At 51.5% G+C, this 60,948-nt stretch overlaps 6 protein-coding genes across 6 annotated transcripts in view; 3 read left to right on the forward strand and 3 right to left on the reverse strand.

Annotated features, from left to right (window-relative positions):
- Positions 1–4,408, reverse strand: part of PRRG3 (proline rich and Gla domain 3) — a 4,533-nt gene extending 125 nt beyond the window's left edge. Inside the window, exons 1-7 of the mRNA XM_062503166.1 lie at positions 4,299–4,408; positions 3,996–4,055; positions 2,903–2,964; positions 1,349–1,386; positions 1,164–1,265; positions 877–1,062; positions 1–412 (exon numbers count right to left, since the gene is read on the reverse strand). The exon at positions 1–412 is cut by the window's left edge and continues 125 nt beyond it. Of these exons, the coding sequence (XP_062359150.1) occupies positions 1–412; positions 877–1,062; positions 1,164–1,265; positions 1,349–1,386; positions 2,903–2,964; positions 3,996–4,055; positions 4,299–4,408 (970 nt within the window). The remainder of the gene's footprint in view (positions 413–876; positions 1,063–1,163; positions 1,266–1,348; positions 1,387–2,902; positions 2,965–3,995; positions 4,056–4,298) is intronic.
- Positions 4,409–12,476: 8,068 nt separating this feature from the next.
- CLDN2 (claudin 2) lies at positions 12,477–13,172 on the forward strand. The gene has a single exon (XM_062503091.1). The coding sequence runs from the start codon at positions 12,477–12,479 to the stop codon at positions 13,170–13,172; it is 696 nt and encodes a 231-aa protein (XP_062359075.1).
- A 12,427-nt stretch (positions 13,173–25,599) lies between these two features.
- On the forward strand, positions 25,600–31,666 carry LOC134050057 (nuclear pore glycoprotein p62-like). The gene is made up of 12 exons (XM_062502883.1): positions 25,600–25,910; positions 26,752–27,137; positions 27,371–27,481; positions 27,943–28,074; positions 28,256–28,360; positions 28,811–28,922; positions 29,071–29,215; positions 29,614–29,663; positions 29,786–29,920; positions 30,574–30,685; positions 31,092–31,158; positions 31,468–31,666. The coding sequence occupies exons 1-12, from the start codon at positions 25,600–25,602 to the stop codon at positions 31,557–31,559; spliced, it is 1,758 nt and encodes a 585-aa protein (XP_062358867.1). The 3' UTR covers positions 31,560–31,666.
- A 309-nt stretch (positions 31,667–31,975) lies between these two features.
- On the reverse strand, positions 31,976–38,588 carry RBM41 (RNA binding motif protein 41). The gene is made up of 7 exons (XM_062502767.1): positions 38,543–38,588; positions 37,370–37,486; positions 37,069–37,261; positions 34,740–34,944; positions 33,431–33,801; positions 32,697–32,844; positions 31,976–32,340 (listed from the first exon to the last, which is right to left on the reverse strand). Exons 1-7 carry the CDS (start codon positions 38,548–38,550, stop codon positions 32,183–32,185), a joined length of 1,200 nt encoding a protein of 399 aa, XP_062358751.1. The 5' UTR covers positions 38,551–38,588; the 3' UTR covers positions 31,976–32,182.
- Positions 38,589–40,919: 2,331 nt separating this feature from the next.
- LOC134050091 (nuclear pore glycoprotein p62-like) lies at positions 40,920–47,633 on the reverse strand. Its single transcript, XM_062502941.1, has 12 exons — positions 47,323–47,633; positions 46,096–46,481; positions 45,752–45,862; positions 45,159–45,290; positions 44,873–44,977; positions 44,311–44,422; positions 44,018–44,162; positions 43,570–43,619; positions 43,313–43,447; positions 42,812–42,923; positions 42,214–42,280; positions 40,920–41,037 (listed from the first exon to the last, which is right to left on the reverse strand). Exons 1-12 carry the CDS (start codon positions 47,631–47,633, stop codon positions 40,946–40,948), a joined length of 1,758 nt encoding a protein of 585 aa, XP_062358925.1. The 3' UTR covers positions 40,920–40,945.
- Positions 47,634–48,760: 1,127 nt separating this feature from the next.
- On the forward strand, positions 48,761–56,252 carry DNAAF6 (dynein axonemal assembly factor 6). Its single transcript, XM_062503178.1, has 6 exons — positions 48,761–48,862; positions 50,556–50,619; positions 51,703–51,808; positions 53,650–53,746; positions 54,529–54,614; positions 56,117–56,252. The coding sequence occupies exons 1-6, from the start codon at positions 48,761–48,763 to the stop codon at positions 56,250–56,252; spliced, it is 591 nt and encodes a 196-aa protein (XP_062359162.1).
- Positions 56,253–60,948: the final 4,696 nt, after the last annotated feature.

Consider the following 60,948-nt stretch of genomic DNA (forward strand, 5'->3'; position numbering starts at 1 on the left):
GTGGAGGGGTGGCACTGGACAGTCTGGAAAGGATGGAGACAGAATGCTCTGGTGGACAGAGGGTGCTGTCTGGCTGGGGGGTGCCCCCGGCTCTGCCATCCCCAGCGCCCCTGTTGCTGGCTTCCCGCTGGTACTGGGTCTCCCCTTGGCTCTGCGACCGCTCCCGGTACACCATGACCCTGGGGAGGCTGCGGCCCGTCCGGCTGGCCAGGTAACGGTTCTGGGCATAGGAAGGGCGGTGGCGGGTGGCCTTTTGCAGCTGGCACCTCCAGATGATGAAGAGGGCGATGACTATGAGAAGAGCCACTCCCAAGAGGGGCACCACCACGTACATAGCGTCAGAGCGCTCCGTGCTGTGCCCAGGGTCCTTGACAGAGTACACAGAGCTGGTGTAGCCTTTCCAAAACTCCATCTGAATAGGAACAGAGAAACAACTGTCACGTGCTACAGGTGAGAGAAGGATCCCAACCACCACCAGCAATAATCACTGCCCTCCCCAGGCACACAAAAGGGGCAGCGTTTTGGATGTCCCCCACCCCTTCAACCTGAGGCGCTGTGGGAACCAACACAGAACATCCCTCAACAACACAAAATTCATTCCGCACCAAGCCCGGCCTAGAGAATGATGGACAACAGCACAGATTTGCCACACATGCCCAGGGAGCACCACATCACCCTGCAGCTGTGGGCAGGGTGTCCTGGCAAAAGCAAGGTGAGGCCATTGCCTGGGAAGTGAGGCCACAACATGCTGCCTGCAGCCAAAACAGGACTAAAGGAACAGGAGAGGCTGTTTCCCTTGTGCTTTCCTTCTGTCTCCAGCCTGCTGGGGTGTGAGCCCTGCCACATGCACGGGGGAGCAGCACAGGAAACACGCACCGTCTTCTCCTTGTTCTCAAACACCTCCTTGACCTCCTCGTAGCTGCAGACCTCCTCGATGCACTCCCGCTCGATGGTGCCCTGCCGGATCTCTTCCAGGAAGCCATTGGCTCTGGGAAAGCGTTTCAGGAGCGAGTGGGCATTCCTGGCCCCCAAGAACACTGCAACACACAAGGCAGAGACACTCTGAACAGGGACAACCCCATACCTGCCCTCTGCCCAGACAAGCTTTCCCACCCAGATTCCTGATGCTGCATGCATCCTCAACACCAAAAACCCAGGGCTACAATCAGGTAGGACAGCAGGTAGGACAGCCAAAGGGGCACAGGACTCTTGGGGTCTGCCCAGAAACATATGGCACCAGGAGCCCTCCTCTCAGGGCTGAGGTGCTAGAGACACCGGAAGCAGCAGCTGCAGCCACACAGGGCAACTGAGGAAGAGACAAAAGGCTCAAAAAATATTTGTTACCAACCTCCTGCCCCTGATGGATTTCATCTTTCTGCCCCTTTGCTGCAGGGCAAGGGAGATCCCACCAGGAGAGCAAGACCCCACAGGGCTGGGACACAGAGCTCTGCGAGGACAGGGGGCCAGCACCAAGAGGGACTCAGCACACAGTTCAACACAACAGCCTGAAGCTGCTGTCCCTGCTGCCAGCTGCTCAGGGGTCATGCAAGCTCAGGTGGCATCAAGGACTCTGTTCAGGCCCCAGAGAAATCACTGTCTTCTCCCAAGCCCATAACAAGGGCAAACATCCCCAAAACACAGGGACAGCACACGGGGTTATGAGTCAGGGGTCTGAGCAACCTCTCCTCACACAGCATCACATTCTCATCCCCACTGTGTTTTGATGCAGAGGCTTCACAAACTTTCCTCTGCTCCCAAAGCCTGGGAGGCTCCTCAACTCTTCCCACAGCACATGCAGTCCTGAAGCCAGACAGAGCAGGAACAGCACCTTCCTGCCTGCAAGAGACATCAAAGCCTCTCCCCCATATCCTGCAGGAGGGACACTTCCATGGGGTGCAGGAGGCAAGCACCTGCCAGGACCTGCAGCAGCACAGGAGGCAAAGAAGCTGTTGCTCAGAGAGCAAAAACTTTGCACAAAACACAATCCTTCCAGGATTCAAACACGCATTTCATGAATGAGTGTTTCTACAACACAGTTCAACACACTCAGCGGTAGGCTGGTTCCAGCTCTTCCCACCAAGCCACAAAATCCTGCTGCTTCCCTTAGGAAGATGAATCAGTTCAGCAGGGTGATCCACAGGAACCTATTTACTTCCTTCACCCTCAGGCTCAGTCTTCCACTGGATCAAGGTGAACTCATTCACATAGCAGCAGCATCAAAGGAGGCAGGGGGACAGAATCCCCCATCTGTTAGCAGCTTGGTGCTAACAAAATACTGACTCCACAAGCAAAGTAGTCAGTGAAAAGCCACCAACTTCTTTCCTTTGGAGCCTTTTGCCAGGGAGAAAGGCAAGTTTCCTTCTGCTTTACCTTCCATGTATCCTGCTGCTGAAACAATACAGCAAGGTATTCGTGAGAGTATTTGAAAATATCAACAGGGACAAGATCATGGTGTAAGAAACACCTACTACTATGCTACACCACCCTGGGCTTGGAGGCACTGAGTTGCTTTTGTGCTGTGTAGGTGCATTTTCCCCTCGTGATTTATTAATGCCTTGCTTCTGTGAGCGTTTGCAGAGGGCTGAACCACTGAGGTGTGAATGAAGAGCATGAATGATGTGAGTCACAGATCTTCCCTCAGAATCGACTTTATTATGCAAACCATTTTTTTTTTACAAGGACAACCGAAAAAGCATTTTCAAGAGGCACAGAAGGCATCTTGCAGAAGGGCAGGGATAAGCTTGCCTTGGCATTCACAGTTGAGGAGAGCTATCCTGGCTGGAGAGGGAACAGGCTGGTAGGCTGACCTTGTCTTGAGCCTTTCCAGAAGGAGATGAAATTTTACAAAGACAACATTCATTCTGCAAATGTCCCATACTCTGCTGGAGAAGTCTGGCCTCACCTTCTTTGCCTCCCACCTTGATCAGGCCGTGGTATAAACTCTCCCCTCCTTGGCACTTGAGCCTGAGATTCGGATCTCAACTTCCTCAGCACATCTTAGAGCAACAAGCTTGGCTGCAGATCTCACTGTCAGGATTTTCCATCCCTGCAGAAAGCAGTCACTGGACCCCTTCCCTGCTTTGCCATGCTGAGCTGGCCACTAAGGTAGGAAACAAACACATAGGCAGGCAGGTATCACAAGCACTGTCCCAACTGCAAGCATGCTGTGACAGAGGTGTGTGTTTTTCCCCACATGCAATTTCTCTTAGGGATGTAAAAACGGCAGGAGAGCAGAAACTGAGTCACTGCTCCCTCCCCTTGAAAGTGCAAAGAGCTTCCACATGGCTCAGGACCAGAACAGGAAAACTACTGGCCTTCAGGAAATGAGCCTCTCATCTCTACTGGATCCCACACTGACATGAAGAGCAGAAAGCCAAGCAGGTCCTGTCCCCAAACCACAGGGCTGAGGGGACCTGCCAATGCCCAGCAGCCTCAGTGCTGATCCCCTGTGCCTCTCCAAGCTTCCCCACACCAGCTGGAGAACCGGTGCTCAGGAAAGATCAGAGCTTTAGGCAGGGGAAGCAGGAGCAAGGGCTGGGTTCACCGCATCCCTGCTGGGTTTCCTGGGGTGCTGCTGGCCCCTGGTGGACACCACCCCATGTCTCAGCTGCCCTGCTTGGGGGGACACCCTGGGGCTGCTTTTCTGGGGAAGGACTGTGGCTGTGCCTGCAGAGGGACAGCCAGGGATGGCAGGGAGTTTTTGATGGAGAACCTGCCCATCACCACATGCCCTCCTGCCCATCAGGGTCACCATGAAGGGGACCTATTAGCAGGGGATACTGCCACCACAGGGGACACCTTCCACCACCAGGAAATACTGGTGAACCAGCACCTGAGCTCTGGGAAGGAGAAAAGGCAGCAGTGGAAGAAGGCAGGCGCCCAGCTGGGCACCCTCCTCATTAAGTGAAGATTAAATCAGCCTTTTAAAAACACTGCCTGAAGATCTCTGCTCCCTCCCACACCAAGCACAGCACAGATAATTAAAGAAGGCATACCTGTCATCCCTGGGGTCCTCCTCCCCAGCGTGGCTACTGCCTCCACCTTCACAGCTGGCTCTGGCGACAGTCTGAGCAAATCCTGAGATCCCAGGCAGATCTCTCCATCTCTCCCTTCACTACAGCCATCCTCCTTACGCTCCCATCACACCAGGGCACGCAGCCTCCGTGCAGGATGCCCAGGAGAGCGAGGAGGAAGACTTGAGCCCAGCTCTGGACAGACCACACATCCCTCTGCAGCCTCACCAGGCTCAGCCCATCTTTAGTGCTGGCCTAGCAGTGCTCTGGGTGTGCCACAGCGACCTCGGGGTGGGGCTGAGCTCGGCAGCTTCCACAGAACGCAGAGCCCCGGTGCCACCGGCCACATAGGGCAGTCTGGCCCCCAGGGTGGGCACTGGCAGGGTGCCAGTCATGGGCATGAGGAGCACTGCTGATGAGAGATGTCAGTGCAGACAGGCAGCCCAGAGAGCCCTGGGGAGACCCAGCCTGCACAGCAAGCACCACACAGAGACAGAAATGCTGCAGCCTCCGGGTTGTCCCGGAGAGGTCCGACCTCCAGCACCTCCTCTTGACTCCCACCTTGCAGAGGGGAGAGAGAAGCACAAGTCAGGCCAGACCTCAGACCTCATCCAGGACCAACAGCCGATGGCAGCTGCTCCCCAGAGAGGATAACACACCCCAAAATGCACAGGCACCCCTTTCTTGAGAGGTCGCTGTCAAACATCCCCCTTCTCTCCTCCAACACCACCGCCACCTCTCAGCCTTGCCTGGGGAGCACTTACTTGCCATGCTGCCTCACTCGGCCAGGGGGGCTCCTGCCTACCTGCAGGGAAGAAAACAGGAGAATCACTGACAGCTTAAATTTCCAGCCCACTTTCAAAGCCCAAACCTCCATCACCCACGATCAGATTCATGCAGAAAGCATGGTGCTGAGTGGTGGACCCATGACAGATCCCACCCAGAGGAGCAGTGCCCCTGCACAGAGCCAAGGATTCCAGCTGCCTCCCCACTATTCATCTGCCTGGAGGGGCTCAGGGCACCCTCAGCTCCCAGAGTGCTAGGGCAGGTCCCAGGGAGAAGCAGAGCCCTTGCAGAACAGTGAAATATGAAGGGAAAAACTGGATGAAGGATAGACCCCATTTCCCACCAGCAGACGAGATGATCTGCTGGGAGCAGCCTGGTGCTCTTCCCTTCCACAAGAGATTGATGGATACAGGTGAAGCAATCATCTTATTTTAGAGCAAATTCACAGACGTGCCAGTTCTCATTTCTGCAACTCCTACCCTCAATCTGGTTGTTGGGCCAAGCTAAGGGCAGCAGCAAGAGTGACAGAGCTCCGTGCACACCCAGGACAACAGCTCTCCAGTTGGACAAGTGCTTGTGCTTCAAAAGCAAAATTAAACTAAACAAAACCCCACAGAAGTTAAACAAAGCCCTGCAGAATCAGAGGATATCTGCTTGTTTTTCCATGCTTTGTCTTCTCCCTGTGCTCAATGCCCTGCGGATCAGACTGCCCTGGGCTGACTACTGCTGCATGTGACACTTGCGGTGGCAAAGCCACAACTCTGTCAGGAGACAGAGGGGACAGGACTGCCCAGCTCCTACAGGGATTTATTACAGATGAAGGAGCAAGCACTGTTAGAAACAGCAGGATCTAAATCACATGCTGGTCTCAGGCCCAGGACTTCAGATATCCAGTTATTCCAAAAGCACTTGGATCTGCTCTGCTGGAGTGAGGTTACGGACAGCACAGAACTGTTCACAGGGTCAGCAGGGCTGGAAAAACAATTCTCCTTTCACATAAAAGGCAGGTACATAGAAGGGCTGATGCTGCACACCAGCACACCTCACAACAGACACCTTCCAGTAAATGGAGCACCTCTCCCTGCCAACATCAGGTTTGCTGTGCTTTTTTTCTGCCATAAAGTGGCAAGAGGGAATGCAAGTCTGGAGCTGTGTCCAGAGAGAAAAAGCAGCTTCTTCCCAGCAGTTTGGGAAACTCAGATTGCAAACCTCAGTCTGGAGCTGAAGCAAGAGTGAGGGAAAGCAGCAGAGCACCAGAAGTACATAGGAGGGGTCTGCTGCCTCCAGTGCCCCACAGCCCAATCCTGCTTCTCTGAGCCCTGAGAAGGGATGTGAGAGGCCTCTGGTTCCATGAATTCCCCCACAGGCTCTTAGCAGGGACCACCTGACCCACTTCTGCTGTCATCAGTTTTTACAAAGAGACCCAAAGCCCCGGGATAAAAGAAAGCACAGCACAGAGAACACGCCACAGTTTCCACACAAACCCTCGTTGTTACAGGCATTCTTCCTCTCTGAGGGACAGGAGAACAAAGACACAGAAAGAAGGATATTCTCACATCACACATCAGGCAACAAATTTAATGTTGTTTAATTTAATTTACACTCATTGACTTTCTTCCATGTATCTGTGTCAATGCACCCAGTGCCACAATCAGGGAGATGCACACAAGCCTCCAAGCACGAGCAGTGCCGGTGAGAAGGGCAGATGCCCCAGATGCTTATTTTTATTTCCACATGCAAATTTCTGGCTCCAGCGAGCAGGACAAGCTGGAGAACTGCACACGCCGACGCCAAGGGGAGCAGCATCCCTCCTGCCCCCACGCCAGCTGAGAGAAGCCTGAAGCTGGAGGCTGACCTAGCAGACGCCCACCCATTCCCAATTCCCCCCTCCGGCTTCCCATCCTCTATAAATACCCCATCGATAGGAGGTTGCTAAGGCAACCGTGAGGAGGCGAGAGGGATTCAGCCATGGGAGTGAGGATGCTGCAGTCGCACATTTGTGTCTCCCCCAGGCTCCCCCCATCTCCGCCCCCGCTCCCGTCACTGATGCCAAAGGAGGAAGGGAAATCGTGCCGGGAAAACACGGTGCGCCGTGTGGAGCCGGACCCCCGCGGACCCCAAGGGGACCTGGGGGTCCACACTGGGAGGTGGCACCTCCTCGACAGGCTGGAGGGTGGCACAGGTACGGGTCGGGGGATCCACAGCCCCGAGTGACGCACCACGGCAGCAGGGAGGATGCTGACTGTGCCAGCATCACGTAGCCACGGTGCCAGCGGCTCAGCTGGATCACAGCAATATTGGGGGTTTTCCGTGCCAAGATCCACGGCGAGAAGAGGCTACACCGGCTACGCTTGACAGGGCAGGAAGCCTCGCCCTCCCAAAACAGCCCTCACACCCCACCCTGCTCCCTGGTCCCCACGCTGCCCTGGCAGCCCCCAGCCCGATCCCCCTGTGCCCAAACCCAGCTCCAAATTATCCCCACTGCGCTCAGCTTCCAGAGCCACCCCACGGCAGGGACCCTCAGCTGATCTCACATCCTGCAGCAGAGACCCCCCAGCCCACCTGCCCAGGTGTGCAGGGGCTTTCCAGTCCCTCCTCAGCTTTCAGCGCCACCCCACAGCAGAGCCTCAATCCAGCCGAGACCCCCAGCTCATGTGCCACCCCGTGGCAGAGCCCTCCAGCCTGCCTGTCACCCCATAGCGGGGTCCCCCTCCTCACCTGTCACCCCATAGCGGGGTCCCCTAGCTCACCTGTCGCCCCACAACAGGGACACCCTAGCTCAACTGTCACCCTACAACAGGGACCCCCATGTCACCTGTCACCCCACAGCAGGGTCCCCCAGCCCACCTCCCCGGCTCTGCGGGTGTTCTCCAGCCCCACCCTCCGCCCCACCGACACATCCTCCTTATCCCCGCCGCTCTGCTGCTCGCCGCGCGCCCAGACACGCCGCGCCAGTCCCAGGGCTCCTGGCTCCCCCCTCCGCGGCACCAGCCCCTTCCTTCCCGCGCCAGCCCCGCAGCCGCGGTCCCACAGCTCCGCTTTCCTCCCCCCGGCCCCGCTGCCGCACCCCGCTCCCCGCCGGTACCTCATGGCGGCCCCGCGCCCGCCGCAGCCGCTCCCTCCCGCCGACGGGCAGGGCAGGGGAGGCCCCGCCCCCGACACGCCCCCGCCCGCCCCTCGGCCAATCGCGCCCCTCCGCGGCCCGCGCGCGCCGCCTTCCTCTGGCAATGAGGATGCAGGACGGGGAGGGGCTGGGCGGGGCCACACGCTCCTCCCGCAGCTCGGGATGCATCGACAGCCAATCGGAGCGGGCTGCTGCTGCCGGGCGGTGCCGCGATGGCCGCTGGGAGTCGTAGTCCTGAGCCCCGCCGCGGTCCGGCGGAGCGCGGGCACGGCCCGAGGGCGGCCCCAGGAGTTGGCCGGAGCTCCGCGCGGGTCTGGCCCCGCTGCCTTCCCCAGCCTGTTGCCTCACGTCGGCCTGCTGGGGCCGGGATAGATGCCAGCATACCGCGGGTGTCCCGCGGTCACATTCTCTGTCGCCTCCTCCTCTTCATCATTCCCCTCTTCTTCTTCCTCCTCCTCCTCCTCGCTGCCCGAGTCCTCATAGAAGGAGAGGGTGGCCTGCACCGGGAAGTTCTCCAGCAGCTTCTCCCCCACGCTGTACAGGTGGTCAAAGGCCTTGGACTTGGGCCAGAGGAGCCTGCGTGGGGAGAGCTGGGGTGAGCGCCGCGCCCGCCGCGCCCGCCCCGGGCCCCGGTGCCAGGGCACGTACCTGACCGGGTGCTGGAAGAACGCCAGCGCTTTGCTGGGACCGCCGTCCCCCTCCGCTGCCCGAGCCTGGGGAGACACAGCCGGGTGGTACCGAGGCTCCCGCTGCCCCTCCCGCAGGGCTCACGGGCTGGCACCGGTGTGTCCTGTGCCGGTACCACAATGCCCTGTGCTGCTACCGGGGTGTCCTGTGCCGGTACCGGCGTGCCATGTGCTGCACCCCACACACCCAGCAGTTCCCCCCTCCCTGCCGCTGAGTTGAGGCACTCACACCACCGCAAGGAAGCTGGCATCTACCCCCACACCCTCCTGACAGGCTTTTTGCCAGGGTAATCTCTCCCCCGTGCTCCAGAGCTGGTGCCCAGGCATCCCACTAACCCCCTGAGGAATGCCCGCCCAGCCTGGGAACAGGCGACCCTTTCAGGGCTGTGGTGGCCATGTTCCCCCGGGGGGGTCAGCCTGGCCCTGCCCCAGGGGCTGCGTGGGGTGATGCTCCAGGAGAGGTGGACAAGGCACAGCCGTGGGACAAAGGACTCCCGGGTGACACTCTGGGGCGAGAGGCTGGCGTTCTGCCAGCAGGGACCCCAACCTCATGGGGACAGACACAGCACGGAGTGCCAAACTCACAGGGTCCATCTCCTCCCGCCGTGTCGCGGGTCCCTCCTGGGCTCGGGGCAGCCACGGTCTCCAGAGAGGAAGGGCTCTAGGAAAGAGCAGGTTCAGCTACAGAGCCGCTCACCCTGACTTGCTCCCCTTTGCCTTGCCCATCCACACCACGGCCCCACAACCTCACCCACCCGCCCAGCCCTGCCCGGCTGCCAGCATCCACTGTCCCACCCATGGCCGCTGGCATCAGAGGTGTCCCCAGCACCTCAGCCTTCACCCAAACCCAGCTGGAGCCTTCCCCATCCCACCCCCCCCGCCCAGCCCACCAGCAGCACCCAGTACCTTGCCCCTTGCTCCAGCCCCAGGGGTGGGCAGGCACTGGCCACAGGCACCTGGAGCCCCTGGGCAGTCAGGCAACAGGCAGCAGCTTGCATGGTGGCAGAAGACGTTGTCCCTTCTGACACTGCAGACCCTTGGCGGGGACACATTTATAGCTCTGCCTCGGCCGTGACTCACAAATTCTTTGGAGCAGGGAAGTGAGGGGCTGGGGCTGTGGGGACAGCGGTGTGAAATTTGTCCCAGTTGTGTAAACAGAGGGCCAGGGGGAGGCTGGGGGAGGAGGGGCTGCAATCTCTGGTGGAAAAGCAAAACACAAAAGGGAAAATTTGGACACCATTTGTGAGAAAATCCCCGGGGGGGAACAGGGGAGGGTAGAGACAATTAACAAGGATGATTAAGTAGTTCTTTGTAGCCATTAGCATAAGGGAGCCGAGGGAGATGGGAAAAGGATGGGAAATGGTGGGGTGGCATGATGGGTATGGGACTGGGACAGTGCAAGGGGATGGGGCCATGTGTTGGGCATGCCATGGGGACAGTGTGGTGGGCTTGTGAAGGGGACAGCCCAAAGGGCATGATGAGAACACCGATGGGCTACTGTGGTGGCAAGCACAGAGCCACCAGGAGGCAGCTGATGACTCGAGAGAGGCTCAGGAGCAGACAGGGAGGGAAGACTCGTGGCAGGGATGGACCCCAAGCACTATTAGGGGTCTTGCTCAGGCATCCATGGCCCATCACCCCAGGAAACTGCCAGATCCCATTCCATAGATGGGAGAATGCATACTCATCAGTGCTCCCTGCTCTCTTCTTTGAGTTTTTGAGATGTGGACTGCACCAGGAGGTACAGAGAATCTCCTCGATGTGAGGGTACAAGGCTGATGTACCTCCTGGCCCCAGCAGGGCCACTCATCCCATCCCTGCCCACTGCTCCTGCCCAAGCACTCAAAGAAAAGTGCCACTGGCAGACCAGTCACCTCCTGCTCCTGGGAGAGTTTCAGTTTGGGACAAGGAAAGAAAATAGCAAATGGTCCCTGCTGTAGCTCTGCTATCAGCATCCAAACACCACTGTCCAAACGCTGGCCGGACCCTGCTCAGCTCCAAGGACAATTTGTCACCCCAAGCCCTCCCTGCCCCTCTCCATCTGTGGCAGCCGGTGAGCAGGAGGGGGCACGGGGCCAGCACAGCTCTCATTACCTTCCCCATTTGCTCCTCATTTGGGCCAGTAGTCTTACAACAACAAACCCCGTGGAGGACAAGCAGGGCCAGGAAGAGTAAACCAAAAGCTCAGGCTGGCTCTGAGAAGTGGGGAGCTCAACCTGCTGGTGTTCCATTGCCCCTCAAACCCCAATACAGGCAGCACAGCCCAGAGTGGACACATGGATGGTGGCAGTCACCTGGAGCCACTAAGGCTGTCCAGAAGGATGACAGCAAGCCTCAAACCTGAACCCATTAGGTAAACCTACCCTGATAATTCATAGACCACAAACAAAACGAGGCATCCCAGCTCCCCAACCCTTCCCAACACCCAAAGGGTTTAATTCTGATCTGCAATAAGCCTCTGATCCAGGCAGAGATTTGCAGGTGGATTGTGTAAAGCTGTAGCTGAACAACTGCAGCCCCTGATCCCCTGGGCTGGGGCCCAGGCTGCTCACCCTGCCCTGAGCAGTCGCCTCCAGTCCTGGGTGACCCTCGGCTGCAGCCACCCTGGGTTCCACACTGCATCTCCAACCACTCCGTAAGTACCACAGAGCTCCCTCCTGCACCTTTCTGCCAGCACCCTGAGCACCCCAGGTGTTTCTTTTCCAGCAACTGAGATGGTGTGGGAGGTCTTGGGAGACGGAAAGCTAGGAAACTTTGGTGCCAAGAATTTGAAGTGGCAGTGGAGAGGATGGGAGCAGAGGGGACACCCTGGGTGGTGGCAGCACGCTCAGCCAGGAAGGTTCCCAGGGTGAGGGAGGCCACTGGCCGTGGTGCCAGGGCTCAGTCCGCTTTCACAAGGCACCACAGAAGGAGGAATTTTTATACAAAGCAGAGGGAAAACAAACCAGCCCTCTCCACCACCACCTCTGCCAACCCCCCTGCCTGTGTACAGGGCTGTGGGTGGGAGGTGGCACCAGCGCAAAGACCCAGCATGAGCTGCACCCCAAACTACTCACCCCTCCACAGGACAGGTCACCCTGCTTGGCTGGCATGCTTCCAGGATGCATCCCAAAGGAGATGCCACCCCTGATGTAATCCTGCCCTCTGTGGGCCTCCAGGCTCTCCTAGGGATGCAGGATGTCATGTGCATCCCTCTCCATCCTTGTCAACAACACAGAAAGGCTGATATGCGTGGTTCAGTCTCAGGTGGCCATGTCCCATTGTCCCAAAGGAGCCTCAGCAGCTTGGGGTGGGTCATGAGTGACTGCAGATGCCTTGGGTGAGCCCTTTGCAGATGGAGATGAGATGCCATCTCCTTTCCTCAGCTGGAGTCGCTTTGGGTTCACCACATGAAGTCACTTCCAGCAGGTCCCAAATAGGATGGTGCAGCCATAGCATATTGGCTTCCTCAGCTCGAGGCATCACAGAAGACAAGGGACCTCGAGGAAGGCAGTGGGCACTTTCCCCTCAGCAGCAGCTGGCTCTCCATCCCTGCCCGCGGCGTCAGTGCAGGGGAGGGCTTTGGCGTCCTTCCTGGGCAGTGCTGCTGTGCCTCTGGAGCCTGGCTGGGGAGATAGCGGAGGTGAAAGGGCACTTGGCGCTCCTCCACGGGCTTGGGTCAATCGTTAATCGGGGAGGGATTGCTTTCCACTCTCGCAGGTAACCTCCCCGCGGCTCCCACCCCGCACAAAAACAGCACCCCCGGGAGCGGGGTGGAGCTGCAGCGCTGCCTCTCGCAGGGCCATGGGAACGTGAGCACACGGGAGGGACCTGGGCGACAAGCTGCGAGCCCTGGGTAGGTGGCAGAGGTGACATCCAGCCCCCACCATGGTGTCCATGGGGCTCCAGCTGCTGGGCTACACCGTGGCCTTCCTGGGATACATCGGCACGCTGACAGCCACGCTGCTGCCCAGCTGGAAGACCAGCTCCTACATCGGCTCCAGCATCGTGACAGCCATCAGCTTCACCAAGGGGCTGTGGATGGAGTGCGCCACGTACAGCACGGGCATCACCCAGTGCGACATCTACAGCTCCCTGCTCAACCTGCCCGCCGACATCCAGGCAGCCCAAGCCCTCATGGTGAGCTCCTGCGCCGTGTCCTCCCTCGCCTGCCTGCTCTCTGTCGTGGGCATGAGGTGCACCGTCTTCAGCCAGGGCTCGCCGGGCAAGGACCGGGTGGCGGTGGCGGGCGGAGCAATCTTCGTCCTCGGGGGGCTGCTCTGCTTCATCCCGCTGGTGTGGAATATCCACGTGGTGCTGCGGGATTTCCGCAACCCCGTGCTCCCCGACAGCATGAAGTTCGAGCTCGGGGAGGCTCTTTACCTCGGCATCATCTCCTCCCTCCTCTCCATCATCGGCGGCTTCATCCTCTGCACCTCCTGCCCTGCCCGGGACACGACGACAGCCTATTCCAGCGCCTACCAGCCCCAGCTGCTGGCGAGCAAGAGCCCCCGGCCCTCGGTCAGCCAGCTGCAGAAGACCAAGAGTGAAGTCAATTCCTACAACCTGACAGGATACGTGTAAGTGGCTGCAGGTGGGAGCCAGGCTGGCACCTCTCCCGGTTCCCCAGAGTGTCCGGGCGGGCACCAAGGGAACGCGGTAAGGGCAGAGGACACGGCGGCATCGCCCGTGCTCATCCCTCTCGTGTGTGCTTGGGGGGATGGACCTCGCTCTCTCCCTGGGATTCTGAGAGCCTTGCGACTGCTTGGAGATCCCAGCTGGTGTTTTACATTGGTGAAAGACCCTGAATCTGGCTTCTGTTCTTTACTCCATGCTGCCAGCTCACAGGCAGCCCCTGGCACAGAGGGCCCCCAGCCTGCAGCCCCAGTGAACCCAGTGACCCCAGGGACCAGCCTGCTGGCCATGGAGGCACCACGGCAGGGTCAAGGGCACGTGTGTGGCTCTGGAGTTGCTGCTGAGGGGTTGAGTGCTGGCTGCAAACCGATGTCGCAATAAATATGTCTTTCTAGCCAGACTGTATCCGAGCTTTTCTCTGGCGTCGAGAGGCCAGCAGAGGGGGTGTGGAGGGAGCCAAGATGTGAAAAGTGTCCCTGGCCCTTGCTCTGGCCTGCCTTCCCCACCCCACAGCTGATGGCTTTGTCACACAGGAGCCCAGGCAGGTGGGAGCTCTGCTGAGGGGGAGGACGGCCACTCCCTGGCACAGTTTGTCCCTGAGCACCACGCTGGGAGGTTGCCACGCACCACTAGTGCCAAGGTGCCAGCAGGGACAAGCAGAGCTCCCTGTGGGATAATAGCAGGCAGCACCTTCCCTATGTCTCCCCAGCCCTTCTTGCTTCTAGGAGTACAGGTGTGATGAGACTGGGGTGCCCACAGAGAGATTCATTGCCCCTGTGCGTGGCACATCCAAGTCCCCAGGTGGGGAGGAGCCCTGGCATTCCCACATCCCCATCCCACTGAACACTGGCACCCCTGGGGCAAACATGGTCCCAAGGACCAGAGGCAGCTCCTGGCTATAGTAGAGTCTGAGCAGCCCAACTCAGCTGCAGAGAGGCCTCACAGGCAGTTCCTGAGCCCCAAAGTCTTTGAAGGGTCTGTTTGGGGAGAAAAATGCCACCAGTGAGACACTGGAAAGCTGCAGGGGATGGGCAGGCAGGAGCCAAGGCTGTGGAGGGTCAGGCTGCGTGGCTGCAGCCCTGCACAGGAACAGCAGCATGACATCCACCCAGGCTGCTGGGGGCACTGGGGGATGCTGGGCGCATGCCAGGAGAGGAGGTGCAGGCAGCCCAGCCCCACAGCCCACCAGGGAGCAAGAACACTCAAATCCATCTGATATACCACTGCTCCATGTGAGAGAACCCCTGCTCTGCTGTGCCACAACACAGGGCCACCCAAAGACCACCTTGCTGTAGCTCCTTGTCCCCCAGGGACCAGGAGGCCTTGGTCTACCTGCTGACCCATCATAAAACAATTTAGATTAGATCATGGAGAGGAAGGGACCATGTTCTCCACTTTAAATGTCACCACCATCACCCTTGCACCGGTGAAATCATGTTTGCTGTGGGGTTAACATGCTCCTGATAACATTGGGTCATGCTTTCTCCCCTCCTCTGAGAGCAAGGAGCCACACGGGGACCCATCTCCAGGGTGACACTCTCTGAAGGGGACCAAGGTGGATCTCAAGGCAAAGGCCAGTGACCCCAAAGCACAAAGCACAGCATCAACTCTGCCCAGGGGAAAAGAGTGCCCTGGAGCAAGCAAGAGGCTTAACCTGCTGGCTGCAGCCCCCAGGAGATGCTGCAAGTTTTGAGGGTCCTTTGGCCACAAATGTTTTGGGCTTTTTTTTCTTTTCTGGGCAGCTGGTGGAGAGAGTGGGAGAGAAAAGAGTTGGCACAAAAGGTCACACCTTAAAGAGGAGGAATTCCTGGGCACTGGGTCCTTGCCCCTCTCCTCCCACCCCTGTCTGCAGGCAGAGGCTGTGCTAATTAAACAAAGAGGCATTTGAAATGCTCAGAGCTTTATTAGTGCTGGGCTTATTAATGCTTTAATTCAAGGAGCAGAAGGGAAGCTTCCCCCAGAAGGAGAAAGGCAGCTGGCACAGGCAGAGCTCAGAGCTCGGGTACAGAAACACCCATCACACTGGAACAGGGACCAGCCTTTCCCCAGGCCCCCGGGCCACCAGCCCAGCCACAGGGGAGCCCCTGCATTAAACAGTGGGTGGGTTCAGGGAGGGGAACATTTCTCCCCTCCAGCTTTCCTGGCCTTCAATATGAATGCACCCAAAGATGTGAAACTTGGCTACAGGGCAGGACAGATTGACAATTTTCCACTCGGGAAGGAGGATGGGGAAGGGGAGGGGAGGACACTGGGTGCACAGATGTAGTGGCAATGGTTATCTCTGCATCATGCAATAGCCATGTTCCTCACTATAGAGAAACCAAGTTCTTGAGGGCAGCTGGATGTGGCCCAGCCTAGGTACAGAGAGATCAGGAGCCCAGACTGTCCCAGGAGTCAGCTTTGCTGATGACAAACGTGAGTGAAAGGATGGAGCCAAGCCAGCCAGCACAGCACAGAGCCAGCTCCTCAGATGGCCTCTTGCCCCTCACCAGCTCAGTGGCAAAAGCTGAGGGTACTCCAGGATTCTCTGCAGGGGAGGCACAGGAGAGCACAGCCAGGTTCAGGACAAGATGGGCAGCCAGGGAGAAAGAAGGGGTGGGAAGAGTGCTGGGTGGGGAAGAGCTCTCTCCATCTCAAGCCCTTGCCTTGCAGGCCAGTGTGGTGGAGTGGGGAGCCTTGCAACCCTCACTGGAGGGCCAGGTTGCAGTGACTAATCCCCTGTCATAAGGAAATGGGTCCTTCCCCTCTCCTCTTCACTCGATGATGCCTTGATGGAAGTAACAGGCAATAAAATACTAACGTGCCCTTATCTTCAAAAGTGATAGAAGCACTATAAACACTCACTACACCACAGGCTGGGATCAGGGACTGCAGCCTCATCAGCTGGTCATGAAAAACATGCAAAAACTCATGACTTCTTCTTCCAAAGAAGGAACAACACAGCCCGTCTCCAAGGCCCCTGCATCCAGCCCCTACCCACCAAGCACTGCCACAGGTGCAAGCAGAGCCTCTTCTCATGCAGAGCACTGGGCAGGGATGCCCGGGTAAAAAAGGGCACAGGTTTGCCCTAGACCCACCAGGATCACACACCTCCTGCCTCCCTGAAGCCCTCCAGGCAAGCAGAGCTCCTTCTGGCATTCCCAACCTGCTTCTCATCTCTTCCTAGCACAACTGACCTGGAGCAGCAGCAAATAAACCATGCAAGCTCTCTGGGGAGTATGAGGCTATATGCTGGGAGGGCCAGACTCTGCCTGCAGCCCCCAGGAATTGCTCAGATAGGAGAGATGGGAGGGGGAAGGAAATTCGGGCCAAACTCCTGATGGGCTGAGGCACTTGGAAAGGTCCAGCACATTCCTCCACCCTCTCCCCAGTCGTAGCACACTCCCAGCTGCCTCCCACGCCATGTCAGAGCCTCCTGGCCCCTCAGCAAGCCAGGGCTGGTATGGAAGATTGCCCATGGCTTTGCAGCAGCCTTTTCAGGAGCAGCAGAGGACACACAACTGAAAGGGGCTACTCCCAGACACCCCAAATTCTGGCTCCCAGGCTGGGGTCAGGTCACACACTGGTAGGAATGGGAGAGGCGTTCCCTGCCCCAGCCATGCCCCTGAGCCCAGGAAAGAGCCTCATGGATTCACTTCTGGGCATCTGTGGTGCTCAGCTGGCAATTGCACTTGCATTTTACCTCCAGAGGCTTCCTGCCCTCCTGGAGCCATGGGCATGGCCCTGTCTGGAGTCAGGGCAGACAACACGGGCTGTTGGTGCCTGGTGGGAGACCTTGCAATGGAGGTGAGAAACAAGCTCCTCTTTGGAAAACACCTATGCTCATGGCTTTCCACAGTCTCCCAGAGGAGAGCTGTTTAAAGGCGCTGTAAAGGATCTTTTGGTCTTGAAGGAAACATATGAGGGAAACAGGGCAGAATGAACTCCATGACACTGCAGGGAACAGAGGCCTTTGGGTGCACCAGAGATTGCTAGAAAGCACCTTCCTGTTTGAATAACAGGTCAGAAATCCATCAGGAGGGTTATAAAAGATGTTTATCTCAGAAAACCTGATACCTGTGGAGAGGACACAGAGATTTGATCTTCTAGGCATTGCACTAACATCACAATCAGACTATTCCATAATAATTTGAGTCTAATCTCACCTGGAGGAGCTTCAGTTTAGTGATCTCAGCAAACCTCATGTACATGCAATCTGCAGCAGCAAAAAAAAGGCTTTGTAGCAGAACCCACACCAATTCAGTGAGTAAGACATACATTTATAGTGGTACAAACATAAACTCTTCCACAGATTTTACAGAAATATTGGAAAAAAATCATACTCCATCTCTGAAATCTGCCAAAATCTGCTTTGGAGAACTAGCTTAGAGAATAGCAGATAAATTGTCCTGCACTCTCGACAGCTCCACTGCCAAGTGATGGTTACACAGCAGAGAGACAGAAGAGAGGAAGACAAGAGGATCCTTTACATGGACAAACAGAGCTGCAACCATCTTAGCAAGTCTAGAGAGTCATCCCAAGCAATCCCTGCCATCCTGTCACCTCCATGCTTGAGGGCACCAACAATTTGGCAGCTCCTGAACAAATGTTTGTACCTAGAAGATGATCGGACCCCAAGCACAGCCAAACCCCTTCAGGTTCTCTGCTATGAGTCTGGAAGAAACAAATCACCCTGTAAGCAGAGAAACCACGGGAGCTTCACCAGCTTTGGGGTTGCCTTTTATCGCTACTCAGGATTTCAGGGTCTGCTTTGAATGAAGGTTTTCCCACACTGGCAAATTAATCCTTCCTCAGGTCAGGTGTCCTTTTTCACAGAACTTACAACACCCTCTATTTCTGAGATGTCCAGCCTGCTAAAAAAGGCTGAAAGCAGAACAAGACTCACGTCAGAAGCAGCATGATTGCCTTGAACTCGCTTTCCCAGAAAAGCTGTCTCTCTAGGTTTCTGAGGTCACTGGAGCAAAGTCCCACAGCCCCAGCTCTACCTGGCAGGTGCTCCCAAGATTTCTCCAACAGATGCATTATCATTACCCAAATTTTTAGCCCTTTCCTTTTGAGGTGGTAGGCACAAATTCATCCTTCAGTATTTTCCAGAGCATAGAAAAGCCCAGAGACTCTGTAGGCATTACAGAGCTAAGAGCAGAACTCAGCTATCCCTGGATCCACTGTGATGCTCTCTTGCCCTTTGAATTATTCCAGTACACCTTTACCAGAATGAAGGCTCTACTCTTTGCCTCTGGTTCTTTCCCAGCTGCCACAGAAGCTAAGCACACATCTCACAGAGCACTGGGAGCCTCAAACCCTGCCACGACTGAATGCCTCCTCCTCAGCCTTCTGCCCTTCCCAAACACCCTTTATTTTAATGTTTCCAGATTGTAAACTAGCAGGATGTTTCACCCCACGCCTGGCTGCTGGCCGGGGCAAGGCTCACTCCACCTCCGTGCTGCCCGGGGAGGCAGCAGTGGAGAGATATCAGGGAGAAAAACAATTAGCTCCTTGTTTTCAAGGCAAGGAGAGCAGGCTTTGGGTCTAGAGACAGCCTCAGCAAGGGGAAGGACCTCCCTGTTGCAAGGCAAAGCCCCTGGAAGTGGCTCCCAGAACAAAGTACCCATAGCCCAGCCCAGGGAGCTGCCAGGATCCTGCTAACACACAATAAATTTCCACATGCCTGGGCTGGTCTTGCTGTGGGTTATGGTCTCCTTCCTAAAGCTTGGGGAGTCCCATCTCCCTGCTGTGCTAAGGTGACCAGCATCCCAAGGGGCTGATTTCTGCCTTGGGATTCTGCAGCTGAAAACAGGTATGTTTTACCTCGCAGGTTACAGACAGATGCAGCTAATCCACCCAACTTCAGTACTGAGGAAAATCCTCATGGGGAATAAAAGGGAGTAAGCAGCACAGTGTAAAGGCAGCCCAGTCCTATTTGAGGAGACAGGTTTACCTGCAGCTGTCCCTGAGTGCAGCTGCACCTTTCCCATGGAAGATCTTTGCAAAGCAGAGGTAGGCTGCCCAGGAAATTCAGGACTAAAGCTCCCAGCTCAGTGATGGGATGAAGAGAGTCACAGTGCCTTCAACAGTGTGAGCTGAGGGGTAACACAACACGGCTCCTTCCTGTCTCCTTCTACTGCTGGCTGCTCCTGCACACCTCCCATGCAATGCTGGGACCAAGGGCAGGAAAGGCTGTGTCCCCCCAAGTTGTGCCAGGGCTGCTGGGACACAGCATGGTGCTGGCACAGTGGACACTGAGAGCTCTGGGAGGAGAAGGCTTTGCCAAACATCCTTATCTCTGAAGATTCCTTTCTGACCGCCTCATCTTCAATAAGTGTTTATCTCCACTACACAACTTAATCCCCCCAAACTACTCTGGCAGCAACTCCTGGCACAGGCATCCCTGAGAGAGCTTTGAAAGATGTGGAAGAAAAGTGCCAGGTTTCAAACCCAGCTACGCTGATACCAGTTTATCTTTGGAAAATTAATAGCTGCAGTTTGCCAAGCTACATCCATTTAGGAAACACTCCATCACAGAACTATTTTGTGTGTTATTTCCTCACACTGGGGAAAACAAATCAGCTCAAGAAGTGCCAAAAGACCCATGCATTGCTGTAAGGAGCATATATTTTTATCTTGCTGCTGATGTCAGACACAGAGAGGTGAGAATATGAAGCCTGCTAACTGTTCACAGGCTGTTGAACGCTTCCGTAGCCTCACAGTTCTCTGCTGATGGATGCTTGCATCAAAGCTGGCCTTTGCTCACCACCTCCTCATTCAGCAAAGCCCATTCCTCTCACTAATGCCTGAGTGTCTGTTTTCTGTCCATCACTGTGCTGGGCTTGGCTAGGCAGACTTAATTTCCTTCCCAGCAGCTGCTGTGGGGCTGGGTTTAGTTTTGTGCAGGAAACAGGGTCGATGGCACAGGGATGTCTGAGTTATCACTGAGCAGGGATTGCACACAGCCAGGCCCTTTCCTGCTCCTCACCCTCACCACTGAGGAGCTTGGGGAGCACAGCCAGGACAGCTGATCCCAGCTGACCCCAGGGATATCCCAGACCGTGTGGATCACCCTCAGCACATAAAGCTGGGGGAGAAGGAGAAAGGGAAGACATTCTGAGTTTGTCTTCACAAGTCACTTTTACATGTCATGGAGCCCTGTGTTCCTGGAACACCTGCCTGCCATGGGAGGCAGAGGATGAATTCCTTGTTTTGCTTTGCTTGCATACATGACTTTTGCTTTAGTTATTAAATTGTCTTTATCTCAACCCACGGGTTTTCTCACTTTAACTTTTCCAATTCTCTCCCCCATCCCACTGGTGGGGGCTGCGTGGGGCTGAGTTGCTGGTTGGGGTTAAACCATGACAATCATTCAAACATGTTCTCCCTTCCCTGGGTGGCATGAATAAACCAAAAGACAGGTTTTAGCCCAAGGGCTTGACACATGCCATGAAAAACTCTGGGGTTGTCGGTGAATAATCTTCTGAAAAATAAGGTCAAGTATGTTAGGGATAAAGTTCAGATTATAGAGCTACTTAAATGGGAGGGAATAAAAAAAGATGCAAAGAGGAGGAGCACCAGCAGCTAAGATTACACATATGTGCCGTGAAGAACATTGAGATCAAGTCTGAAGGAGGTGTGGACATTTCCTGCTTTAGAAGCAGCTCTGGAGAAGAAAACAAAGGTCTGTCTTTTCACCCACCCAGGGTAGATGCTTCAAGGGATGATTGGATTTTGGGATAAAACTTCCCAGAATAGTCAGAAGCATGGATGGTCCCAAGATCATTGGCTATTTTGTACTTCAGAAAATATATTTCACGCAACCCTAAAAACTGGTGCAAGCATCCCAAATACTACTAAACTAAAACTTTGGCTCATTGCAATATCCTTGTACAGGTTCAATCTCATCAACAGCTCTATTGAAAATTGAATATGATTGGGGTGTAGGCCTGTGGTTTGAGGACCAGCTGAAGAGATGTCAGAAGCAAAACACCAAACATGAATGAAGGTATGAAACACTAATTTCAAACCATGAATGGAAGGAGATAAGGGAGCTACCCTTGATCTCAGGTGTTCCTACCTGCAGCACTGACCTGAAAGCACAGTATACAGCACAATCTGAAAACGTCAAGAGAGGTCACAGAAACAGCTCTGAAATCTTGAATGATGAGCTGGAAACAACACAGAATTCAACCAAGCAGGAAATCAGGAATGGTAGACACACAGATCCTACAGACTGAAAAAAACCCCACAGCTGTATAGACATATCCTTTCTGCCTCCAATAGCAACAGAGAAAGTCCCTTCTGTGGTAAGGCATAAGTGCAGCCCTGGGGGAAATGATGTGGCACAATCCTCACCATGCAGGATGGGGCACTCTGTCCACATCCACATCGCTGTGTTGCTCAACTCTGACTCTCAGGCAACACACACAGCACACATTTGGTGATATCACCTAAGCACTGGCTTCTGTCACATGCTTTTCCAGGTAAAATGAAGTGTTTGACTAAAAGGAGTGATGCTGAGCTGGCCACCCACACACACTCTCCTCCATACCCACGACCTGGGAGAGAGAATGTACTTCAGGAGGGACAGGGAATGTGTGACTGTAAGGGTGACTTCTCCTCAGCTCCTAGGGGCCAGTCATTTTATGGTATAAAGGAGGAAATCAGGTTTGATTCAAGATGCTTCTGCACTGGAAATAAGCACAGGCTTGAACAATATTGAACTACTTGTACTTGTCCTTATTTTCTTCTCATGAACTTCAAATAGAACAGGTAGTTGCAGCATCTTTTGGGTGCAACCTCTCCCCTTTGTCACATCTGTCTGCTCCCAAACTCCTCACCTTCCTCCAAACTCCCCATCATCCTTACTTTTTCTGAGGTTTAACATACAGTCATGCTACTGGCTCAAGAAGATTCTAAGAAAACAAGCCCAAACAAATGAAGCTTCCAGGCAGGACAGCACCAATTGAAGGAGCAGGGCTCAGCCAGGCTGACCCAGAGCCTTGCAGCAGATCTGACAGCAAGCCCAGCATCACCACTGCCCCGGCTGTTCCCATGGCTACACGGGAAGATAAATTGAGTTCAAGGAACCTCGTGTCGCTACATTATTTAACAAACAGACAGTCACGCTCAAAAGGAAAACACAGGGACCCAGTTTAGAAGCTGCGTGGGCTGATCAGACTGATGGATGCCTGAGTGCCTCACAGGGCTCAAATCCTCAAGCTCAGCACCATGGCGCTCTAGCCAGAGCCAGGCAGGGTGTTAACCACAGAGAGAGTCCAGTGTGGCCACAGAAGAGCCTGCAAGGCCACAGCTGTTTGTCCACAAACACAAGCAGACCTTGAACCTGACAGAGCCCTGGATACCTGACCCATTTATGGAACAATCCAAAGCCTGACTTCTGGAAAGGAAAGGCCGCTCCACCTGCAAGTCTGTGTTCTGGCCCAGGCTTCAAATGCAGCACTGGGCAAAGAGGAAAGGAACGTGGGCACAAAGAAAAGCATAGGAGGAGAAAAGAGTGTGGAGGAGTTATAGGGGTGTGGGGAGAGATGAACAGGCTTTGAGGGCAAGGGTGCTGATGGAGCTCGGAGGTGCTGCAGAGAGTTTATGTTTGGAAAAAGTGATTCAGCATGGCAGCAGCGAGGAGAAACAAGAGGGGTCTGGGGGCGACCTGAGGCAGGGAAAACAAGAGCAACAGGAGATGTTTGGCGCCATGACTGCCCTGAGCCCGCGAGAGAAGAGCAGGACTGTTCTCACAACACAGTTTTCAGTGCTGGTGTAACCCAGCGCCTTTCTCCTTCCCCAGAATCCTGCAAGGAGGAGCAGAAGGTGACCCAGATCGGTCTGATTCACCAACCGGCTGCAGAGGGCCCCGATTCTGTGATTCTGTGAGATGCCAAGGTCCACTGGGCTGTGCTCAGGACCCTTCGCTGGGCAGGCAGTGGGGACACGTGCGGGACACAGCCAGGCCAGCAGTGCCACCATGTGGGAGCAGGTCACCTCCTTCTGCCAGGACACGGCCAGCAAGGGCTCCTGGAGCACGGAACAGAGCAGTTGGAAACATAAACACACATACATATATAAATAAGCTCAACTCTCACCCTCCCGAAACTCAAAAAGAATGAGAGACTTATCCAGAGAAATTTTCTCAGCCAGAAATCTGCTCCTTGCTGGAAGCCAAAAGACTGTGTTGTCTCTCAAGTGTTTTTCAATAATGCCCAGAAAAATAACTCTCTCTTCCCAGGCACTGAAATGACACTGACAGGGCTCTAATTATCAGGGTCTTCCTTCTTGCAAGTCTTGAAAACTAGGATTTGGGCCAGCTTCCAGTCTGCGGGGACCTCTCCAGGCTCCCAAGACTTGAAAAATAATGGAGAGAGAGATCCTGTGATGACAGGACCAGTATTTCCCTTACCCTGGGATGAACCCCATCACACCCCATAGATTTATGTGCATCCAGCTGGAGCAGCAAGCCTCAAATAAGTTTAGTTTTGGCTGGGAGTTTATCCTGCCCCTAATTACAGTCCTCCAACATAGAGCTACAGGGGTCCCAGGGCCCAACATTGATGTTAATGACAGAGGTGAAATAGGCATTAAACATCTCTGCATTTTCCCTGTCCATATCTGTGAGGTGTCTGACCTCTTCAAGTGTGCACCAATGTTATCTTTGATCCTCCTTTTGCTGTTAACATGTTTTAACAAGTCCTTTTTGCTGTCCTTCACAGTGTTGGCAAGCCTGAATGCTAACCAAGCTCTGGCCACATGCATTTTCTCCCTGAAATAGTGAACAGCATCTCCCTAATTTTCCTGTGTAACCTGACCTTGCTTCCAATGTTCATACACTGGGCCTTCTGTTCCCCTCAGAAATTAGTCCCTATGACAATAACCTGGGTTTTTTTCTCCATATGAGTGATTTTGATATGGAATGCAGGTCAACTTGACCTTACTGATACCTCCAACCTCAATGGAGCATCATTCTCAGCACTGGTTCTACTTGCAGAACCTGGTATCTCTGACCCAAGATCACCTGAGAAGGTAGGGTAATCCCAGAGGAGTGCACAGAAAAATGCAGTGTAACCCCTGTGTGCAGCACAGACCACTAGGAACAGCTGATTGCAAGGGAAGGCACTAGCACAGTCAGCAGTTACTGGAAACAGTGTTAGGAAAAGTTCTCTCTAGGAACCACTGTAGATTTGTCTTGGTGTCCTGAAGCACAAAGTAAAAATCCGACATGTAGGGGTTTAAAACGATCATTTTTCTGTCAGCCACAAGTACTCCACAGATGTTTTCACTGAACTGTCCAACACATTCTTAGGTCTCCATCCTCAGACAATGATGCCAATTTTGATGTTGCTTCATTCCCTGTGGGAAAGTCCCTTTGTTATCTAGATTCTAGGTTATAAAACCTTACTTCTTGGTCTCCACAGCCAGCTGATTTCCTTTTTACTTAATGATAAAGGCTATCTTATCTGGCTTTATGGAATGCTGAACTTCAACAGCTAACAGCCACCGAGCCATATGAACTGGTTGCACTCTGGAATTTCTTGATCAGAGAAAAGAATTTTCCTTCAGTAACATTGAGATAATTGTTCAAACTTTACCAGTTCTTTCCACTTAGCATTTGAGCTGAAATTTTTGGTAAAGACATAAAGCTTCTTGTTCTGCAACAGGTCAGGAGTTCTCAACAACAAAATAATTTTTCTATTAGCAGTTTTGCCATTGAAATGTAAGTCAATCAGACTTAAAAAAACCCACCCAATTATCCAGAAATTATCTAATTTAAACGGACAGATTCCTCTGGAATGAAAGGCTGTTATTTTAAATAGGAAAAAAAAGATGTCAGGTAGTCATCAAAGAAAGCAGGCAATGAAAAAAAGATTCCATTTTAATATCGCCTGTTTGAATAAGACCTGAACTGACAGGTACGTGTCCCTTGTCCCTCAACCTCGGCCTGGTGTCCCCTGTCCCGCACCCCAGTCCGCTGTCCCCGGTCCCTCACTCCTGTCCCGCACCCCGGCCCGCTGTCCCCGGTCCCTCACTCCTGTCCCGCACCCCGGCCCGCTGTCCCCGGTCCCTCACTCCTGTCCCGCACCCCGGCCCGCTGTCCCCGGTCCCTCACTCCTGTCCCGCACCCCGGCCCGCTGTCCTCGGTCCCGCAGCCGCGTCTCCCGTCTCCACAGCAACGCCGATACGCCCCGCCCCTCACGCCCCTACAGCCAATCGAAACCGGGGGACCGAGAGTGGCGGCCTCATAGACCAATGGGTGCCGAGGGCGGGAAGGCGAGGGGCGGGGCGGGGCGGGGCGCGGTGACGCCATCGCCGCGCGCGCCGTCGCGGAGCCGCCGCCGCGCCTGCCGGAGCTCGGCCCGCGCCGCCGCCGAACCGCGCCATGAACCAGTTCAGCTTCGGGACGGCCGCGCCCGGCGGCGCCTTCAGCCTGGGCGCGCCCAGAGCCGCCGCCACCACCACGGCGCCCACCAGCGGCTTCTCCTTCTCCGCGCCCGCGCCCGCCGCCGCCTCCGGCGGCTTCAGCTTCGGCAGCGCGGCGGCGCCGGCGGCGGGCGGCAGCCAGCCCGCCGGGCTCTTCTCCTTCAGCAGGCCGGGCGCGGCCGCGCAGCCTTCCGGCTTCAGCTTCGGCTCCGGCTCCGGCTCGGCCGGCGCGGCCCCCGCGGCCCCGGCAGCCGCCGCCTTCCCGCTGGGGTGAGAGCGCGGGGCCGGCCGGGGCCGCGGGCAGCGGGAGGGAGCGAGGGACGGAGCGAGGGAGGCTCCTGGCGGTGCCGGGCGAGGGCTCCGCGGGGATTGTGCGGGGAGCGAGCCTTGCCTCTTGTGCCTGGGGCTTCCCAGCGCCCTGCAGCCATCGCAGGTGCTCGTTGGGCAAGTGCTGGGCGAGCCCTGGCACCTGTCCCGGCTGATGTTTTCATGGGGGAGCGCTTGCACGTGCTGGGAAGGAGATGTTCCACCTTTCCGTCTGGGAAAAGCCGGGCTGCGGACGCGTGCACGAAGAAATGCGAAAGCTCTGCTGCCGAGTAGAAAACGTCTTGTTTTTTCTGACCCAAATCTGGAGCGCTCTGAATGTTTTCTCGGCACTTGGGGAGTGATTTGTCCTTACCGAAAGGCTGCGAGTGGTTCTGGAGCGGTTCTGCACAACTGCTGCTGTCAAAGCTTGCCAGATGGGGGCTGTGGGAAGGGAGCTCAAATGGGGACGAGCAGAAAAAAAACAGCCTTGTGTAGAGGGAGTGAAAATGGTGAGCTGAGAGAAGGAGCAGCTTCACATGTAGTGCCATAAAATGTCCTGTGGTGGCTGGCTGGGTGGAGGTCATGAAGGGAGAGTCAGTAGAAAGAGCCCTAACGGGGGATGGCAGGTGACAGCAGCTGGATAGAGTCTGTTGTCAGAAGTGGGACACAGCCTGGCCAGGTGTGCATCTCTTTGACAGGAGGTGTCTGCTGGCAGCAAGTGGTCAGGGAGAAAGCCATCTGTGTATACCTGAGTGTATGTGTGTCTCAAGCAGATTGGCTTCTTTTCTTTTCTTCTGTTCCCTAGGGCAAACACCCCAAAAGTGAACTTTGGAGCCAGCACTGCCACTTCAGCTCCTGCAATCACGGGGGGCTTTTCTTTTGGTGCCCCTGCTGCAACCAGCACACCCTCGAGTCAGGCAGCGGCCCCGTCTGGCTTTACCTTTGGCTCTGCTGGCACCAGCAGCACCAGCACAGCTCCGTCTGGGACTACAGGAGGGTTCACCTTCTCCAGTGGCACCACGACCCAGGCGGGAACAGCCGGCTTCAGCATCGGCACCGCGGCTCCGCAGGCGACGTCCGCAGGGCTGACCTTTGGCACGGCCCCTGCGGCTGCTGCCACCACCAGCACGGCCACCCTGGGAGCTGCCACCCCGTCAGCAGCGCCCTTCAGCCTTGGGGGGCAGCCCACAGGTGGGGGAACAGGCTGGGGGGGCAGCTGGAGGCTGAGAGCCTTTGGCATGGGGATATCTGAAGGTGGAGTGGAGCTCTGCAGCCTCCGGCTTCTGCTGGGGCAGGATGGAGCAAGGGGCTGCAGCCAGAGGTGTTTCTGAAAAGCCAGTCCAGGGTGCAGTGCAGTGGTGAGGAGTGATGGCTCTTAACCTTTAGGAAGAAAACCCATGTTTTCCTTTTGCTCCTGGTTCCAGGTCTAACCTTTGGGGCACCGCCTTCAACAGCAGCCACCAGTACAACCACGGCAACGCTGACCACAGGTGCCAGCCAGGCACCCACTCTGTCCTTTGCAACCAAGCTTGGAGGTAGGAAGCTGTTCTAAAAAACAATTCCTCAAGGCTTTGTGAAATCTGCTGTCCTCGTGCCAATATTTGTCTAATGGAAGCAGACAAGTATCTCCTACTGGGGTGTGGGAAGGGGCCAGAAGCGTTTGTTCCTGTCACTTTGCTCTGGCAGTGGTGACCTGTGACAGCTCCTAGAGCCCTTGGACAGCGTGTCCTGTGTTTCCGATTGTGTCCCATGTGCCAGATTCAGTTCTGTGCTTGTTTGGGGAGCACAGGGGTAGGGAGGCACCATCTTAAAGGGATAAATCTGTGAAAGAGAGGGAGTGGAGGGAGAATAAGAGGAAAAGGAGATTAAAATGCGGACATCCCCTGGACCCAGGCGTGGCTGGGCAGTTTGTGTCACCCTCCCAGCAGGGTTGTTGTGCGGTGGGTGGGAGCTCGGTGTGCTCTGCTCGTCCACATGGAGCTGTTTGTCTCTGCAGTCACATCCACAGCTGCCACCACGGCCTCCACCACCAGCACCACCTCAGTGCTGGGCTCCACGGGGCCCTCCTTGTTTGCATCTGTGGCCACTTCTTCAGCCCCAGCCTCCTCCACCACCACGGGCCTCTCACGTGAGTCTCTGCAGGCAGGTTTGTCCCTGGGGCAGTAAGGGAGCAGCGTGGCTGCTGCTGCTCCTGTGGGTGCTGGAGCTGCTGCTGCAGGGGGAGCAGGGAGCAGGCTGGGCACAGCATTTCTGAGGGACCCTGCATTTCATGGCTTAGGCAACCTGTCAGTGGTGTCTTCTCTTTACAGTTGGTGCCACTTCCACTGGTTCCACTGGGACAGCCAGTCTGGGGACACTTGGCTTTGGAATAAAAGTTCCTGGAACAACAGCTGCCACAACAAGCACAGCCACTGGTAGGAACCAGATGCTCCAAGTCACTGAAGAGAAGGGAGCCTGAATTCAGTGCTCTGAATAGGAGAAGAGTAAAGGGCTGTGTGAGAGTAGAAGCACAGCAGTTATGATTTGGCAAGCTCTCGAGCAACTGAAAACAACACACTTTGTCTTTCTCTGATCCTTTCCCATCTCTCTGTGAAAACATTAAAGTTCTTTCATCTGCTGCAGAGGTGCAGGGCTGGAACTGTGTGTGCTGGTAGTTGTTAGGTCTAACAGTAAAACATTGACAAGGCTGTGGGCTAGGGATGTTTTCATTGCCTCCATGACAGAGGTGGGATTTGCTGTTGTTCCCTTCAGAGGCATCTACTGAGGCTCCTACACCCCTGGGCAGTGCACCCCAGACCTGATCTCTGTTTGTGAGGTACGAGGTGTGTCCTCTTCTGTTGCTTGACTTGAATCTCCTCCTGCAGGGACTACTACTTCTGCTTCTGGCTTTCCTTTGAATCTGAAGCCATTGACTACAACTGGTGCCATTGGAGCTGTGACCTCCACAGCTGCCATAACCACAACCACCACACCCAGGTGGGTGCTTTGTGACCATTTTGTGCCCGGGGCAGGAGCAGCTGCAGTGTTCATGCGGGGCTCTGGAGGAGGAAGGGGAAATGAGTGAGTGTTGTGGTGTTTCTCTTTCCTGACCTTGTGTCCTGTGCTGGCCCTCACTCCCTCTCAGTGCCCCCCCAGTGATGACTTATGCCCAGCTGGAGAGTTTGATAAACAAGTGGAGCCTAGAACTGGAAGACCAGGAGAAGCACTTTCTCCATCAAGCTACACAAGTCAATGCCTGGGACCGGATGCTGATAGAGAATGGCGAGAAGGTGAGCTCACCTCCAGTGGAACCTCATTCTGCCTGCTCAGGTCCTTAAAGGCCTCAGTGGTACATCGAGCCATTGAGTGGGACTTTGTACTTGTAAAAGCAATAGATGGGAGCTCCAGCTGGGTGCTTTTCACAGTCCCTCTGTGTGTCTCTTCTGCCCTTTAGGCCTTGGAGCTTGGAAATGTGTTCTTTGACTTTGCTCTGGGATACCTTGTTCTCTTAGGGGGGATCATTCCAAGCTGTATCTCCTTTATTCCATCTTTGCTCTATAAATCTTGATGTAACCATCTCTTGTTTCCAGTAGAACTTGCATGGTGCTGCCTCCTCCCACCCACCTCTCTTCTTTGGAGAGCTGACTTTTTGGTTTTCAAGGTGTAATGAAATGTCTTCTGTTTCCAGATTACTTCGTTACACAGAGAAGTAGAGAAGGTGAAGGTTGATCAGAAGAGGTAGGAGACTGTGAGCACTTGAAATGATTTAATTTCTTCTCTGCATTGTCCTGCCTGGTTGTGTGCCAGCTCTGCAACGTCTGCAACATGCAAGGGAAGCAGCTGGCATTTTCTCTTTGCAGACTGGATCAGGAGCTGGACTTCATTCTGTCCCAGCAGAAAGAGCTGGAGGACTTGCTGACCCCTCTGGAGGAGTCTGTGAAGGAGCAGAGCGGGACCATCTACCTGCAGCACGCGGATGAGGAACGGGAGAGGACGTGAGGCACAAATCTGCTGGGGATGGGCCATGAGCACTGTCCTGTGCTCATAGCAGGCAGCAGGAGATAGAGTTGGGATGTGTGGCAGGATTGAACAGTGAATGGCTGCTGTCAGATACTTGATCCTGTTTTACGCATGGCAATTTAGAAACTAGAACAGTGATGCCCTTCAATCAGCCTGAAAAGCTCTTTGGAAGGTGGTGTAATGAGCTGTCTAGGAAGAGGTTACTAATTTTGGCATAATCTTGAAAAATTAATTATACTTCAGTAGCAGATGTAGTGAGAGCAGAGTGAACTATGTATAGCAGGAGCATCCTCGTCAGCCTTTAGTGATGCATCATAGCATGGTAATTAAAGGCAGTGTTTGTCTGGCTCAAGAGATGAAGAATCTTGAATCCAGGTTCACTGCTTCCTTCAGTTCCCAAAAAACCTTCCAGAATGTCCTCCACTCTCTTGCTTGTCTGTAGATCAAGGGAGACAGTCAGCAGTCCGTTCATGTTGGTCATGGATGCTCTCTGGGTGCTCTTCCCAGGTCTCTGCCAGCCTTGGCTGCAGATGTGGAAGCCCATTCTCATTGCCCATGGTTGCTGTCATTCTGAGCAGGTCTTCCACGTTCTCAAACATTCTGATCTTGGTTCCTGTGTGCTCTGCAGCTACAAACTGGCTGAGAACATTGATGCTCAGCTGAAGCGCATGGCACAAGATCTGAAGGACATCACTGAGCACTTGAACACATCAAGAGGCCCAGCAGACACGAGTGACCCGGTAATTGCAAGCTTCTATTTTTATTTTTTATGATTTATATTGAATTGATCTTGACGCTCCTTATGGCTGTACTCAGCAACTTTTTTTCAGTAAAAATTTCCCTTCAATTTTGCAGACTGACATTTTCCACATTCATTTTGAATTTTAACAATTCAAGCCTAAGGTGATCAATGTTCTGCTGGTTCCTAGGTCTAAATTAAAATAAGCCAAAGCCACTGACATATGGTCTAACTGTGCAGTTTTCTTGCTGGTAAGAAGCAGCAAAGTAACAGCATTGCTGCACACACTTCCTTGGCAAAATGGCTGCTGCCTTAGGGAAGCTGTGCAAGGAGAAACTTGCCTTTGACTCCTCTTGGTGTTTCATACAGTCTCACAACTGACTTGCCCCTTCTCTCTCTCTGCTCAGCTTCAACAGATCTGTAAAATTTTGAATGCACACATGGATTCCCTGCAGTGGATTGACCAGAACTCGGGTGAGATTTATTTTCCAGCATATTTTTTTGGGAATGTGAATGGAAAGCAGGAACATGTGTGTGTTTGTTCATCCCTGAATTCCTGAAGATGCCTGAGGCATCTTCCTCCTCACCTTCAGTGGCACTGTCCCTTCTGAGCTCAAATTTTCCTGCTGTGCTTGATTGGAGGCCTCTGATGACAACTTACTTTTGGCAGCTGCTTGTGTTTTACCAAAAAAGCCCTGGTCAAATGTCTTTCTCCTGCAAGCAAAAGTGTGCAGGGCTGTGTTCTGGGGTGACTGTGACATTAATCCCTTGTTTCTCCCACAGCTGTGCTGCAGAGAAAAGTGGAAGAGGTGACAAAGGTTTGTGAGAGTCGCCGCAAGGAGCAGGAGCGCAGCTTTCGGATCACCTTTGATTGAAACACTCCCATCTTCAAAGGATGAACATAAAACCTCCACAGAAAACAGAAGTGTTTGAGGTCTGAGTTGATGACCTGGCTTTATTTCTTTACTTGGAATAAAATATATTGTTTGTTCCAAAACCAGTCTGGGTTGTGTTGGACAGGAGAAGCTGAGAAACTTCATGAAGTCTGTGGGGGAAATGTGGTCTCTGTGCTTTAGCTCTGCCTGCGCTGGGGTGTGATAGACAAATGCTGCGTTGCAGGGCTTGGTGCACTCTGTCTCCAGGGGAGCCAGCAGAGCTGGGTGGCTCCCAGGACTGAAGTGTGGACATAGTCCTGCAGCAGCAGAGCGCAGCACACTTGGCTCTGGGAGACCTTGTGCACTATAAACATCAATAAGCACACAGTAAAGAAATACCACAATAAGTGCATTTATTTATTTGGCTTCTTCCCTCTCTCCTTGCCACCACCATGTACAGGCACTGCCCGTCTCTCACGAAGAGCCCAGTCCCCAGCTCTCCCTTTCCTACTCTGAGCTTGCTGGACATGCCTGTTGGCTCCCACCAGTCCTTCATTGTCTCAGGTTCAACCACAGCTGTCCCAAGCTCACTGAACTTCACAAGGCTGCTGGTTCTCTGTCCCTCATGTGGCAGGAGGGTTCTCTGCAGCAGAGGAGCTGGGGCTGGCAAAGTCAGCCTCTGGCAAATGCTTCCTGCTTTTCCCAAAGGCGATCACCAGGGGCTTCCCCTGCAGCTGGTACCCGTTCAGCAGCTGCAGGGCACTCTGGGCCGACTCCGTGTCTGCAACGAGAAGGCACAGTGGGCACAGGGCACCCAGCAGGTGCTGGCATGGGGACACGGTGTTCCTATGGGTGTTCCCATCTGATGGCCACTCAGCCTGCTCTACTGCAGTGAGGGGACCTTCCAGCCCCACTGACAAGCTGAATAAACACTGCACATGACAGCCTGCATCACTTCTGCCCTGGTACATCCTCTTCCAGCCCAGGGAGAGGACCATGGCACAACAGGAAGAGAATGGAGTGAATTCCCCTGCTTCTCCTTGGAAAGCAGGCTTGGCAGCAGCTCACTGCCCTGCAGGAGGATGTGACACCTTTGGGAGCCTGGGAAGAACTGAGAGGCACGAAGCAGCAACTCACCAGGGAAGGTGATGAAGGCCTGATCCCTCATCCGGCCGCTCAGGAGGCGGAACTGGATCAGTGGGCTGTCCTCCTTCTGGAACCGAGCAAACAAGGACACCAGGTCCTTCACTGTCACTCGGGGGCCCAGGTTCTTCAAATACAGCACCTGGAACAGACACAGAGGGTCAGCCAGCTTTTGCCATGCAAAGACACCTTCCAGCCTGGTCCCAGGTCTGTACAGTTCAAGGTGTGAATCAGCTCGACCCTCGCACTCACGTGCTAATGATGGCATCTAGAGGACAGGTGGGTGTACAGAGAAAGGCGGCTCTAAACTCAAGGCATCACCCTGCTTGTCTGCATCAAGCACTGATAGTTTCAGTTTATTATAAAACAGTTTATTCAGTTCATTCTGTCTATTTATAAACACAACATCTCCAGCTAACAGACAGGCACAGTTTGAGTAAGGTGTCAGCAGACCTCAGCCAGGCCTGAACAGACAGAACACATCTTGACAGGTGACCTGCTGGAGCCAGGGAGGGCTGCACTCACAAGTACAACTCTTTCCCAGGCTGGTGATTTCCCATCAGAGCCCAAGGTTCCTTCCCCCCCCCAGAGTAGAGGCTGCTTCCCCCCTTGGCCTGGAGGATCAGCCCAGCACCCTCAAGGCAACAGCAAAGAAGAGCCTTTGCCTACTGACAGGGCTGCAGGGCATCCTGCTGAGCACGAATAAATCCTGGTTCATCTCAGCTTACCTTGCTGGGCTCCCCTGGATGGTAGGATGAGAACCTGGGTATTTTCCGGAGTTCTTCCTCTGAGAGGCGATTCTTGAGGATCTCCTCTTCTGGGACAAACTTGACTGGCTCTTTGATAACTACAGGCCTTGGAGGGGACTCGTGGGGCTTTGCTGCAGAAACACTGGGACTTGCTGACTCTTCTGCTTGCTTCTCCTGGTCTGGAAGTGATGACCTCTCAGTCACAGTCCTCTGTGGGGTTGGGGACAAGCTGGGGTCACTCGTAGCAGACAGGACTTTTTCAGGGCACTTCTTGCTCAGCAGCTCTTGGTAAACACTCTCCAGATGAACCATGGGGTCCTTTTCATCTGTTCCCCTCTTCTGAGTGTCATCTAATTAATAACAAAAACATGTGGTAACCAATAACCTGGAAAACACATGGACTGCAAGAAGAGACACAAAAAGGAGAAAACCTGTTTCACCCCAGCCTCTGTGCCCAGGCCCTGCAGGTTGTTTGAAACAAGAGCAGCCCCAGCAAGTGCAGGTTCCCAAGCTCAGGATGAACCTGCTGTGTAGCAGCTCTACCCATGTTACATCACAGCTCTTTTCTTCAGAGATGCCCTCACTTGCTTATCTGCAGTCACATTTCAGCAATTTCTAGTGGCTCCTTCAACACATCTTCCTCATCCTGCATGTGTGGTAGGATGGGCCACACTGCCTTCCTGTACGACTACATGGAATAGAAACATTTTACTTTCAAGGACATCAGATTAAGCTCCTGGGTTTACAGAAGGTCCCTGACACAGACTGATCAATGATCTCTTTTAGTTCCCTTTAATGGAAATGAGGATAAATGTGAGGGCAGCATCTCCCAGCCTTCAACCTGATCCAATTCCACTTCAGGAATGAGGCTTTAACAAGTCATTCCTCCTCTTACCTGGCTCTGTGCCTTTGCTTCCTTCACCCCCTGCAGGTACCTCAGAGAAGGAACAATCTCCAGTCCCACACAGGCACTTTGTGTAACTCAGACCTCGAGGCTCTACCAAAGCACCACCCCGGCTCCTCTCCCACACCCCGAGCTGCTCTGCACTACATATAACACATCAAGGAGATCCACACTCTCCAGAAATGGCCTTTAAAAGCCTCTATATTAAACCCTTCATAGAACCAACTGTCTGTCTGCTCCTGTAAGAGAGGAAAATATCTCCTCCCACACAGTACCAAAGCAGAACCACATCTTCAGGGACAGAAGTCCAGACAGAAATGTGTTGGGCTCCCACACAGCCTGGCTCTGCGTGCTGGAGCCAAGAAGAGCCCTGAGCCCACCAACCTTCATGGTAGAGGGCCCGGAGGAAGGAGTGTCTGTCTGTTCCCTGGAAAAGGGCGTTCTCGATCTCCATCTCCCGCCGGCTCAGCTGCTTGCTGCCCGCAAACCTCTGCGGCAGCGCCAGGATGCGCCGGCGCTCCTCCAGCTTCTCCTGGATGGCATCGAGCCGCTCCTGCGTGGCCTCGGGGGCTGCCCCCAGCCCAGAGCCCTGGAAAACAAAACAGCATGGCTCGGCTCAGCAATGGCACGGCCCTCCTTCTCAAAACGAGTCAAACGTCACAGTCCAGCCTTGCAGTGGGTGCAATGAGGAACCATCCCCCCCCAGGGCACCAAGAGGTCTTGTTACTGCAAGGGTAGGACAAATACAACCACACAGCAAGCTCGGTTCTTGAGGGAAGTGGAGGAACAGCTCATTTCTCATGACCTGTCCGTGCTGCTTCCCCCTCCCTGGCCTGTCTCCCTCTGTCCCTGCTGCCTCTGGCAGCTACAGCCATTTTCCACAGCCACCTTCAGTGACTGCACAACCATCCTCTGGCAATTCTTTCCCCATACTTACAGCATCCCCAAGCTCCAGTTTCTACCAAGCTCTTAGTCTGTGACCCTGAGAACCTTATTTGCTGAGAAGTGGACCCCCAGCTGCTGCTTGGCACCCAAGGGAAGTTTTATGCTGAGATTAAACTCCGACAAACATCACTGAGTTTTCAGAAACCACAGAACAACTGCAGCACAGCCCTCAGAGCTCACCTGCAAAGAGGGAGCATCCCTGGGTAAACACACCTCACTGCACAGGCCACTTCATGCTGCCAAAGCACAGAGAAACACCCCAGCTGCTCAAAGGGCATTTCTGCTCCTCCATCCACCTCAGTCAGAACATAGAGAACACACTTTTATGGGTGGATTTTCTGTTCTCAAATTCAGTTTGAGAATTACTGTGGCAGATCCTTCTGCCTCGGGCAAGAAACCAGGCTTTCTCCCTGTACTGAGCACAACCTAACACTTTCCCATGGTACCTCTGCCCCACATCTGCACAGTTTCTTCCATTCACCATTTCACAGCTTCCCTGAGGCACAAAAGGCTGTTTATATGGAAAAGCAATTCCCGGAAATCATTTGTTGTACTTTGTTTTAAAAAAAGCTGCCACTTAGCAGCTGAAAATAACATAAATCTGCACTCAGTACTTTGCCAAGAGCTCCCCAGGCAATCTGAAGTTCTCTCTGTCTCAGCTGACATTATTCATCACTCAAGGTGGAATCTTTCACTCAGGGCCTCCTTCCAAAGCTGCAGATCACTACCTGACTTGGGCTTTCTCCCCAAATATTCTTCTCTCAGAACCTGCAGAAGACATACGCTGATGTCACTGGTTTTTCTGTCACAATAGTGTTTTCTGTACAAATCATTTTTTTCTGAACATTCCAGAATTAATTTCATACTAAATGTAACAGCTGGTACTGATGACATTGATTTTCATTCTTAAATTAACACCACCCCTCTCTATACCAAGCTTTAATCAGGCCACACCAGGGCTGGATTTCATTTAAACACCAAAGCAAGTCATGACTTCAGCTGAAAAGAGGCAAATCCCTGATTACCACAAACGACTCTCTCCTGCACACACCTACCACTCAGGAAGGAGACAGAGGAAAGCAAAGGAAACCTAAGTCCTGTTTTGCATTTTCTAGTCTGGCAAATTAAGAGCAGGACATTCCAGTACACTTGACATAAGACAACCACCAAAGCCTCTTGTCTCTGGAATGTGAAGAGAAAAAAAAAAGAGGGGTGAAGGAGGGGGAAGGGGAAAAACCTGGTGTAAGAGAACCCAGGGAGGAGCCAAGGCACTGTCACCACATTTGGTCTGACAGCTCTGCACTGTTTTCACGTGGCTGTCCCAAAGCCCATAAAGCACCTGCAAGCCCCTAAGAAGAACACTTCCTACAAACAGCCATCCCAAATCAGCAGTGGGATCCAGGGATGTATCAAGATACTCAAAGGAGCTGCTTTGAAATATTTTCTCCTCTTCTGGCATTTAAATCCTTCATACACAGGTGTAAACAGGTGAAATGATTTCTTTGAGATCAAGGCAGAGGCAGGAATATATTCATGTCCTGATGTGTTTCAAAGGACCCACTCCTGTCTCCATCCTGTCTTTTAACACTGACCATTCTACCAAAGAAAACAGGCCAGAAGAAATATAGGATCATGCTGTGCTAAAGACAAGGGATACAAGGAGTGGCCATTCTTTACCAGAGACTTACAAAGGACTGGAATTTTGTACCAGAGTGCCACAGGATTAGAGGAACCTGACCACACTCACATGAGAGCAGAGCATGCCCACCTTCCTTGCTGAAGCCTGGTTCTTCCAGAGCAGAATCTCCGAGTCAGAGAGCCCCAGCTCCCGGAGAGAGGAGGTTTCTTTGTCACTCTCCTGCAGGGCCTGGAACTGTGACAAGGTCAAAGCCCCTGCAGCCTCTTCCCCGAAAGGTTTGTAAAAAGCTGCAGGGGCAAAGCATCTCCGCTTTGACTTGCACCTGTGAGCCAAAGCAACACAACAGCATAAACAGCTCAGCACCAATGAACTGGGGGACAGGAAGGGGCTGGTTGCTCTCAAACCACACCTGGGCCGGATCAGGACTTACTGCTCAATGGAGACAGTGGTGTCAAGCTGGTGGTGAAGGAGGCTTTTCAGCTGCCTCTCCCCTTCTGTCTCCAAGTCTTCCAGGAGAAGCTCATCACTGGACAGGCTGCTGTTCACCCTGGGGCACACAACCACAGCACAGGCATGGTCAGTAAGGCATTAGGGGAAGTACTGCTCAAAACACCTCCTTGCTACAGCTCCTCACATCTTGGGCTGTTTTTAAGGGATTTAAAAAAAAAACAAGGAACCAAAACTACACGACCAAAGCTCCATTTAACATTAATAGGAAAGTCAACAGGTTTGGGACTAGTTTGAGTACATTAAAGTACCCCAAGGAGTCTTTGAGGGTTTTTGTATTGGTGGTGGGGCAGGTGGGAGCGGGGTGTTTGTTCACATTAAAGTTATATGTAATCATTTTTATTGACCAGAATCGTCTCAAATGAGTCAGGGAAGACAGAAGTGAAACTTTAATGCCGAGGAGAAACTGTGAATTTCAACAGCACTCTTCCCTTTCCGGGGTCACTGCTCTGGAGCAGACAGATCCCAAAAATACCCAGCCCAGAGCCAGGCCTGGGCTGTGCTCAGAGCCGGAGCAGGACTGTGCTGGTGTCAAAGCAAGGCCGTGCTCAGAGCCGGAGCGGAGCCGTGCCCGGTATCAAAGCAGGGCCGTGTTCAGAGCCGTGCCCGGAGCCGTGCCCTGAGCCAGGCCGGAGCCGTGCCTGGAGCCGTGCCCGGAGCCGTGCCCGGAGCCGTGCCCTGAGCCATGCCGAGCCAGGCCGGAGCCGTGCCCGGAGCCATGCCGAGCCAGGCCGGAGCCGTGCCCGGAGCCAGGCCGGAGCCGTGCCCGGAGCCGTGCCCGGAGCCATGCCGAGCCAGGCCGGAGCCGTGCCCGGAGCCGTGCCGAGCCAGGCCGGAGCCGTGCCGAGCCAGGCCGGAGCCGTGCCGAGCCAGGCCGGAGCCGTGCCCGGAGCCATGCCGAGCCAGGCCGGAGCCGTGCCCGGAGCCATGCCGAGCCAGGCCGGAGCCGTGCCGAGCCAGGCCGGAGCCGTGCCGCGCTCCCGCACCGCCCCGCAAAGGGAGCTGGGGGTGGCACCAGGCCCGGGCCGTGCCGTGCCGTGCCCGAACCCCTGAGGGCAGTCTGGGCACCCCAGGGCCCCGCGGATCCCCCGCTCACCGGCGCATGGCCCCGCGGCTCCGAGCCCCGGCAGCTCCCGCGGAGCGCCGGGACCGCCCCGGAAGGAGCGGAGCGTTCCGGGGGAAGCGGCGGAGCCTTGGCCAGGGCTGGCCCTGGATGGATGTCCGGTACCCGCTAAAGACATTCGCTGCCCTCTGCAGCTAAAAAGAGGAGAGAAAATTTAATGCGGGGTTCATAGGTTGAGGTAAGGACAGGAAGAGATCTCTCATCAAATACCGTTATGGGCAAAACAGGCTCAACTTAGAGGTATAATTATTAATTAAATTATTTATATATATAATTCTTAAATAAATTATATATAGTAACATAAATGTATTGCTAACTGTAATAAAAACAACATAAGAATTGTTCATTAAAATAAAAGGACTACCAGGAGTTCAATAAAATAACAGAAAATAGAACCGGATCTGAGGGGGCACAAGTCATGCACCCGTAGTCCACAAGAATGTCTTGATTAGTTTGAGCTGAGTTAATTAACCATATTTAAGTATCCATTGTTCAACGTGTAAAAAGGATCTACTGATAAGGCAGAGGTTCTGCCGGGAAGAGGAGTCTTCTTCATTCCAACGACCACCGGAGGGCAAATTACGACCCCTATCAACAGGCAGTGCCAGCGCAGACCCGACTGCAAAAGGGACACGTACAGCAGAAACAAGGGGTATAAAACCCAAAGGACTGAGAGAGGAAAGTGCGCGCCGTTGGTGGAGCGCTAACTCCCGGCCGCCCAGCGCTGCTTTTGCTTGTTACCGCTTGCTTAATACATTCCACTGCTTGATGTACAATTGGCTCTGAGTCAGTGTGTGTGTCAAACACTTATAACACTAACTAAAGCAGAGCAGGAGAATGGGGAGTAAAATCAACCCTTAGAAACACCTGCCCACCTGTCCCTCCTACCCCAGCAGCTCACGGTCAGTTCATCACCGTGCTTTTCCCGATGCTCAGGGACAGGAGTCATGCCCCTGCTGCACCCTGGGGTCCCTCCCACGGCAGACAGTTCTCTGTGAGAGGAACGATGGGTTTGTCTTTACAAACAAACTGTGGGTCTGCTCCTAGGTAAGACTAGCACTGAGAGGTAAACAATGGGAAGGATTCCACTGATTGAGGAATAAAATAAAATTAAAAAAAAAGATATTTGCCTGTACAAGCAGACTGTAGGTTTGCTGATAAATGAAACTGGATATGCAAAGATGAAAGAAGCAATGGGGGGAAGTCATTAATTCAGTAAGAATTAAAAATTAAAAGGGAGGGTTATACATTAGAGGGGTATCTCAGGTATCAGGTGTTTCTGGAAGTCTGTACCTCTCAGGTACCTCAGCCAGTGGAGAGAGGGAAATGTGGCTGGGAAATGAGGATAAAAAGGGAGGCTGCATCCTCCATAAATTTGAGACACCCCAGGGGAATGCCCCATGGCCTCTCCCTTTATTCAAATCAAGTAAAAGGACTCTTCTGTCTCCTTTTTGGACATAAATCTCTGGTGGTTGTGGATTAATTTTCCTAGTATCTTTGAATTTGTCTGATGTGAGGCTATCTCTGGAGCAACAGTCTCCCTCAAACCACTGCAGTGTGGGGTACTTGCCACAGAGTCCTTCAAGGACAGGCTGCTCCAGCCTGAGATGAGAGCAGGACACCTCCTTTCAGGCATGCCCCTGCTCTGGCAGGGGGCTCCTCCGTGGGGTGCAAGCACATCTCTGCATCCCAGTGGATCCCCATGAGCTGCAGGTGGATCTCTGCATCCCCATGGGCTGCAGGGGCACAGCTGCTTCACCGTGGACGTCACCACAGGCCACAGAGGAATCACAGCACCAGTACCTGGAACACTTCTTCCCCCTCCCTCCTTCTCCACTGACCTTGGTGGCAGCAAAGTTGTTCCTCTCACACGTTTTCACCCCGCTTTTCTCTGGCCGCAATTACAACTGAGCCACAAATTTGTTGTTCTTTCTTCTTAAATCTGTTTCAGAGAGGCATTACCACCATATCTAGCTGGCCCAGCCCTAGCCACTAACTTGTCTGTCTTTTGGAGGCACCAGGGACTGGCTCTGCTGGACATGGTGGAAGCTTCTGGCAGCTTCTCACAGAAGCCACCCCTGTAGTCTCCTTCCAAAACCAGGCAGTGCAAAACCATGCAGAGCCCTCCAAGGCACCATTTCTGTTATCTCACCAGTCTGCAGACACAGCTAAAGCACAAAGAGCACACACTTCCTACACAAACTTCATCCAGTTTCTGATGGGACCAGATGAAATCCAGTTTAGCGCCACAAAGACTAGCTTTGAACAAACAACAGATTTTATTGTAAGAAAAGAAACAAAGTTCCAGTCCTCAGTTCCCAAACACCTCTGTTTTCTGTGGAGGTTTTATGTTCATCCTTTGAAGATGGGAGTGTTTCAATCAAAGGTGATCCGAAAGCTGCGCTCCTGCTCCTTGCGGCGACTCTCACAAACCTTTGTCACCTCTTCCACTTTTCTCTGCAGCACAGCTGTGGGAGAAACAAGGGATTAATGTCATAGTCACCCCAGAACACAGCCCTGCACAGTTCTGCAAGCAGAAAGAAAAATATTTTCTTGTTGACAGGTCACTCAGATTTGACAGTGGACAATGCAGGATGAAAACTCAACCCAAAGCACTGCCAATAAGACAACTTCATTATTGAATGGCACAGGAAAAAATGGGTCTCCTGTCTAGGAAAATTTAAAGGAAACAGCTATATTCACACACATTCTGTAAAGAATTCAGGTGGCACAGGAGCTGTACCAGATTTCCTGAAAAAGGCATGTTTGGAATGTGGAGCTTAACATAAGTGTTCTGAAAGAAAACACCTAAGTAAGACCATGACCTAAGCCAATAATTCTATGTGGGCACGGAGAACAGCAGGCCTGCTTTCACACACGAAGTTGCACCAGGTGTGAGCATTTCACAGCACTGTAGCCAGGTAGTAACACTCTGGGGCTGCTGAGAAAAGAGCTGCTTTATTCTGCTGTGCCCCCGTGTGGCTGCTACCAGTTAACATCCAAACAGAATTCCGGAATCCCTCACTAGGAGGCACTCCCTTGGAGAAAAGTTCTTTTTTTCTGTCTTGTTTTGGTATGGCCGACGTTAAACATGGATCCCAAACCAGAAATGGTCACCCCGCTATCAAGTGTTCACTCCTGAGTGCACGTCATGTTCGGCACTGGAGCTCAAACTATTGAGGCTGTCAAATTCCCCCATTATTCCTCCAGAGCTACCCCACCTGCAGATCTGCTCCATGTTACCTAACTCTGGCTTTTCTGTTTTCAGAGTGAGCATGGTAACATTCAAAACACACTCTTGCCCTCACCAATTTTCTTGCACCGTGGGAAAACCCCCCACTCATTTAGAAGTTGTGCAATTTAACATTCATTTGACAGAAGAATAAGGTTTTCAAGATCTTTGCTTTGCACTGACATATTGCAAACAGGGCTTTTTTAGTAAAACCAAGTAGCCAGGACTAAGTGCCCATCAGAGGCCTCCAATCAAGTACAGCAGGAGAATTCAAGCCCAAAAGGAACAGTGCCACTGAAGGTGAGGAGGAAGATTCCTCAGGCATCTTCAGGAATTCAGGGATGAACAAACACACACACACATGTTCCTGCTTTCCATTCACATTCCCAAAAGGCTGCAAGATAAATCTCACCCGAGTTCTGGTCAATCCACTGCAGGGAATCCATGTGTGCATTCAAAATTTTACAGATCTGTTGAAGCTGAGCAGAGAGAGAAGGGGCAAGTCAGTTGTGAGACTGTATGAAACACCAAGAGGAGTCAAAGGCAAGTTTCTCCTTGCACAGCTTCCCTAAGGCAGCAGCCATTTTCCAAGGAAGCGTGTGCAGCAATGCTGTTACTTTGCTGCTTCTTACCAGCAAGAAAACTGCACAGTTAGACCATATGTCAGTGGCTTTGGCTTATTTTAATTTAGACCTAGGAACCAGCAGAACATTGATCACCTTAGGCTTGAATTGTTAAAATTCAAAATGATTGTGGAAAAAGTCAGTCTGCAAAATTGTAGGGAAATTTTTACTGAAAAAAAGCTGCTCAGTAAAGCCACAATGAGGATCAAAATCAATTAAATAAACATTAGAAATAGCTGGTTTTTCAGATATTGTTTTGTAAGGATATAAAAATAGTATATAAAAAAAAAGTATGAATAGCATATCCACATGTGGACAAATGAAGAGTTCGAACTCTTTCAGTAGCCTTTGCCTATTCAGCAATATTAAATGGAAGCTTGCATTCACCGGGTCACTCGTGTCTGCTGGGCCTCCTGATGTGTTCAAGTGATCAATTATGTCCTTCAGATCTTGTGCCATGCGCTTCAGCTGAGCATCAATGTTCTCAGCCAGTTTGTAGCTGCAGAGCACACAGGAACCAAGATCAGAATGTATGAGGAGAACTTGAAAGACCTGCTCAGAATGACAGCAACCATAGGCAATGAGAATGGGCTTCCACATCTGCAGCCAAGGCTGGCAGAGACCTGGGAAGAGCACCCAGAGAGCATCCATGACCCACATGAAGGGACTGCCAACCCCTATCTCCCTTGATCTACACATGGAGACGGAAAAACAACAGTGTGGAGGATTAAGAGTAAAATCTAAATTGCCATGCGTAAAACAGGATCAAGTATCTGACAGCAGCCATTCACTGTTCAATCCTGCCACACATCCCAACTCTATCTCCTGCTGCCTGCTATGAGCACAGGACAGTGCTCATGGCCCATCCCCAGCAGATTTGTGCCTCACGTCCTCTCCCGTTCCTCATCCGCGTGCTGCAGGTAGATGGTCCCGCTCTGCTCCTTCACAGACTCCTCCAGAGGGGTCAGCAAGTCCTCCAGCTCTTTCTGCTGGGACAGAATGAAGTCCAGCTCCTGATCCAGTCTGCAAAGAGAAAATGCCAGCTGCTTCCCTTGCATGTTGCAGACGTTGCAGAGCTGGCACACAACCAGGCAGGACAATGCAGAGAAGAAATTAAATCATTTCAAGTGCTCACAGTCTCCTACCTCTTCTGATCAACCTTCACCTTCTCTACTTCTCTGTGTAACGAAGTAATCTGGAAACAGAAGACATTTCATTACACCTTGAAAACCAAAAAGTCAGCTCTCCAAAGAAGAGAGGTGGGTGGGAGGAGGCAGCACCATGCAAGTTCTACTGGAAACAAGAGATGGTTACATCAAGATTTATAGAGCAAAGATGGAATAAAGGAGATACAGCTTGGAATGATCCCCCCTAAGAGAACAAGGTATCCCAGAGCAAAGTCAAAGAACACATTTCCAAGCTCCAAGGCCTAAAGGGCAGAAGAGACACACAGAGGGACTGTGAAAAGCACCCAGCTGGAGCTCCCATCTATTGCTTTTACAAGTACAAAGTCCCACTCAATGGCTCGATGTACCACTGAGGCCTTTAAGGACCTGAGCAGGCAGAATGAGGTTCCACTGGAGGTGAGCTCACCTTCTCGCCATTCTCTATCAGCATCCGGTCCCAGGCATTGACTTGTGTAGCTTGATGGAGAAAGTGCTTCTCCTGGTCTTCCAGTTCTAGGCTCCACTTGTTTATCAAACTCTCCAGCTGGGCATAAGTCATCACTGGGGGGGCACTGAGAGGGAGTGAGGGCCAGCACAGGACACAAGGTCAGGAAAGAGAAACACCACAACACTCACTCATTTCCCCTTCCTCCTCCAGAGCCCCGCATGAACACTGCAGCTGCTCCTGCCCCGGGCACAAAATGGTCACAAAGCACCCACCTGGGTGTGGTGGTTGTGGTTATGGCAGCTGTGGAGGTCACAGCTCCAATGGCACCAGTTGTAGTCAATGGCTTCAGATTCAAAGGAAAGCCAGAAGCAGAAGTAGTAGTCCCTGCAGGAGGAGATTCAAGTCAAGCAACAGAAGAGGACACACCTCGTACCTCACAAACAGAGATCAGGTCTGGGGTGCACTGCCCAGGGGTGTAGGAGCCTCAGTAGATGCCTCTGAAGGGAACAACAGCAAATCCCACCTCTGTCATGGAGGCAATGAAAACATCCCTAGCCCACAGCCTTGTCAATGTTTTACTGTTAGACCTAACAACTACCAGCACACACAGTTCCAGCCCTGCACCTCTGCAGCAGATGAAAGAACTTTAATGTTTTCACAGAGAGATGGGAAAGGATCAGAGAAAGACAAAGTGTGTTGTTTTCAGTTGCTCGAGAGCTTGCCAAATCATAACTGCTGTGCTTCTACTCTCACACAGCCCTTTACTCTTCTCCTATTCAGAGCACTGAATTCAGGCTCCCTTCTCTTCAGTGACTTGGAGCATCTGGTTCCTACCAGTGGCTGTGCTTGTTGTGGCAGCTGTTGTTCCAGGAACTTTTATTCCAAAGCCAAGTGTCCCCAGACTGGCTGTCCCAGTGGAACCAGTGGAAGTGGCACCAACTGTAAAGAGAAGACACCACTGACAGGTTGCCTAAGCCATGAAATGCAGGGTCCCTCGGAAATGCTGTGCCCAGCCTGCTCCCTGCTCCCCCTGCAGCAGCAGCTCCAGCACCCACAGGAGCAGCAGCAGCCACGCTGCTCCCTTACTGCCCCAGGGACAAACCTGCCTGCAGAGACTCACGTGAGAGGCCCGTGGTGGTGGAGGAGGCTGGGGCTGAAGAAGTGGCCACAGATGCAAACAAGGAGGGCCCCGTGGAGCCCAGCACTGAGGTGGTGCTGGTGGTGGAGGCCGTGGTGGCAGCTGTGGATGTGACTGCAGAGACAAACAGCTCCATGTGGACGAGCAGAGCACACCGAGCTCCCACCCACCGCACAACAACCCTGCTGGGAGGGTGACACAAACTGCCCAGCCACGCCTGGGTCCAGGGGATGTCCGCATTTTAATCTCCTTTTCCTCTTATTCTCCCTCCACTCCCTCTCTTTCACAGATTTATCCCTTTAAGATGGTGCCTCCCTACCCCTGTGCTCCCCAAACAAGCACAGAACTGAATCTGGCACATGGGACACAATCGGAAACACAGGACACGCTGTCCAAGGGCTCTAGGAGCTGTCACAAGTCACCACTGCCAGAGCAAAGTGACAGGAACAAACGCTTCTGGCCCCTTCCCACACCCCAGTAGGAGATACTTGTCTGCTTCCATTAGACAAATATTGGCACGAGGACAGCAGATTTCACAAAGCCTTGAGGAATTGTTTTTTAGAACAGCTTCCTACCTCCAAGCTTGGTTGCAAAGGACAGAGTGGGTGCCTGGCTGGCACCTGTGGTCAGCGTTGCCGTGGTTGTACTGGTGGCTGCTGTTGAAGGCGGTGCCCCAAAGGTTAGACCTGGAACCAGGAGCAAAAGGAAAACATGGGTTTTCTTCCTAAAGGTTAAGAGCCATCACTCCTCACCACTGCACTGCACCCTGGACTGGCTTTTCAGAAACACCTCTGGCTGCAGCCCCTTGCTCCATCCTGCCCCAGCAGAAGCCGGAGGCTGCAGAGCTCCACTCCACCTTCAGATATCCCCATGCCAAAGGCTCTCAGCCTCCAGCTGCCCCCCCAGCCTGTTCCCCCACCTGTGGGCTGCCCCCCAAGGCTGAAGGGCGCTGCTGACGGGGTGGCAGCTCCCAGGGTGGCCGTGCTGGTGGTGGCAGCAGCCGCAGGGGCCGTGCCAAAGGTCAGCCCTGCGGACGTCGCCTGCGGAGCCGCGGTGCCGATGCTGAAGCCGGCTGTTCCCGCCTGGGTCGTGGTGCCACTGGAGAAGGTGAACCCTCCTGTAGTCCCAGACGGAGCTGTGCTGGTGCTGCTGGTGCCAGCAGAGCCAAAGGTAAAGCCAGACGGGGCCGCTGCCTGACTCGAGGGTGTGCTGGTTGCAGCAGGGGCACCAAAAGAAAAGCCCCCCGTGATTGCAGGAGCTGAAGTGGCAGTGCTGGCTCCAAAGTTCACTTTTGGGGTGTTTGCCCTAGGGAACAGAAGAAAAGAAAAGAAGCCAATCTGCTTGAGACACACATACACTCAGGTATACACAGATGGCTTTCTCCCTGACCACTTGCTGCCAGCAGACACCTCCTGTCAAAGAGATGCACACCTGGCCAGGCTGTGTCCCACTTCTGACAACAGACTCTATCCAGCTGCTGTCACCTGCCATCCCCCGTTAGGGCTCTTTCTACTGACTCTCCCTTCATGACCTCCACCCAGCCAGCCACCACAGGACATTTTATGGCACTACATGTGAAGCTGCTCCTTCTCTCAGCTCACCATTTTCACTCCCTCTACACAAGGCTGTTTTTTTTCTGCTCGTCCCCATTTGAGCTCCCTTCCCACAGCCCCCATCTGGCAAGCTTTGACAGCAGCAGTTGTGCAGAACCGCTCCAGAACCACTCGCAGCCTTTCGGTAAGGACAAATCACTCCCCAAGTGCCGAGAAAACATTCAGAGCGCTCCAGATTTGGGTCAGAAAAAACAAGACGTTTTCTACTCGGCAGCAGAGCTTTCGCATTTCTTCGTGCACGCGTCCGCAGCCCGGCTTTTCCCAGACGGAAAGGTGGAACATCTCCTTCCCAGCACGTGCAAGCGCTCCCCCATGAAAACATCAGCCGGGACAGGTGCCAGGGCTCGCCCAGCACTTGCCCAACGAGCACCTGCGATGGCTGCAGGGCGCTGGGAAGCCCCAGGCACAAGAGGCAAGGCTCGCTCCCCGCACAATCCCCGCGGAGCCCTCGCCCGGCACCGCCAGGAGCCTCCCTCGCTCCGTCCCTCGCTCCCTCCCGCTGCCCGCGGCCCCGGCCGGCCCCGCGCTCTCACCCCAGCGGGAAGGCGGCGGCTGCCGGGGCCGCGGGGGCCGCGCCGGCCGAGCCGGAGCCGGAGCCGAAGCTGAAGCCGGAAGGCTGCGCGGCCGCGCCCGGCCTGCTGAAGGAGAAGAGCCCGGCGGGCTGGCTGCCGCCCGCCGCCGGCGCCGCCGCGCTGCCGAAGCTGAAGCCGCCGGAGGCGGCGGCGGGCGCGGGCGCGGAGAAGGAGAAGCCGCTGGTGGGCGCCGTGGTGGTGGCGGCGGCTCTGGGCGCGCCCAGGCTGAAGGCGCCGCCGGGCGCGGCCGTCCCGAAGCTGAACTGGTTCATGGCGCGGTTCGGCGGCGGCGCGGGCCGAGCTCCGGCAGGCGCGGCGGCGGCTCCGCGACGGCGCGCGCGGCGATGGCGTCACCGCGCCCCGCCCCGCCCCTCGCCTTCCCGCCCTCGGCACCCATTGGTCTATGAGGCCGCCACTCTCGGTCCCCCGGTTTCGATTGGCTGTAGGGGCGTGAGGGGCGGGGCGTATCGGCGTTGCTGTGGAGACGGGAGACGCGGCTGCGGGACCGGGGACAGCGGGCCGGGGTGCGGGACAGGAGTGAGGGACCGGGGACAGCGGGCCCGGGTGCGGGACAGGAGTGAGGGACCGGGGACAGCGGGCCGGAGCTGGAGCCGAGGGTGCAGGACCAGTGTCACCGGGCCGGGGGTGCAGGGTCAAGTGGCACCGGGTCAGGAGTGAAGGACCAGCTATGCCAGTTCTGGGGTGCGGGACAGGGGACACCGGGCCGGAGTTGCGGTGTTGTAGCCGCCCGGGACAGAGTGACGCGGATTTGTCACTGCGGTTCCCTTCGCCCCCACCTGCGCCTGGATCTGGTCCGTCCGAAGGTTGGCGGGTGAGCAGGGAACCTTCTAAGAGTTCTGCCAGGTTACCTGTGACACGGCTCTGCCTGAGGCACCTGTAGGGCTCGAGCTGTGTTTGCAACAAAAGGTAGCTGAGCCAAATGTAATCTGGGCACAGAGGGAAAAATTGGGTATTATTCCCTCGGGATGGCAGGACCCGATGGAGCAGCTCGAGCTCTGTCAGAGGACGTTTAGTTTGGATATCTGGAATGGTTCTTCCCCGAGAGGGTGGTCTGGCACTGGAACAGGATCCCCAGGGAAGTGGTCACAGCCCTAAGGCTGACAGAGTGTAAAGAGCATTTCGCGAGTGATGAGACTCGGGCTGTCCTGCACAGGGCCAGGAGCTGGACTCACTGATCCTGACGGTTCCCGTCCAGCTCAGCATATTCTTTGATTTTATGTTCCATTTTATATGATTTGTCATCACACGTACAGGAACTTGGCTAAACTTTTCCTTCCCAAACACACAGCAGGAAAACTGTGCTTTACCAGCTATTCCAAGCACATCTGGTTCCTGCTTCACCTGTCACTTGTTTTTAATGCATAAGTGAGCAGTGGGTATGGATATGGATAGCATGTTCTCAGGCTCTTCTCTGCAGAGCCTTGCCAAACTGCTGCGTGATGCTCCAGAAGAGGATGATGATGATGATTATGATGATGTGGTGAGCCTTTCATAAGAGTTTCTGCTTCTTTTACATATTCTACCATAGCCTTATCTTGTTAATCAAGGAGAAGCAAATCTCTTTTTCTCCAGAGTGAGAAAAACAGACTTAAAACATCAGAAGGTTTTGGACTGACTGAAACAGCTCGAGGATACTTTCATAGTAACAAGCTCTTGAGGGAGAGAATGAGCAAGACGCCCCAGGAAAACAAGGAGACATTGTGAGCACAACATATGAGGGAGATTTAGTTTTTCAGCCTGAAGGAAATGAGAACATGGAGTTGAAAGAGCTTTAGATACTTCAGACTTCCCCTTACTTCTCCCTGAGCTCTGCTGGAGGAGAAGGCCGTTACAACCAGATATGAGGGCAAAAATTTGCTGCTCAACTTCAGAGTAAGGACCAAAATATCCAGAGGCAACTGAGTGTATTAATTGCATATGTCAGGCATTGAAGAACTGTAGAGATAATTGATCACTGAAGTATTTTGGTGGTTGTAAAATAGGGAAAGGTGAACAATCATTCTAAAATGCATAATCTGAATGAATAATGAGAGAAATATCCAAATGTATTCTTCTAGATCAGTTCCTCTCAGGGGCGGATGAAAATCACAGCATTTGGAGAACATGCATTATTCCTGCAACATGCAACACCTGCTTTTATCTATGTGCTTATCTTTGCTTTTATCTATTTATGCCTGTGTGCTGGGAAGAAATATTCCCAGGAGCCCCTCAGGTGCCAACAATGTAGAAGGCCTCTGTGAAGGCTCAAAACTTTGCCAAGTCTCTCAAGATTTTGAACAAATCATATTATGACATGGATAAGAAAAAAGAAAACAAACCAGATAACAAAAAAAAGGCAAATGCCTGAGTGTTCCTCCAAATCACTCCTCAACAAAGAGCTGACCAGCCCCAGCAGTGCCAGTGCAAGTAATATTTGGGATAAAAGGGGTGCATATCCCTTGAAGTTTTCTTTCAGTGGGTTACAGATGTGGTCCTTCAGCTCTAATGCCTGCCTTTTAAACCCTGCATTATTGCTGTACATCTCTGCAGTAAACATCCTGATTTTAAAAAGAATTTGTTTACATCTTATTAATAAAATAAATGACACTTCAGAGACAGAAATGGAAAATTGCCACGAGGGATGTCAATTAAGTCTGAGTCAATCTGGGTAAATTGAAATCTTTATTTTGATTTAATTTAATGTTCTGTGCATATGAGGCACTTTTATTGAACCAAGGAATCTTCATATATAGAGAAATGCCTCACATTGGCCTATTAGCACTAAATTGATTCATAATTAGAGGAAAATGTTGTTGCCTCATGATCTCCACTGTAAAAAGGAATCCAAATGCTGTGATGGGGCTTTCATGTGGCACCCTTGGTTTCCTGTAATATTTTCATGGCAGGCAAAGCATGGAAATTTTGCCAAAATGCCATGGAAACCAAAACTCACAATGCACATCTGTCTGTATTCTGGGCTTCCTGCTTAAACCCAGTGAGTCAAGGTCACTCTGCTGTGTGAAGAAAAGAGAATGTTTAGTGGTTCAGTCATGAAACTGTGGGATAATGTTTTTTTCAATTCTATCAGGGATTTGTTTGACCTTAGATAATATGTTGCATTTATTGACATTATAGTTGTAACCGAGCTTGGCTCTATAAAAATCAATTTAAGATCTTCTTGCCTTTCTTTGCAGCCACACTGTTCTGTTGGTGCCATGACTCCTGGGACTGTTGGACCAGTAAAGAAAGAGACTACCAGTAAGGAGCAGTATTTGTGTGTTTTAGCATTCAGTCTTATGTCAGCAGACTGTAACAGCTGTAGTAAGATATCACTGCAATAAAAGAGTGGTCACTGACATTTGAGATGGGCATAGCATGACATTTCTTACAATTACACTGTAAAATTTTTCCTTTTCTGAAAACTTAACTCTAAAACATGCAAAGAGAAGCAGAAAGGATAATGCCAGGGCAACCTCCAGTGGAGATGATAACGGTTCAGAGCACAGCCTGGTCAGGGGCTGCAGGGATCATAACTGAGGAACAAAACTCCATATAAGTATTCAGGGAAGACAGGAAGACAGTTTTGGTAAAGACTTGGCAAAGTTAATGTTAAGTTTTTTTGGAGATAATGCTGCCACATTATTGAGCAGCTAAGTTAAGAGCACTAAGAAAGGCCAACAAGGGCCAAGGTGAATTTTGCAGGAAAGGAACTGTGACAAATATAATAGATTATTTTTACTTGGGATTCCAACAATAACTAGAGATTCTACACTAAAAAACTTCAAATTTCACATCTACCAGCTTACTAAAAGAATGTTTTTCCATGCAGGACAGATGTAAAACTTGCTATTCTGCCCATAAACTTTCATGTGTCTTAAGCACCTTGTCTGGACTGTGCCCAGTAATTAATGGAAAGAACTGTATTTCTGTGTGAGAAGGTGGTCCTTTTGTGAATGACTCTGCTCACTGAAAATCTCATGTCAGGGGGCTTGTGGAAGATTAGTATTTCATCCTTCTACACTTTACTGGTTTTGAAGTGCTAGATATTATATGCCAGAAAGGAGGATTTCCAAGAAATAAAGGTTGGCTAAAGGAGATTTAAGTGAAAGGAAAACATCCTCCCTCTGCAAATCCTTATTCATAAGATAGTGAGGTGAAGAAGAAAGCAATCATTACCTAGAATGCTTTTAATGCAAAGATTTTTCTAAAGCCTAGAAGTACTTTTCTAGGCTTTAGAAATGGCTTTTTTTCATTCTTGAAAAATATTCTAAGCTTTCAGCAAGCCTTAAGGAACAAAAACATTTCAAAATGTGTCAGTGTGATTTTTCTCCTCACTTACAGGTAGTTTTCAAGTGAAATCTGAAAACAAGAAAACCATTTGGAATACAGAGGAGGTCCCAGAAGGATCTGAATTTGATGATACCTGGGACCCTAGAGAAAAGCCAGAGTAAGAGAGCTGAAACTGCCTGTGTGGGGTTTACATAGCATTAATGAAAGTGAGAGTTAAACAACGTGTACAGCCAGCTGAAAAGCTTGTGTCGTGCAAGAGGAAAGATATCAGCGTTGCATCTAAAGCAACATGTGAGGAATGGTTTTAACCCCTCCCTTGAAACCTTCTGATCTCAGAACAGAAACTCAGTGTTGGTTTTTCCCATCATAAGTTTATGTGCAGTGTCAGTTACTTGTATAAAGTGGGATTAGGAGTGGAAGTAGGTCAGAAAAACGATTTATTAACTTTAAAATATGCCATTTGTGTGAAATACCTTCTTTTTCCTGCTGCAACTGAGATGCATCCATTTTTCCATACTCAAAAATTTATAAAGTACTCCAAGGTATATTTGCATTTCAAAGATTTAAGATCTTTAGAGACAAATAGTACTGCAGGAAGAAAAGCTGTGTGCAGGCAATTTTGAGCTCTTAAATGTTGTCATTCAATCTTAGTCTGTCAAAGCACAACTTAAAACCAGAGCCTTTTCCCCTGCCAATAGAAAAACAGGAGCAAAAATACTTGAAATCAAGCCTGTAAGTTGTAGTTTGTAGAGGTCAGAAAACCCTGAGGGTCAGTCCATAAAGCAGTTTGTACATTTTCAATCATCTTTTCACTGCCATGTCCTGAAGTGTTAAATGCTGGAGCATATGGACTGTAGCCCATGGAGCTGCACATGGTACGCCAGAATCTTCACTTTTTCCTGCATGTAAGTCAGGATAAGATGTGTCCAGTTTCCCAGTTGAAACCCACCTAAACAGGAACTCAGCCTTTCTGAAAATAAGGTTTTCAATTTCCCAGTTAAACACAGGACCTGAGACCCACCTGAACAGGGACTCAGCCTTTCTGAAAATGATTTGGAATTCACCCTTACACACAGTTGTCCTTAAAATGGTTACCTGTCAGGTACAGAACACGCTCTCTTTGTACTGTGGGCACAAAGAAGCTTTTCTCATGCCATTCTCTGACCCTTCCCCTCTGCAGTGCTCTAGCCTCAAGCACTTGTGACCTGTGTTGCACAGATGAAGAGAGAGTATAAGTCTTTTTAATAGTTCATCAAATGAAGCGAAAAAAATGTTCTGAAAGGAAAACAGATGGCTACAGAGGTGCATCCAGAGCTATTAGACACATTTGTCATTGACTTAGGAATTATTACATATGCAGATGCACACTGGAGATGTGAAAGATTTTCTAACACCTTAGACAAGTGATCCACCCCAGTAATTTTGCTGAACTTGGTAGGACTAGCATATGTTACAAATACAAATTCAGTTTTCCTTTCCTCATTCATTAATTACCAAGAGCAAGGGAATACGTGATTCTACATTTTGTAGATGTGAAGGAGAAGAAAAGAAATGTTGGCTGAATGCAAAACAGCTAGAATCTGGCTTTAGAGTGTTATGCTTAGGCTGCAAGAATATGCTAAAGGACAGAAAAGAAGACATGTAATTGTGACATCCCTCTTTTCAAATCCATTCCCCAAGAGTTTGTGGTGTTTGACTGATTGATATGCATCGTATCCACTTAGGAAGCATTTCCTGATTCTGCAAAGGCTGGTTAGGGAAGCAGAGGCAGCCTGGTGAGTGCTTTGGAAGGTGGAGTCAATGATCTTCACATGTCTTCCAGCTGTCTCAGTCATGGCTCCAAACAGAAACCCATTGCAGATGGGATTGGAACCTTGAAAGGAGACTGCAAAGGAGGAGAGACAGTGTGAGGAGGATTTACAGTCCTCTGAGAACCAGGGTCTCCTTTGTCTCCTACCCCTGCTCCTGTATTATTAGGCAATGACTTCTCTTTGGCAGGTATGAGATTTCATTCAAGCAGCATGTGGGAACAGAGGATGTCTTCTTTGGGATGACTGGGAAAGACCCCTCCACTGCCTGCTGTGAAGATATAGTGGTGAGCTGAGCTGAGCCTGGAGCTGTGATCCCTTCTTTGTGCTCTTTCTCTGCCCTTTTCCATCTCCCCATCTTTCTGAGGGACAGAATGTAAACACCAAGCTCTACTGCTGCCTTTGACCTCCTGCAGCATTTTCTTGTGGTTCTCCAAGCATTTGTACATGACATTTACACTTGCTAGCCTGAGGAACTTGTGTATCTCCTCAAGGACCAAGTGTGCTCAAGGGAATCTGCAAATGCATCTGCCCCATATAAACTTAAAGGGAATAAAATGTAGCTCTAAGATAAAGTTTCATGTTTGGAGAGGACAGGGGCTGGGAAGAAGATTTTTTTTCATCTTTCTGCATTTTTTACAAGGTGTGTGGGCTAGCAGAATGCTACAATGCTGACAGCCTTTAAAGTTCCAGCTATCAGATCCTGCCTCATCATTATATAATCAAAGACCTCCCTGGTTTCTGAGCTCCAGGACAGGTAGAACTGCTATGTTATCTTTCTAGCAGAAGCAAACTGTCCCTGCAATACACAAAGCCTGAGGCTTTTGCTGGATGTCGAATATCTGTCAAGCACATTAGCAGCTCAGGATCTGGAAGAGAATAAGATATCAATACACATCACTAAGCTATTGAAAGCAGTCATTATCACTGTCTGTTTTCTCTGATACAAATTACCTACTCAAAATGTTGCTCGTTGATACTAGCATTGAAATATTCATGAAAATGAGTTCTTTTGTGGCTTTTAGGGCAACATATGTAATCACAGCTTTACCCCTGCCCTTCGTTTCAGATTAAAATCAAGCTGCCAGAGACAAAGTACTCAGACATCACATTAGACATCCAGGACAAGGTTCTTGACCTTCGAACTCCCAAAAAGTAAGTGTAGCAAAATTCATAAAAGTACAGTTAATATCCTGTTTGAAATGGGCTTTAGCCAAGCTTTTAACTGCAGTTTGTGTGGAAAGCAAAGCTAAAGATTGTACTATTAATTGTTCATGAGAAATAAGTATAGAAAAAAACATCCATAGTTCATCCATGGGTGTACAATGTGCTGGCTTTGAATCTCTGATACTGCCCAGTCAAAAGCTTCAGGACAGATTTTGGCTACTTAAACAACAAGGCTTCATGGGCTCAAAACATCTGGCAAAAAGCTGCCCAAGGCCTTGAAAGACTTAGTCTAGTGTTTCTAAGCACTAATTTGTACAAATAGGTATGACCAAAGATGGTTTAAAAAGTGCAGATAAATTTTCAGTAGCTGAAAGCCAAATTATGAACATATCCAAGCACAGGTCCAGAGATGGAAATGTTACAAGGTTTCCTAAAGAGATTTTCTTTGATTTTTTTAATAGGGTTATTTCAAGCCTACAAAGATAATCAACTGGCTGATACACTTTTGGATTTCTCAGTCTTCCCCCATCCCTCCCTCAGTGTGCTGTTCCCCTGCCTGAGTTTTCCAGATAATTCCCATGTCTGTTTTGTTCAAAGTCCTTCTTCCCAAAGACTGCTTTTATGAGAAACCTTTATCCTCTCTGGGCTGACTTGCTGCACTGAATGGGATGTGGGAAGATCTATAAGTGAATAGCTTTCTGCAGATAAATTCGAGGTGCAGACCATGGATTAAGGCCTAAATAAGTCCCCAGCAGACTAACTATAGAAAAGCCACTTTTGTCTGCCAAAACCAGGCAGAGTCAGTTACCCTGTGCTTGGTTTTAACCCAAGGATGCAACAGGAATGGAAGAAGGTTTGGAAATGTTAGTCTGAAACCCGAAAATTGGGAGGAATAATTGTCCAGCTAATGACTTGATGAACCTATGGGTAGTAAAAGGAGTAACTTAATGCAATGCTGCAGATGTAGGAAAACTTCAGCATCCTTTTCCTTTTGCAATTCTGTCATTTTGGTGACTCAGATCTGCCATTATCTTCTCAGTACCCAGCTGTCTCTAGTCACAAGCCTAGCAAATAAAAAGTTCACCATAAATCTGATGGTTGCTTGGGTACAGCCTGAACCAGTGCTGCTGTCACAGATATAAGTGCAAGTCTTCTCAATATGAAAGAAACAATCAAGATGTCAAGTTCTACATACTGAAAAAACTTCATTCTCCCATAGATGGGTAGGAGGACTCAAAGCAACTGCCTCCAACTCTGTAGTCCTGGGGCTGCTTCTAAGCCAAGCTTCTTTTAAGTGATGGAAATATTTCAGGGCCAGTCTTGCTGTGCATGGGGTATTGCAGGAACCCCACAGTGCATCCCAATAAGGAGAACTATTGGAATAATCTTCCCTAGCATACTGATTGAGGAATTGCAGGAGTAACTTGCAGTGACATCTCAACTGCTCACCTGATCTGAGACACTGACATTCACTGTGTCCTCTTTTACAGGAAGCTGCTGCTGCACCTCCCCTACCCTGTGAACAGCAAGGAGGGTAGAGCTCGTTTTCTCTCTGAAGAGGAGATTTTGGAAGTCACTTTGAGAGTATCAAGGAAGATTGATTTCATAAATTTTTCTGATGGATAGAGAGATAAAGCTTGCAAAAGCTCATGTTCTAGTTTGAAGTCTTTTGGAAACCCAACTTGTTCTGAAATAGTAGATTGTTTCCCTTGAACAGTCCAGGGGAATGTCTCTGGAGAAATGAGTCAGGAGGAACACAGCACCCACAGGTTCTAACAGCTGATGCTGTCTGGCTCTTACAGTGCTCTGGTTAACTTTCTGCTTCCTTCAGTCTGATACAGACCCTGTGAATCAGAAAGTAGGAGATTTCAGTTCTGTAAGCCAGAGAAAGCCTTTTGTGTGGTCGTGGCTGAGAAGTAGCACAGTGAGGCTCTGGACAATGAGTGGTGCTTCGGTACCATTTCAAGACTTGCAAGTGTTAGTGTCCTTGCTTGGTCTCCAGTGCTGGGGCTAGGGCCAGTTCAGAATCTTCTCCTGCATATTTCTTCATGAGAAGACCAAAATTTTTCATGGATCCATATCCACATCTGAGGCTCCTTTACACTGACAGAACAAGTTAACCAGCTATACTTGGATTGCTTGACATCTCAGCTCTTTTGAGCAGTGTTTTGACAATTTATGTTACAGTGTTGTCTATTCATCTGCTGTCCCTTCACCTATTTTTCTCGTCTTTCTTGATTAATAAAGTAATAGGTTCTAAGGAACAGTTTCAGGTATCTCTGAGTCTGCCTTCTCTGTATTATGCTCTGAGAGGCCTCGTAGAAGTTGAGATAAGAGGAATTTTGCATAACAAAGCTTCTCTCAAAGGACTTCAAAATCTGTTCTTTGGCCTTCAGGTCCAATCTGGAGATACAGAGATGGGTAACCAAGGTGTTTCTCTCAGTAGCTGCTGGGCAAATATATTCATTTAACATTGTTAGTTCTGCAGGAAGCAAAGGTACTTCCTCAGTGATCAAAGTGGAGAGGACAAACAGGCCCTGGCATGTTAATGGTACACTTAACCAAAAAAGCCTGTGAGTACTTTCAGGGCAAAATGGCTTGAGTCCTACATTCTTCTGGGGTGTAATTATGGGAAAAAAATTGACCAGCTAGGCTGCAGACAGCACCCATGCAGCTAAATTTGTGACAGGCTGTTATGAGAGGATAAATACTCCATGATGGATTGCAGACACTGACAGTGGGCTTAAAGGTGTAGTCACAGTATGTTTTTTAATACACTGTGTTATAACTCCAGGACAAATTAGGCTGATGTCTGGGCATTTCAACCACTTCCCTGAAAAGTGAACCATTGCTTGGGTCAAAATAATCCTAATCAACTTCTGCTTTAGCCTTAATGCACTGGAAAGCAGATACTTCAGTTATGATTCATCACAAGCAATGAAATATGCTGATAACACTCAGGGGCTACTCCAACTGGTCTGCTTAAGTTTCCATAAATTAGATCTGAATGTCTCTTATTCCAAAGCTGTGGTTGAGCAGGACAATGTAAATGTATGAGAAAAGGCTGACATCATTCCTCCTGACTCAGTTTTTCCCTCCTCTGCTTGCCAAACAAGCTGTTTCTTGGAAAAAGGTTGTCTTTGTGGTCCCTAGATAATATACTGCGTAATTTTGCATTTCTTATAAGTGTTACAAGAAAAGTGAAAGATTGGGCAGTATTTATGCACATGTGAAGATAACATTTGTCCAGATTAATTCAGTGCCTTCATGGCAGGGTACAACTCTTCTGAGCTATATCCAGTGCTCTATCCACAAGGTTATGTTGCTTTTATAGTTGGAAGTAGTAATTTACTAATCCTTAAATCATCAAGTTCTGTTAATGTCAGTGTTTGATACTGAAAACAGTGATGAGTCTGGTTCATAGTGCCTCTCTCCCATGTTTTAGTATCTTATGGAAATGAGCATATGCCACACTGGTATCCATACTGTAATTTATCTCCAAATATTTTTTAACCTGAGGGCATTTTATCAGCATTCAAGAGTCAAAAATCTGAGGTAAGTATGTTCTGTAAGAAAGCCAGCTGCTGAATAGAAAAAGGAAATACAAATTTGTAGTGCTTAAGGGGGAGGTTGTAATATGATTTCTTGTACCCACTGGCCACTCACTCTGTACATCCACCTCCAGGCTCCTGTAGGACGTCCATGAGGGGAGCTGACACTGGATAGGAAAAGGGTGATATCCTGGCAAGGAGAGGCTGAAATCACACAGTGAGGATAGAGGAACACAGGGGAAAAACTCATAAGCAACCAATCTTTATGTGTTCCGCTCAGGATAAGCTCTACTGCCATTTTCACTAAAGTAGGGACACTGCTCTGGGGGTAGGCAGTTTGCTGGGCTGGTCAGATCCACTGCCTGAAAGCACCATCATCACCTGGAGAGCCTCTCACATTCTCCCTTTCTTCCTATCAAGGACACAGAGGCTGCCCTAGGCAAAAGTTTGAATGTTGGTGTTTGGATTTTTTCCATATATCCTCCCAAGAGGAAACTGGTCAAAACAACATGCAGGTTGTCAAAATTCCCAGAAATCTGAGGCTACAAGAATTGACTTTTTTTGCACAGGCTTGAAGACAGCTTTGCTTTGCTGAAGTAGCACTGACATAAGGGGAACCCCCTTTGCCTCTGAACATCAACACCTGCAAGCATCTTAATTAATCAAAATTATGAGCCCAGTTAAACAACCCAACCATTAAGCATCATCAAGCTTTATTTGGTTCCCTTAAGAAGCAGCTTGATTAAATGTATTGCAGTTAAGTAGAGGGTACTGTAGATGTGGAACTGAGATAGAGGCTTGTTTGCAGTAGTGTCCTGGTAAACTGCAGGTTCTTATCTCACCTTGTTCACACATTCTGTCCTCCAGCTGTGGTTGCAGAGCCACCATCCCCACTTTGACTTGTTCCTGCCTTCTCTCAGAACTGTGGTGGTTTAGTAAAATACAGAGCCCAGCTCACTCTCTGAATTTCACCTCTTCATATTCCCCTCTGTCCACTTAGTGCCCTTGTTTCCCTAGGGGCCAAGATACTTACCTCACCCTATAGCTCGAGGAAGAGAAAACCCAGACAAGTTGCTCCACAGAAACACCTGAGACAGTGCAAGAACTTCAACTTAGATTTTTCCCTTAAACCTGCAGGCTGTCATTCTCATCTTCCTCCAGGTCTGCTCTTGATATCGTAATAAACCCCTTCTATTTGTCTTTAAAGACTACTTCATTTTTCTGCTGTTCATTTTAAAGTTCGTATCCATACTTTGTGTACTTCTTGCACTGTGTGAAACACTGCTTTATCAGTATCCTTCCCTCCAGACAAAGTTTATCTAAAATGACTAAGCTGTATCTACGTGTACAGACAGATCTGTCTCCCTCATGCTGGAGCAGCTCCTTTTCAACCTGCTGGTGTCGGTATAAACTTTTACCCTCTGCTCTGCAGCACCTGCAGCTTGCATTCCTCCTTGTTCTCTGGGATGCCCTTTAGGAACTTCTGCCACAGACAGACACTTATTGTTGTCTGCACCTCCAGGGGAGATGCCTGGAATATGCTGGGGGCTAGTTTATTTTTTCCCTATGATCTTCACAAACAGGAGATTATTTGTCTCTTGGTGTCTCTATTTGCTCTCTTTGTGTCTCTTCATTCTGTTTTCTCCTTCAGGCAGAATTCACTTTCAGACTGTGATGAATTCATCAGAGGATGGTGAACAGCATCCCTGCTTTTGCCTTTCCCTCACGATTGTTTGTTCTGTGCTCTTTTCAGGGGACACTGATTTCTTCTCTCCTTTCCTAAGTGCTTTATCTCCCCTGATTGTTCTCACATTAGGACATTTCTCACCAGAGCCTCCTGGCAGGTTGCAGTTGATGTATCTGACCCTTGTTGGATGTGCCTAACATGGGTGAAGTGTGTGATTCATTTCCCCTCACTCAGACCTGTGCTGTGTGAAGAGCTTTGTCCTTCCTTGATGTGTGTCCAGTCTGTGTGGGTGGGAAGGGGACACAAACATGAGCACCACAGGCAGAACCTGGAGTGTGTTAAGGCACTTAACTATAGGGAAGGACCATGGCACAAAAACAGCAGATGCTGCAGGCTATATGAGGAGAGTTGACAAAATTGAGAGGCCTCTTGAGCCCTTGCTTCAAATGTAGCCAGTACCACATGTCCCCAGTGGAATCTGGTTATGAAGAAATGAACCATCAGAAAAAGTCAGAATTTCAGCCTTCCCCAAGGCCTGAAAAGTTTCTCTCTGCTTCCTGATGTGTGTCTCTCACAGATGAATACTTAAAGATGTTTCTGAAATCCACTTCAGGGCAACAGTGACACAGGCAACACAGGAATGCCTTTGGTTTTGGAGTACTTCTCTCAATCCATAGGAATCTTTGATCATTTGGGGCTTTCTCATCTCAAGGCCTCCCTTTCATCTTTTTTCTCTGCCTCCACACACTCTTTTCTGAAGAGAAGATCATAGGAAGATGCCAGAACGATAGCAGATACTGTCCACCAACAGTCCTTAGAGACCATCTCTCTTTAACTGGGTGTCTCCTTTGTGGATCCCAGCAGTCTGGAAACTCATTTCTGATGCTGATCAATATTGTTTTTAACCATGCCATTTTAAGTTGATGGTATCACAACCCAGCAAACACTGCCAAGAGTGCTGTGTTGTATTTACTGAAACAATTCTCTGATTCTATTTGGCAACCTGTCTCCTGCAGCTGCTGAGCAGAGAGAAGAAGAGCCACCCACCTCTTCTGGAAAACCCTCATCATGTTGGAAAGCTGTG

This window comes from Cinclus cinclus, chromosome 15, assembly GCF_963662255.1.
Source record: "Cinclus cinclus chromosome 15, bCinCin1.1, whole genome shotgun sequence".
In the NCBI taxonomy this organism is placed as follows: domain Eukaryota; kingdom Metazoa; phylum Chordata; class Aves; order Passeriformes; family Cinclidae; genus Cinclus; species Cinclus cinclus.

Excerpts from the sequence above, each read along its gene's own strand:
- RBM41 (XM_062502767.1), bottom strand. Across the intron at positions 37,262-37,369 it reads ACCACTGTCTCCATTGAGCA|GTGCAAGTCAAAGCGGAGAT; the intron begins GTAAGTCCTGAT and ends TTTGGCTCACAG. Across the intron at positions 34,945-37,068 it reads ACCAGGCTTCAGCAAGGAAG|GGCTCTGGGCTGGGGGCAGC; the intron begins GTGGGCATGCTC and ends TTTGTTTTCCAG.
- CLDN2 (XM_062503091.1), top strand. The coding sequence starts at position 12,477 with ATGGTGTCCATGGGGCTCCAGCTGCTGGGCTACACCGTGGCCTTCCTG.
- DNAAF6 (XM_062503178.1), top strand. The coding sequence starts at position 48,761 with ATGGATATGGATAGCATGTTCTCAGGCTCTTCTCTGCAGAGCCTTGCC. Across the intron at positions 48,863-50,555 it reads ATGATGATTATGATGATGTG|CCACACTGTTCTGTTGGTGC; the intron begins GTGAGCCTTTCA and ends CTTTCTTTGCAG. Across the intron at positions 54,615-56,116 it reads GACCTTCGAACTCCCAAAAA|GAAGCTGCTGCTGCACCTCC; the intron begins GTAAGTGTAGCA and ends CCTCTTTTACAG.
- LOC134050091 (XM_062502941.1), bottom strand. The coding sequence starts at position 47,633 with ATGAACCAGTTCAGCTTCGGGACGGCCGCGCCCGGCGGCGCCTTCAGC. Across the intron at positions 46,482-47,322 it reads GCCGCCGCCTTCCCGCTGGG|GGCAAACACCCCAAAAGTGA; the intron begins GTGAGAGCGCGG and ends TCTGTTCCCTAG. Across the intron at positions 42,924-43,312 it reads GATGAGGAACGGGAGAGGAC|CTACAAACTGGCTGAGAACA; the intron begins GTGAGGCACAAA and ends TGTGCTCTGCAG.
- LOC134050057 (XM_062502883.1), top strand. The coding sequence starts at position 25,600 with ATGAACCAGTTCAGCTTCGGGACGGCCGCGCCCGGCGGCGCCTTCAGC. Across the intron at positions 25,911-26,751 it reads GCCGCCGCCTTCCCGCTGGG|GGCAAACACCCCAAAAGTGA; the intron begins GTGAGAGCGCGG and ends TCTGTTCCCTAG. Across the intron at positions 30,686-31,091 it reads CAGCAGACACGAGTGACCCG|CTTCAACAGATCTGTAAAAT; the intron begins GTAATTGCAAGC and ends CTCTCTGCTCAG.